The sequence below is a fragment of the Oxyura jamaicensis genome, chromosome Z (assembly GCF_011077185.1).
Source record: "Oxyura jamaicensis isolate SHBP4307 breed ruddy duck chromosome Z, BPBGC_Ojam_1.0, whole genome shotgun sequence".
Classification (NCBI taxonomy): domain Eukaryota; kingdom Metazoa; phylum Chordata; class Aves; order Anseriformes; family Anatidae; genus Oxyura; species Oxyura jamaicensis.
In genome coordinates, this window is record NC_048926.1 from 12,374,406 (window position 1) to 12,445,985 (window position 71,580).

At 42.0% G+C, this 71,580-nt stretch overlaps 3 protein-coding genes across 5 annotated transcripts in view; 1 reads left to right on the forward strand and 2 right to left on the reverse strand.

Moving 5' to 3' along the window:
- Positions 1-12,254: 12,254 nt before the first annotated feature.
- Positions 12,255-26,126, forward strand: IL7R (interleukin 7 receptor). Its single transcript, XM_035310565.1, has 8 exons — positions 12,255-12,595; positions 18,131-18,269; positions 19,678-19,832; positions 21,426-21,580; positions 21,928-22,102; positions 22,556-22,646; positions 24,528-24,603; positions 25,597-26,126. Exons 1-8 carry the CDS (start codon positions 12,505-12,507, stop codon positions 26,098-26,100), a joined length of 1,386 nt encoding a protein of 461 aa, XP_035166456.1. The 5' UTR covers positions 12,255-12,504; the 3' UTR covers positions 26,101-26,126.
- A 4,543-nt stretch (positions 26,127-30,669) lies between these two features.
- On the reverse strand, positions 30,670-44,573 carry CAPSL (calcyphosine like). 2 transcript variants are annotated; one of them, XM_035310566.1, is made up of 5 exons: positions 40,224-40,360; positions 38,532-38,709; positions 37,504-37,713; positions 35,121-35,224; positions 30,670-30,832 (listed from the first exon to the last, which is right to left on the reverse strand). In XM_035310566.1, exons 1-4 carry the CDS (start codon positions 40,358-40,360, stop codon positions 35,123-35,125), a joined length of 627 nt encoding a protein of 208 aa, XP_035166457.1. In that variant the 3' UTR covers positions 30,670-30,832; positions 35,121-35,122. The 2 variants fall into 2 exon arrangements, with proteins under 2 accessions (XP_035166457.1, XP_035166458.1); XM_035310567.1 differs by lacking the exon at positions 30,670-30,832 and adding an exon at positions 44,277-44,573 and having other exon boundaries at positions 35,123-35,224.
- A 16,343-nt stretch (positions 44,574-60,916) lies between these two features.
- LMBRD2 (LMBR1 domain containing 2) overlaps positions 60,917-71,580 on the reverse strand; it is a 37,692-nt gene continuing 27,028 nt past the window's right edge. Inside the window, exons 17-20 of one of the 2 annotated variants that reach the window (XR_004746090.1) lie at positions 70,580-70,709; positions 68,618-68,682; positions 64,831-65,904; positions 62,015-62,025 (exon numbers count right to left, since the gene is read on the reverse strand). Coding sequence is in view for 1 of the 2 variants with exons in the window: in XM_035309675.1 (XP_035165566.1) it covers positions 68,622-68,682; positions 70,580-70,709 (191 nt within the window). In the remaining variant the exon portion in view is untranslated. Of the gene's footprint in view, positions 65,905-68,617; positions 68,683-70,579; positions 70,710-71,580 lie in introns of both variants that reach the window. The other variant, XM_035309675.1, reaches the window with a different exon arrangement.

The following is a 71,580-nucleotide window of genomic DNA, read 5'->3' on the forward strand; positions in this document are numbered from 1 at the left end:
GTCAGTGTCCAATTCCTTTCCTGAGCTGTTTCAGTGATTTGAATCTGGCAGAGAAGCAAACAGAACAAGTGGCTAAGGATCAACATGCTCTGTGTTCCTGGCAGGACTCATAGTTCACATTGCTAAGTGAGTTTCCTCTGTGAAATGAAGCTAATATTTACTTATCTCAAAAAGTTAAGGTTTGTAGGTTTTGTTATCAATAGTCTCAAATCAGTGTGTTGTAGATAGCACGATTCCATCTACTTTGCTTTTACAAAGAATGTCTGTGACGGCTTCTACATCCTCATTTCTGCAGGGCTGAAGGTAACTGCAACAGACAAAGGGAAACTCTGCAGCCAGCCGGTGCTGGGAAGGGGAATGTAGATGTGGGATGACTGCAACCCCTCCTGTATCCTGCATGCCCTTAAACCTGTACTCATAGATGTTCACACTTAAATGAAAAAAAAAAAAACAGAAATAGTGTATTGCCTATCCCTCTTTGACTACTTTGTTGAAGAAAATCAGCACTTCTCCTACATAGTATAAATGCTGAAGGAGTCAACGTAAAATCACTTCCAATTCTGGGCATTTCTCCAAAATGTTATACATCCAGCTTCCCATAATTGCTGAATGGCAATCCAGAGTGATCAATAAAACTGCCACATGTAACCCAGTAGTTAGGCGAGGGGGCTATAAAATGGAAGGAATGTTATTTGGAACAGCAACAGCCTTGTTTGTACTATTCTATGGAAGAAACCCTGTACAGTCTTTTCTAAAATAGCTATTTGAAGTCACAAATCCATTTTTAGGTACCCAAATATATAGTTAAATAATTAGAGGCAATGACCAACTTCTAACAGATCAGTGTAGGATGTTGAACAGCTATGAAAATTAAGCCAAATATTATGTAACAAAAGGGTTATAGTGGGTTTTCCAAAGCCCTTGGCCCCCCCCCCCCCCCTTTTTTTTGGGGGGGGTGGGGGTGTGTGTGTGTGTGTGTGTGTGTGTCTGTGAGGAGCCCAAATCCTTGAAACGAGATTTTTTCCTCTCCTCATTCACTTCTATACTTTGAAAATCTTTTCCTTGAGTGTGAGCTAAACTGGAAGGTTCCATTTCGGAAAACATTGAAATACAGTAATCTGAAAGCTGAGAAAGTTAAATGTAACAGCTGAGGAAGGGCTAAGTTATGATTCCAGTAGCATTTATAATGCAACTCCCTTCTCCTTGCAAGGCTTTCTTCACTCCAGATATAAACAGATGCTGAATGCTTTAGCCTGCAAAATCCTGATCCATTAAGGGAGATAGCTGTGATTGTGGAGGATCTCATGATGCATTCTTACTTTTCAGGGGTTATAACAGCAAACGGTTACAATTTCTCCTGATTTTTCTTTTTCTGATTTTTCTGATTTTTCTGATTGAAGTGTGGCTGTGTCTTTGAGGGACAGTTTGGCAAATTCTGCTGGGTGTGAGACTCAAAGGGAAATTAAACATTCAAGGAATGGGAACATCCAGCCGAGGAACTGTAAATGCTTAAGATAGCCTTGGATTGCCCACGCGATGGTCAGACCATACAGCACAGTTCTGGGGAATGAGGGATGGCACTATGTCATCACAGGAGGAGTATTTGAAAGATGCAGAATCCAAGATACAGGCAGCTCCCCCGTCTGTGTGAGTTCACTTCATCTTGCCAGTCATGTCTGGGAAGTGCAGAGCAGAGGTCCCAAACCATCAGTCTCACCTGGTTTTCACTGCTGTCTTCTTGACAGAAGTAGGAGCTTCATGGTTTCTCCTTTCTGCTTGACTCCGGAGGAAAAACAGTGGGTATCGCCTAACAGTACCACCACCCCAGCAGATGTCCATGGTGAGAGACATCCTTCTGTTTTGTGCACTTAGTTTCATACTGAATATTTTTCTCCCTGAATCTTGGATTGCAACAAATGCACATTTCAGCAGCTGGTGTCTATCGTGGTTTGTTTTTTAATTTTAGTCGGCCTGATATTCAAGATTTTGTTTCCCTCCCTGTTTTTTGTTGTTGTTGTTGTTGTTGTTTAGTTTAGTTTAGTTTAGTTTTGTTTTGTTTTAATTTTTATTTTTTGTTTGTTTGTTTGTTTTGCTTTGTTTTTTGCCCAGGTCGAGGTGATTCAGGTTTGCAGCGTGTTCTGGCTGTGAACACAAACACTTTGAAGCTGATGGCTCCAGTTGCAGTTGTATCTCAGTTGTGCTGAGGCTCAGCTCACAGTGTTTGCCTTGAAAAGTGAAACCAGGGAGGTATTCCTGTTTTCATGTTTTGCTACAAACTCCACCTCAGGCCAAGGTCACTGAAAGGTTGGGCAACCTCCATAGCCTGTAAGCAATCCCATGTTTATTGCTTTGCAGCAGCGTTTCAATACTTTCATATGATGCCTTGGCACAGGTTCATTAAACTGTAATAAATTTATGACTTGGCTTCAACCTTTTCCTTCCATTTGGACTTTAAAAAGCGATATACATTGCTCATTGTATTTAAACCAACATGGAGTGAAGCCTGTGGTAAAAACTGTGCTTTACATAGAAAACCCTGGGCCACACCCTTACCTCCAGACTGCAGTATGTAATGTTAATCTGCACACACGGTAGGCAGCAAAGGCCAGCACATACCCAACTTTCCTGCAGGTATTTTAGTGGAGAAAAACCAGCTTTGTGGACCAGCAGAAAACCCTGGCCAGGCTGCAGGGCAGCAGGTTTCCAGCTGGCAGCCATACTGCTCACTTAACAGCAAACCACATGCTGCTTCTTGGTCTGTGATGCACCAAGGAAAATCCCTTGCAATACTGCAGCTGTACTCATCCCCAAAATTACAAGAAGGTGTAAATTCAGAGCATCATGTTCTGTACCATGCTTGGTAGCAGGACCCCATGAAGTGGGTGAGCCCTCCCACTGTAGGTCACCTTACCCTGCTTGTGCTGCCCTGCAGGTGCTGAGAGCTCCTCTCCATTGTCCACATGCACTATCTTATCTGGCCCTCCTTTTGCTTTTGCTTCCCTACTTCCAAATAGGCAACATCTCTAACCATAGTGCTGAAATCAGAAACACTTCAGCTGAAATCTTGGAGTTACGGCAGAATAATGACCCTTGCTTTGCTCATTAGAACCACTTTAGCTAATGCATAATGAAAACTGCTTCTTCTTAACTATGATGACATCTGTTGTTTCTACCCAGGTAGAAAGACCAAGCACCTGGGCTATTAACGATACCATGGACACAAGCCAAGGTATGTAACAGTCCCATCAGATTAAGCAGTTAGAGTCCCAATCTAGACCATGTTTGCACTCTCTCATCCCTTTTATTAGATAGAGGCCTGAGCCCAGTGAACTAATGACTCCAGAACAGTCAGGTAAGACTCCGGCCATGTAATTCAGAAGGTGACAGCAGGAGATGCAGCAGGTAAAATGGCTGTTGTGATTCAGGAAGTTTAAGCTGTAGAACATGGATAACATCAGTGATGATGATGACCCTGCATATAGAGATAAGTGAGACTCATGTGAGAGTATTGTGAACAGTTTTGAACACTGATAAAAAGCAGAAGGAAAATTTGGTGTCATGAAGACCTACCTTACTGAGCAAGAAGTTTAAAACCCTAGATTTATTTTACTTGTTCAAAACCATGATAAAATGATAATTTCTTGGTTGACTACAGTTATCTGCATGGAAAAGAATTTCTGATAATATTTAGATCTTAATTTTTGTAAACAAAAGATTCACTCACTACAGGTTGGGTGTAGACAAATTTACACGTACATCTTGAGCAGTCAGGACAGCTGACAGGTGTGCAGTATCTTCTTCAGCCGGTTCAAGTCTTTAGAAAACCAAATGTAACAGGTCAGAAATAAACCTGACAGATGAGAGAGTGACATTCTTTAGACTGCAGGGCAGACCACGTCATCGTAACAGCCCGTTCTGCCCTGAAAGATCTTAGGTTATGTTTACGGTACACAGTGAAGCACAGGATAGAGACACCTTAGCTTGATCAAAGAGTGAACCACACTGATGATAGAATTCTGTTGACACAGAGTCCATCTAAGCTCACCCCTCAATACAGTAAACTACATGGATCAGAACTGTATGCTAATAATGCTACATAGCTTCCTGCTTTCCTAGCTACAGCTTTACAGTATTTGAGATGGCGCCCGTACCTGTAATCTTTGTTGGACTGTGCACTGAGAATATTGCTGTGCCTGAGAAATCAGCTTTCTAATTACATTGAAAGCTCAGCATATTTGAGAGCAATTTTTTTTTAGCTGTAACCTTCACTCATTTCTTCACTTTAGCTAGGATGAAATATCCACTGAATTAGAATATCTTTTGTCTTATATTTTCTAAGTATTGGTATGATGCAACTCCCTTTGTTTTTTTGGGTCCTTCAACTGATTTGCCCCAGTGTATACCAGAGGAGAACTGGACAGGTTTTAGTTCCTTGCTGCTACTCATTAGAAACTACATTGCTACAGCAATTCTTCAAAAAGAATTGCCATGGGAAGAACCAGTAGGATGTCAAACAGTGATCTGCTGTGGCCTGTAGTGCTGCCCAACCCTACCGTCATGCAGACAACACATTCTAAGTTTCAGTACTATGTCACCTTTTTTTTTTTTTTTTTTTTTTCATTTTGACACAGACAAATTTAGTCCTCCAGAGGGGAAAAAAAGACTAATCATATTCGGTTTGGGGTTTTAGCCTGCTTTGATCTGCATGGATGACAAGAAATTTAAGAATGAAACAAAAAATATGAAACAGATAAGAACCTTTCCCTTGGGGTGAACTAGGTAGACAGCAGATCTGCATTAGCTTGGCAGCTCATCTGTTTTATTTAGTTGGTTGAGGAGTGTTCTTTGTGTTTTCTCCCAGGAAAAAAACACTGCATATTTGCCTTGTGGTACTGGTTGTTGCACCCAGCTTTTGGGGCAACCAGGAGGAAAAAGTGTGATTATCATTTGTCTTTCAATATAGTATGGGGGATAATCTTTCAGCTTAATCACATATTTTCCTGTGGTTTTCTGGCATGAAGTGTCTCAATGTAATGATACTTTAAAAATTACTCATAGTTAAATTGTTGAGATGACAGCTATAATTCATTTTGAATAGATAAACACCTCAGTGCACAGAATTCATGCCAAGCCAAATCACATCTTGGTTACCTAAATTATATATATTTTTTGTTACCTTTGATTGTGTATGTTTGCAGTATGGTTCTTTAGATTGCAGTTTCAGTATGTGTGTTTTTATTTTTTTATTTTTTTTTCCAGTTACTCTATGTTGGTTTCATGCCAGGAAAGAGATTTTAAAATATATTTAAATTTAAATATATTTAAATGATTTCTCTACTTTGACCTTTTGTTATCTAATGCCTATCTGCTTACACATTTTAAATGTTATGTGTTTGTTTTTTTTTAAAATACTCTTTAAAAATATGTTGATGAGTTCATCTTTATGAATTAAGCTGCATTTGACAGCAGGTCATTTTAAACGATACATTCTGTTATCCCTGTGGCTAATGGTCATTATGACTATGGCTAACTTTTCAATGCCGCTCAATAATGCACTGCAAGATTGATGTGTACTGAAATTTGCAACCAGCAAAAGGAAACTATGCTAATATTTAATGTTGCCTTCAGCAGTGTGATCCACCCGAGTTGCCACCCAAGTCCACATCTGTCTAAGCAGCACAAACCTTGGTTTAGAAACACATTGTCCTCCTAAAAATTAATCTCTGGAATTTTTGCCTCTCCCTGATGGCTCGTCCACTTACCAGGTGTACGAGGTGAGCAGCAGGGCACTGTGGGGCCAGTGTTTGAGGGCTGCAGCACTTTCACCCAGTGAAAAATGTGTGAGGGCAAACATCAATGGGGCAGTCCCACAGCAGGGTGCTTGGCATGGTGATACAGTCCCTACTAAACAGAAATTATGGGTGAAAACAGTGTTTGTGTATGAATATGTGACTACCTTAAGGACCTGCCTCCTGACTGGCAGATAAAGTCCATGGAACTCCTTCTGTGAAGGAAGCACAGAGATGTATGTATGGGCTGGGCAGTGGGCATCAGCTGATGTAGAAGGATGGTAAGAATAATAGAATAATTAAGGTTAGAAAAGACCTCCAAGATCATCTGGTCCAACCCCATACCACCAATGTCACCCACTAAACCATGTCCCTAAGCACCACGTCCAACCTTTCCTTGAACACCCCCAGGGACAGTGACACCACCATCTCCCTGGACAACCCATTCCAATGCCTGACTGCTCTTTCTAAGAAGAAATGTCTCCTCATTTCCAACCTGAACCTCCCCTGGTACAACTTGAGACCGTTCCCTCTTCCCCTATCGCTGGTTATCTGTGAGAAGAGGCCCAATTCCCTAACACCCATCCTGACCCTCCCCTGTCCGAGCTCCATGCCATCCCCTAGTGTCCTGTTGCTGTCCCCAGAGAGCAGAGCTCAGTGCCTGCCCCTCCGCTCTCCTCGTGAGGGAGCTGCAGGCCTCCACGAGGCCTCCCCAGCACAGAGCAGAGCAGGACAATCCCTTCCCCTCACTGACTAGCAGTGCCATTCCTGATGCACCCCAGGGTACAGTTGGCCCTCCTGGCTGCCAGGACACGCTGCTGGCTCATGTTCAACTTGCTGTTGACAAGAACCCCCAGATCCCTTTCTGCGGAGCTGCTCTCTGGCCTCTTGCCCGCCAGCCTGTACGTATAGCCAGGGTTGTCCTGTCCTAGGTCCAGAATCCAGTACTTGCTCCTTTTCAACTTCATATTGTTGGTGATTGTCCAGCTCTCTCATTCGTCAAGATCTCTCAGCAAGACCTCTCTAACCTTGAGGGAGTCAACCATTCCTTCCAATGTAGTGTTGTCTGCAGACTTACCTCCTATGCATTCAAGTCCTGCATCCAGGTCATTTATGAAAGCATTAAAGAGAACTGGCCCTAAAATGAAGCCCTGCGGAACCCCACTGGTGACTGGCTGCCAGCCCCATTTAACCCCATTTATTAGAACCCTGTGAGTCTGACTTGCCAGCCAATTGTTCACCCATTGTATTATGAAGTTGTCTATTTGCATGCTGGACATTTTGTTCAGAAGGATAATGTGAGAAACATTATCAAAAGCGTTGCTGAAATCCAGAAAGACTACATCACCTGGCTTCCCTTGGTCAACCAGGTGGGTGACCTTGTCATCAAAAGAAATAAAGCTCACAGGAGCAGTGGGCATATTCCTAAGAGTGTATACAGCCAAAAGCAAGTAATTTTTTAGTAGTTCAGATTATTAAAAGAAAAAATAAAGGAATTTTTAAAACCAAGTTCAGTAAAAAGAAAACATAATTATTTTAAATGTTGCAGGGACCAAATTGATGTAATTTGCAGAAATAAAATGCATTGACAGAATGTTTCATTTCCACTGAAATGACAGGTTTGTGTCCCAACATTGTGTTAACAACATTTTTTTCTTGCTCTCAGCAATAAATGTTTTTGACAAGCACAGTGGTCTTCTGTTTACCTTACCGTCTTGTGCTGCTCTGTCAATTCTCATGACTGAACAATATTTCCGGCAGTAATGCATATGTTTCTTTAAGGCATAGAGAAATAATGTAAAGACAGTTTAAGTTTTCATTTCTTTAATTATGCTTTATTGCAGGTTGTTGTGGAGAACAGATGAAAATTTGATTCTGAGTGCTCCCTAAAGACTCAGAAACTTGAAGGCAAGCCAAAGAAGCCCAAAAGTATTCATCCAAAAGTATTCATATGACTGTTCTTGTTACTGCTGATACTATTGTTGTATTTGCAACATAAGAAAAAAAAAATCTTATAGCTAGTCTTGTAGTTTAGGGGGCTGAACTCATATTATATGAACGTCTGAAGCACCCAATCCCATTTTAGCCTTCACACAGCAATATTTTTCTAACTTTTCCTTATTCTTCTCTCATTGTAACAGGATTCCTTGTTAATGTGGCACCAATTTATAAGTTACTCCTCAAGTAGGAAATGTAAAGCAGTAATTCCAAGTATCAAAATCTCAAAGACAAAGGAAGTTCAAAGAAGGGGTGAACATATTCTGTTCTCTGTTACACATGGATCCTTTCTTTGGGACAATGCATCAATGAACTATATACCTTCCACCCTGCATTGTTCATTGTATTCTTCAGCCCAAAGTAATTTTGTGAGAGGGGAAGCAAAATATTCTCCAAACTACATTTGATTTCAGTATTTTATTCTTTTTCAGTTTTACCAGAGATGGTTTCTTACACACACACATATGCACATACACAATTTCTCTCTTTGACTCTTCAAGTTATGTTTGTCCATGGTGATACTGCCTTAAGCAATACCAACTCCTACATGCTCCTGCTCCTGGGCTAGCAAAATAGCTCACAGCTGAAGCTAGCTGGAAGAATTCTGCTTCTCAGCATATCTGGGTTAAAAAAAAAATAAAATAAAATAAAAATAAAAATCTAAGTATAAATTATGCTTGAGTGTATATATATGTTCTAACAACATTCTGCTTTCTTATTTGTTTCAGCTTTACCAAACTCTTTCCTAACAGCAACAACAAAATAATAATAACCGTATGTTTTAGACTTAGGCACCGGTCTGTATCTGTAACTTACAAATATGGTTATTAACATCTCAAATTCCCGTGTATTGAATTTTATAAATTTTGTGTCAGAGCTGAATGAATTCACCAATTTTATTTTGTCAATAATCTAAAGAAACATCCTACAGCAGATTTTTAAAGGGTGTTGAAGCTTTAATTAAGGCAGTTTGGGAGCATGCTAAAATTATGCACAGATGTAAATATTGTATTGAAAGAGGGTGGACCTAAACAGTGTTAAGAATCTGTCTGACTAAGCACTTGTGGCCCATAGAAGGGAAAGGAAATTGTACCGTCCTTTCCTCCAGCCTCTCACCTCCCTGAGGAGCAGGGCAGAGCAGGTCATGTCAGGCAGAAGGACCAGCACACTTGTTCTGTAATATATAGAACCCTCACCCCCTGCCACACCATGGAGAGAGCCAAGAAGCCCAACAGTTTCTGACAAATCTAATCAACATGAGAAATATTCCCTCCCAGTCCCAAGCTGGTTCATAGATTTACCTATAGATAGATGACCAGGAAACACCAACGGAGTTCCTCAAACACAAGGATGCCTGTATCTTCCAACTGTCACTGTCAACGTGAACTGTCTACACACTGGGATGTCTGAGAATGGGCTTTACTGGGCTCCCACAAGTGCCACAATCTCCCTGAACTGGCTTGTTTGAAGAGGATAGATGGTAGAATGATATCTATCATCTTCATCTTACTAAACAGGTAGTGGTGGCAGACTTAATTCTAGAGTATGTACAGAGGCCTTTTCCATTTATTTATTTTTTTTTGGAGACAAAACAGAATTGAAACAGACATTTGTGTCCAAAGGGTAATCAAAAAACAAGTGAACAAACTGTGTAAGAAGTGAACAAAGTGTTAATATGTAAATTACTTTCTTGATCAGTCATAATCAACAGATGAAATGTAAACAATAACCCAAGAGGGTACCAGGTCATGTGGAGCAGTCAGTGGGAAGTGCTGAGGAGCTGAACACCACATGGACAGCATGCAGTTATGAACCATAGTGCACTGAAAAACTTGCTTTCCCCAACTGGTGGGTTGTAACCTGGATTTTGGTCATGGCTAAAAATGTCAGAAGGCTCAGAGTAACTCAGAAGCTCCAAGCAAAGTGCTGGGACCAACAAAGGTTGGCACGCCATTGACGGACTGGTATGTTTTTTGCTATACCATCAGAAATCTTACCTGTTTAAACTGTCATTGTTGAATCATCGTCTTCAACCGTGCTTTTGATAGACATGTGTATTAACCTGATCTATCAGCTTTCCAGAGGTCCTAAGACTTAATAAATAAATAAATAAATAAAATGGACAAATGTCTCCCTTTGGTCAAATTTGAAGCTTAGATTCAGAAAAATGTATTTTTCTTTTTTATGGAACCCTGAATAAGGAGGCAGATACAGAGTAAATTTATAGCAAGATTAATCCAGTCTCCTTTCAGCCTCACCCGAGTACTAACACTTCAGCTACCATAAAATCTGGACTCACACAAATCTCATTTCCTATCTCCAGCGTATTAGAGAAAGACAACAAAGTGAGACTGATGGACTCAAGTACCTTTTAAAAATCAAATAACTTTTGAAGCAGAGACCCAGAAGTAAAACAAGATGTACTTTTGTTTCTGGGTTTTTCTTTATACTATTTTTTTTCTTTTCATTGTGGTCCCTCATTTCCCCACCTAGAAAAAATGCAGCTATGACAACATGGAAATCCCCTGAGCAGTGCAGCTCTGATAGTAAGATTGTTCAAGGCTCAGCCAAAATATTATTTCTGAAGAGTCTTTTTCTTTTATTTTGCTTCAGCTGAAACAGGAAAAAAAAAAAAAAAAAAAAAATTCAGATCAAAGTGATAGCCCACTCAATTATAAACAAGAAAAATTTAAAGTGAGAAGGTGTAATTTCAGGATAACAATCAGTTTGCATGGGAGAGCCCTCCTTTATTGATGTTTCTGGCTGAAAATGCAGTAGAAATTACTTTGAGGGTTTCTAGAGTAATATGATATTGAATATTACTAAGCCAGGTGATGAAATCCTGAAATAAACTTTTCTAATAAGATAGGGTAGGTAGGTCACAGGGACATCAAGTTACCGAGACCCAATCTCTTTGATTCACGTTTGTGGTCCATGAACTTGGAGTCAAGTATAGGAAACTCAGCAGGGAGAGACAAGAGGCTAATTACTCCTAAAGTCCTGCCAGCTGATGAAGTCCTTTGAAAGAGGGTATTTCTTGAAAGGGATATTTTATGAATGGGGAAGTGCCCCAGATAATTTTTTAAGGTCATCCTGACCAGGGTCTGGTCAGGCCAAGGTGCTGCCATCTCTGCTGCATCCCAGTAGATCCCTCCCATGTCTGTGAGTGGGATGTATAACAGAGGTTTACCAAGCAGATGTCTACCCCCATGGCAGCTTGGGCTCTTTTTGCGCCATGGAGGTAAGCAAATATATTTATTTATTTATTATTATTTATTATTATTTATTATTATTATTTATTATTATTTATTATTATTATTTATTATTTATTATTATTTATTTATTATATTTATTTAAGCAAATATATTTAAGATTTTGTCTTTTGAATGTCTGTGTTGGGATGAGATGAATCATGTTGTCTACTAAGTATACAGGAGGAAAGTCTGAGAAGCTCTAGCATAGAATAGACACTGCAGATAACTACATTTTGTCAGATAAGGGTCCCATCCCAGGAAGGGACCTGATACACAAGTAAGAGACTTCCAGCTTCCAGGCAGCCCCGCTAAGCTCTCATGAAAAGGGGGCTAATTCCTCCCATCAAAACAGTGAGGGGGAGCCCAGAACCACCCCCTTGGGTATACACTGCCCCTGGTCAGGGCAGGGAGTGCCACTGGCGAAGAGCTGCCAGCAGGCTGCCAAGAAGGACACTGTTCTAGACAGGAGGGCTGAGCTTTCATAGTTCTGTTGAGTGGTTTCTTTCCTTGCAAACCAAAAAGTCACTGTGGCTTGCATGTTGTGTCTTTTTATAGTCTCACCACTTTTCTGCTTGCTTGGGCATTGTTACCAACTTTGCCCTCAGTTTCCTTTACGCCTGCAACTGCAGCTTTCTTGGTGCAGCCAGTGCTATGCGGGACCTTGCTCTCCTCTCTCAGGTCTTCTGCTCACTTGTAGTTACCCACATCAGTCAGCTGTGTGCATGGCCCTGCATTACGCTCTGGTGTGCGTTGGTGTATACAGCCACAGAAAGTGTGCATAGGAAATATTTAACACCTCTTTATCATCCTTTTTCTGCCTCTGCTTTGTCCACAGACTGAAAAAAAAAAAAAAAAAAAAAAAAAAAAAAAAAAGAAAAGAAAGCGAGACGTACCACTTTGTTCTCAGGAGCTGGGTTTTGCAGGATTAGTCCTGTAAATCACAATTTTTCTAGGTCGGCATTGTCTTATTTGGGACTTGTGTGATACCAACACTTGAAGAATAAAAAACAGCAATTGCACTTAACATTTCATAGCTGGAAGGTTTTTTTCTCTGTTGGAACTGTGTACCTCAATTTTGAGGAAAGTGGATGTGAGGACTGAACCATTTCCTCAGGAAAATCAGCGGTAAAGATCCCACTAGTCCAGACAGGAGCATGGTCCAAGAAACATCTGCATCCAACCCACTGGACTTCACCAGATTCAGCCCAATGAGTTCAATGGGCCTGATCCAGAAGGTCCTTAGTTTTGAAGTGGGAAGCATGTTTCAAAGTAAAAGCTCTGCAAAATATCTTCTCTCTGGCTTCCTGCTCTCTGCCACTAGTCATCCTTGCCAGTATGTTTACACTTCCCCTCGCCTGCGGTCGTTTTATCAGGCAATGTGTTTGTTCTGTGTCTAGTATAAAGTAAGCGAGTAAGCGAGGTTTTCACACACACAGGTCCTGCACACATGCAGCGTGCTCAGGATGACACGGACAAGTACAGTATTGAGCATTTTCGTCTTGTTTCTTCGTACCACTTTTGGGGAAAGTGGTTGCACTTCAGCAGATGGTGATGGTGAGTCATTTCATGTTCATCTTTCCACTTATGTATGATCTTGAAAGCCTGAGCTAAGAGCTCCAAAATGCAACTGCTGGGTTAAATATGTTAAAGTTTTAGCTTCCAGTCTCTTTCTTTCAGTGCCAGTACCTGAAGTGTATGTGGAGCTGGCTTATCTATTTAATTCCCAAGTCTGCTGACCTTATAATGTCCAAAATTGTCTGAAATGAGGAGGTGATTCCTGTATGCAGAGGGCATGCAAGATCAGACCTGTTAATCCTTTCTTTTTGATGTAGTGTTTGTGTGAGGAGTTATGCCTGTTTCACTCTCCTGCAGTCCAGGATCACTCTGACCTGCCATCAAAGGATGCCGAGGTTCTGACTTCTCTTGTTCTTGGCAGTTTCCTCCGAAGAAAATGTCTTAATATACGTCAAGTGGGGCCCAACTTGTTCCACTTCAAAAACAAAACTTTCTTTTCCTTTAAACAGTTGTGAAAGTTGTATCTGGGGATAGTCCCAGTGTCTTTCATAGCATGGCTGAGGCAGCAACTCAACCATGGGCTTCTCATAGCCCATCACTAAGAGCATTCATCACTTACATGCAAAAAAATGATAAATTAATTCAACAGCTTAAATTCAGGCTTATTGCAGATTTCATTATCTCATTTGGACAAGTGAAAATTATTTAGTCTCATCAAGACCAATAAAGTTGCAATCTATTTAGTCACAATCAAAATCATAAAGAGGAATGATAAAAACCACCGTCTTTCAATCTGCTATCCCTTTTCTCAAAAGGGAGCTGAAAAACTTCATTTACAGATTCAGTCTCAGGTTTGTTTAACTCTTACTTGTCTAATATTAAGGAAACAGCTGTGACAGAGCTTGTTGCACAGTGTCTGAAGGACATGGACAGTCATTCAGTTACTGGTAGCTTTAGGGCACCAAAATGTCATCACTGAGGAGCAAAAGAGTTTTCAGGTTTGTAGGAAGATGGTGTCTGTACCTATGCTGTCTCACAGATTTAATGGCTATAAATCTCTTTTTCATGTAGTTGTCATTTATTGTATAACATATATGTATACACACATACGTAGCTAGGTAATACAAGATAAATTTTTGAGTTATAGAAAACAGAAAAGCTCAGAACTGCATCCATCAAACTTGGTTGTGTTTGTGTTTTTTTTTTTCCTTTTTTTTTTTTTTTTTCTGTTTACCTTTTGTTTGTACAATTTGCAGCTGTTAAGAGCCAGATTTTGCAAGCAGCTACAGTTGTAAGTGGTCAATGCCAGTGCTTTATAGCAGATGTCACTGAAATGCTCAGGGCTTTCAAACAGCAGATGAGAGAAGACCTTTCCTTTGTTTCATCACTAGCTTCCAGTAAACCATAACTAATCCTTTGCTTAGAATTAAAGAAAAACAGATTCAGAAAATCCCCACTGAGCAATTACCAGCTTTTACGATTTCCTTGTGAGTCATAAGGCTTTGACCAGCAAATTGAAGAGCATGATAGATATTTGGATTTCTCTCTGCCTCTCAGAGTCACCCTGCTGCCTGACAAAGTGCCACCATCCAATGCAGGCATGATATCATCCATGCTTAGGTGCAGAGGAGAGGAGAAGCTCAGTGCAGCACTTGCCTTCATCTCCTCCTCTTTGATGAGCAGCAGGCTGCCTCCTCAGCAGTGCCTCCCCAGCTCTGTCCCTGGCCTGACAGAGCAGTGGTGACCCCAAAAGTCCCAAGAGAGCTACAGGCAAAATGATGCCAGGGTAGCCATGGATGTGCAGGCAGGCACGGGTAAGAGCAGCAGGCAGCAGCATGCTGCAGGGTGTGATGGGCACGATGGCCAACATCAGTGGCCCTCTTTCCCAGACTTGTTCAGTCTGTCCAACACACATCAAATCTGTTGTGATGAAAACAACTCCTTCCTGAGCCAAACAGATCCTAAACCAAGATGATAAGCTGTCTGCTGCCATCATCACTAGAGATTTTGCAGGGCTCCGGTGACAGAGCTGGTCACTTCATCAACTTTGCAAATTCTGACAGTGATTGTGCAGACACTTACTAGTGCCTTCAGTTTCACACATTGTGGTTAGTCCTGGTGGCTTCAAAGCATAGCCTCTGCTAACACTCTTCTCTTGGTAAAGGCTCGTGAGACTCTTGCTGTGATTTGAACTGTTCTGCTGGGTGTTGGCCAAACCCAAGGGGTGACCATTTCTGTGAAAGACCTGCCAGGGCTGTTGCTCTGAGAGCACTTTTTCTCCCTCTGGAATCACTCCATCTCAAGCCATGCCTTGATTTCAGCAGAGGCAGGCTCAGAGGTCTGTCTGGTCTGGGTTTCTCGAGGAAAAATATTATAATCTTGTAAACTACTAATTGCGCATACAGCCCTTAGCTATGGGAGCCATGCTGGAGTCACCACAACCATTTATGCAGCAGATACATTCATATGTGGTGTTTCTGAAGTTTAGGGAAGAAGCGTGACTGGGGCCACACACATATGTACAGCAGATAAAAAAAAAGAATTTCTCAGTCCATGGAAGAACTGTACCAGGAAAAGCATTTCAAATTTGCATACTTAAGGCCATTCATGATGCTTAATTATCATATACTCTATAGTTAGGGTGTTATTTCCGTGAATAAGGAGCCATATTATCAACAATGTGAAAGTTCAAAGAGGTAAAGTCAGCTTTCCTTCTACCCAGGCACCAAAGGTGAACTATGCTGGATAATCATTAAATGTCTAAACTGCAAGACAAGGCATTTTTCTTTCTTTTGATTTTGCAGTCAACCTGACAGGGATTGACTTAAAATTTCTGTTGCTTTTCAGCAAAGCAGTAGCAGACAGCTGAGAAATTCTTTCTGATAGGCTATTTGTTAATATGATGTTTACCAATTTCCTGTGTTTATATAAGATATTGTATATGTAAATTTTATACACAGAAGACACCAAGCAGTCTCTCTCTATTATATAAAGAAAGATTGGCCATCGTAGTTCACAAGTTTTAATGCTGCCTTGAGGTAACTATGCGTATAAATAAACCAATCCCCTGGATCATTGTAGCTGAAGTCTTAGGGATGTGTAAAATGTGATATATATGTGCATGTGACCTTTGGGTGTATCTAACTGTCTACAATATGGTAGGTTGGTGTGTTTTTCTTCATTTTATACAGATTTATTTCAGCTTACTTGTTATCCCCTGAATTTTGAATGTATGTGTATATATACACATACACACATACTTACCCTCAAATAATTATATGTAATATACATTTGTGTAGATACGTCTCTGCCCCAGTGGCTTAGGTCTGTGTTGGTCAAGACTTTTGCCTCTGTGAAACTGCTGCAGGGCTTAGTTCAGGAGTTGCGCTCACCTCGGTGTCTCTCTCTAAAATGTGGTAGTCAGCCAGCACAGTGCACTACCTGTGCTGCACAGGTTGTCTCCTCAAACTGGCTGCCTTGGTGGAAGATGCCCTATCTCTTCTTCCTTCAGGGAGAGTTGAGTTCCCCTTGGGACAGGTGACACCAGACCTGCAGTGAGAAGGGAAGACCTTAAAAATGCTTCTTAGCACTGGGTGCTCACAGTGGAAATGGGCACTAAATCTTAGCTCAGGGGATAGATCTGATGTCTGGAGCAGTGCAGCGTCAGATGCTCCTGTGTGAGGGACCCTGGGGGGTGACACTCTTTTCTTACACATTCATGCAATCACAAAACTCTCCCCTGCTTTCTCCATTGTGTTAAACCATGACTGTTTTGGATCTCCAGGTGTGCTCCCACTGCAGACAAGGTCTGAATCTCCCAGTACGCTGGAAGAGTTGGCTGGGGGTCATGGGGCATCACCAGCAGGACTGTGAATCGCAGTGTCCAAGTGGCCGATCACCCCTCTGTGATCTGAGCAACCTGGACAACAGCAGAGATGACCATCATTTTCTCTGGGAGGGACTTTCCATTGGGAATTTCTCTATGGGCATTTCCCCACACTGTTTATGCAAGTACTTGAGTAGTTGAGTCACTGATATCCCCAGCACAGCCCAGGACTTGTTCTTGCTGCAGCAGGTGCACAGCATGGGAAGAGCACATGGAGGACTGGGTAGGAGACAATCCAGTGGAGGATCAGGAATAGTCCCTGGACATAGGTGAGAGAGTTACACATCATAACAGCTACCCTTAACCACTGCTATTAGGGGACAGAGGCGTTCCTGCCCTGAGAATCCACTCAAGGGCTCGCAATATCCCTTTCACTGTGCCCTTGGCTACTGTGGGTGAAATTTCATGAAATTGGGCTGAATTAGCATTTTCTGCCAGAGAGGAGTCCTCTCAGAAGCATCAGTTTTTGTTTCACTGACCTCATACATGCCAAGTGTAGGACATGAGACATACGTTCTTAGTCAAATCATGATTGTTTTATGAGTCATTGAAGCACATTTGCAGGAAGCTGTGTGTTCTGGCAGAATGTCTGAGCTTTCCCTCCTCAACCCAAATTTGTGACATTTCAGAAAACGCTGCAATTCAGTCAAAATGTGCTGCGGGGCTTAATTGCCTCATGACACCAAAATACTCTGGTTTTCCTAAAACCACCCATATCATTTTTCAGCCTTCCCAGGAACGTGGGGACAGGCCAGACCTGCCCAGCATGGGCAGGGGCAGAGCAGGGGCAAGACAGCTGGTCCTGGTGCAGGAGCAGCAATAGCAATGGTGTGCAACCTTGGCTGTGGGTCTGCTGCTTCAGACTCAAAGGAATTTGATGTCCTTTCAGGCTGTTCTGAGCTGAAATGCACACACAAATAAGTCCTGTTGTTACTAGCCTTTGCTCTTGATGAGACGTTAGCCCTGAGCATCAGCCCCAGACACCTCTGGCAGTAACTGTGCAGAGTATATTCCCCAATGCATGTTTCTGTGCTGTTTGTTTTCGGGAGTGTTTTGGTCCTTGACGTAACCATTCTACTTTACAACAGGCATCATGGATACATACTGCTCCCATTTTTCCATTTTGCATGTTGAAAGATAGCAGCATTTTGTGGTTCCTAATAGGAAAACCTGTTTGAGAAAGTTCCAGCTGTGGCAGGTCCTGCTTTTTTCGTGGTATAAGGACAATCTGTAACTTTTAAAGTGAGAATTCCCCTGTCCCGGGCTCAAACACAGGAGGAATTAGAATTGGACTGCAGAGTGGACAATATATTTTATATATTTATACCTCACAGAGGCTGAAAGGACAACATCAGCACACTTCATTGGCCATGATTAACAGAATAGTATAGACATGGGGTGTCACATCTGGATGAACCATCTGTGATGCAAAATCATTTTATAGTTCACAGGCTGGTGTGCATGTTAAGTAGGTGGACTTCATTGGCATGCATGGAGAGCAACCTTGAAAGGTGCAAGTGGCTTTTAATTTCATTTTGAACAATCTTGCTTTGCTTCTTACAAAACAGGCAGGCTAATCCTCTTCCTTTTAGGCAACCACACAAAGAAACACCCTCCTTTACAATGGAGCTGCAAACTGAATACGCACACTGGTTTGCTTCAGTACCATTGTGTGAATCTCTCCCTAGGGACCTTTGAAGATGACGAACCAGGCAACTTTGACGTTGACTGCTTCAGCCAGCTGGAATTTAAGGATTCCTACAGCAGCCTGACCTGCAATTTTACAGAGATGCCTCCTCACAACACTAACTATACCCTGGCTGTGTGGTAAGTGCTGTCAGTCATTGGTAAACTTCTGGGAAGATAAATGCTAAAGAATGGTTAGTCACACTGCCAAATGCTGGGGAACAGGAGCAGAAAAGTGAGACTAAATTCCATTTCAGAGCATTTTGCCAGGTTTGAGTAGTATATTTAGCAAAGAAGAAGAGCTTACTGAAGCAAAATCTAACCCACAACAAGAAAAAAAAAAATCAGATGGAAGGATCTGTGAAAGGTATTACAATGTCTCCAATAGTCCTCATCTTGTTCCTGTTGCTCTGGAGCCTCTATTGTTTCTGGTGAAGCTCAGCATAAGACAAAAACATTTTTCCTTTAAATTAAATGATATTTAAAAAAAAAAAAACAGCAACAACAACAACAACAACAGAACAAAACAAAACAAAAAAAGGAAGAAAAAAAAAGAAAGAAAGAAAAAACAAACCCAGACTTATCAAGTAAATAGTAGGAATGATTTTGAAGAGGTGGATCCTTTCCACTGTAAATTATTTCATGAGAAGTCTTATTTTCCACTGAAAAAATCTTTATCTAGGTCAAGACAGAAGTTAAACAACTGTCTTTGCACACACAGACATGCAAAACACACGCTAGAATGAGTATACAAAACTCAAAAACTTACCAAACTTATCAGTCATCTCCACTTCTAGTCAAGGCCATGAAACACTTCCACCTTTTTTTAAATACACCTAGATGAAGAAGCTCAGATTTTGTTTCTTTAGCATACTTCTGCTTTTTTCCTTTGCATGTTTTGCCTGAAACTGAAAGTACAGTGACAACCACCAGAAGTGGATTTTTTTCTTTTTCGCATCTTTTTTCATCTTACTATTCTAATCACTAGTTTTTTTTCCACTTAGTTCATTAAAGTTTTTCTGTTTTCATGGGGTTTATTTTGGATTTTGGCTGAAATTTTACAACAGTCCTCAAACATAAGAGTCAGGCAGATAGAAGAACACAAATATACTTTTCCACCTCTGAAAAGGTATCATATGTCTCCCTCATGGCCTGGCTGGCCGTTGACCCTGTATTTGCTGCCACTTCAGTCAGTAAAAAATTCCTCATTACCCTATTTTGCGCTACATTTAAAAATGGCAGCAGTAAGCTCAATTTTAAAGATACAAAGGTTTTCTTAACATATGCATCTCAAATATAATGTTGCTTTTTTTTTCTTTTTTTCTTGGAGTGCTCCAGGACCTCTACCATGACTCACATCACTTGATTATTGTGCTCAAAACCATGAGGAAAAACAATAAAAGTCTTTTAATCTCTTTATTCGCAAGTTATTTTATCTTATTTTGTATGGAGTCTTACTTCAGTTAATGTGAAATGAGCAACCAGGATTTGCCCCTTATAGTTTTATAGTAATACTGAGAAGAAACTAATGTGTCACTTTGCTCAACAGTACCAAAGAAGACAGCAATTATGTGTGTTTCAATATGGAGAAACGGGACGACGTGTATTTCTTACAATTCACCGATATACTCTCAAATAAAGATATTTGCATAGAATATGAGATAAAGAGAAGAGTCTGCAGGAGTCTGTTTGTCACTGACATTGGTAAGACATTGAACATTTTGTTGATTATAAAGGTATAGACATTAGCAGGTGTGTGTGTGTGAATTGTCCAGGGCAATACCTAAAGGTCAATCTGGATGACATAGAGGAGATATAAAATAGTGTCCTAGGAAGGGATGAAGCCTGGATTTGGGTGTTGGTAGAGTGTGATGCTTCAAAGGTAAAGATGACTAACTACCATTAAAAATGTGCAGCTTAATTCTGGCTTTTATAATACTGTTTGCCCAGACCTGGACCTAGAATGAATCACACAGGTGGTAAAAGCAGCTGTTCCTGGACTTGGATGAACTGTCAAGCAGGGACATTTTGTCCATTTCTTACTAGGGTTTGCTCAGTTTCAGGGCTGACCAGCTGAACTCTAGCTGAACCTGGTAGCACACCAGAATCCCACACAGGGACTGTGGGGTTGAAAGATCTCGCTTTTTCACATCTTGCTTCTTGGTGGAGCCCATAGTCTGAACAAAGTGTTCAGTCATCCTGTGGTGCAGAAGGGACACTAAGAGCCCATCAAGGAGCTCATCAAAGCTATGCTAGGGACCTACCTAAGTTAAGAAATAGGGAGCTCCAGGAAATATGGGCTCCCTAGGACTTCTCTTGTTCTCATTCCAGGGCTGCAGAGAAGCCTTTGTAGGGCAGCCCTAGTTTCTGCTCTGGTGCTGGATTGCTTTGCCTTCCTTTTGCAATAGTTACAGCAATATCCTTCTCTTATACAGCACTTCTGCCTCAGTCCAATAATTTTGTAAAAATCTTACACCACCTCTGTCAGTGAGACAGCATGGTCCACTCTGGTAGTGTCTCCTTCAAAACTGTTGGTGCCGCATGGAAGAATCAGGTATTAGGGGGATAGAAAAGCAATGGGCATAATATCTGAATATACACATTTTTGTGAGAAAAAAAGACACAGGCTCTCTGTTCTTTTAAGAGCTGATGACAATGCAGGAAGCTTCAGGGATACAGAACAGGTCCCTGCAGTCCTCAGGCATGTCCAGCCTCAGGTAGGGCTCAGGGGGCTACATTTTGGACTTGTACATGCTAGGGTGGTCATTTGGCCCTGTCTCCTGCAAACCAAGTCAGGTGGGGGTTCATGGCAAGGGCCTGGACCTGCAGCCCTCTCTGCTACAGCTAACACTGTCATGCTTCATCCCTTCCTCTGTCCTACCGCTCAGTTGGCCACCGGCTTGCTGCCAGTACCTTTAACCCCAAACAGTGATCACTTTTGGCATGGGGTCACTAGCTCAGAGTACTGGGGACTGAATTTCAGGTCTTCACACATCACTAGGGAAGGGTTGGGCATGCTCAGGAACTGCTTTTCAAGACTAAATGTCACAGCCTGAGGAAATGCTGGCCACAGCTCTGCTTCAGCTGGTCAACACCAAGCCCCTCTTGGGACCAAGGTATAATGACGAGCTAGCCTCAGCGTAAAACTCACCCAGCTCAGGCCAGCCCCCACTCAAGATAGGTCACCCTGCAGGGAGTTTAACTTGAAATGGACTCTACTTTTATTTTTCAAGACCATTTTATTTTGTAGTAACATTGTTCTGCATCTGTTGTATCCTGGTTTGTTACCATTTGCAGTTAAACCTGAGGTACCATTCAATATCAACATCACATATCAAAAGGAGGCAAATGAGTATCTTATTCACTATAGTACACCGCATTCATGGAAGAAATACTTAAAGGACAAATTAATACACCAAATAGCCTATCGGCAGGGAGAAGGTCCTTGGAAGGTAAGTATGTTTTGGTGAGCTTAATTTCTGAAATTAAATGCTATCAGAAATACCAGTGTCATGCTAAAACCCTGAGGTCTGCATTTCTGCTGTTTTCCAGCAGTTGGAAAGGAGCAATATTTGTCCCCTGGAAATTCCTGACCAACAGCACCCTTTACTGTTAGGTGCTTCTCTGGGCTGTCAAAGTTTCGTTCATTTGTGCTTAGGCTTTGCCATGAAAACACAAGACATAACACCATAAAGAAACAGAGACATCTTCAGTGTAATAGTAACAGTGTTTGCTGTGGTGATTTTGCTCTTATTTTCTATGCCTATTAGTCAGTAATTGCATCTTTTTGCATGTCTAGACAATAGAATCGCCATACCTTCAGGTAAAGTTACTGGGGAAATACCTCGAAACAGATGCCTCTTACGAGGTGAAAGTTCGCTCGCAGCCCAACGGGGATTATTTTAAGGGCACGTGGAGTGAATGGAGCATCTCCAAGACCTTCAGGACTGCAGGAGAGCACTCCGCAGAGAGATGTAAGGGCAAAAATCACTTTGGTTCAAGGGGCCCTAAGGGGCCCTTGGGCTGGTGACATCCCTGCTGCCTTGTTTGACCTGGTGGCAGCAGCAATGAGAGCACAGGGAGGGAAGAGCCAGCAGCCACAGCAGGGTCAGCCCTGCTGGGCACCTGGTCATACGATGAATGTTACCTCGGTGCTGCTGCAAGGATGTGGTGAGCAGCAGCTGCCCAGGGCTGGGGGTGACGGCAAACCTCTGGGAACCAGCCTGGAGCTCAGCCAAGGGCTGGAGCCCTGACCACCCAATCTCTCCCCACTGTCAGGGAGGTGGGAGAAACCCACCGCTGCACCAGGCCAGTGGTAGGAAGGTGCAGTGCTGGGCTCTCATCTCTAACTTATGGTCTGAGGTGGTTATTGTGGCTAGCAGTGGGGCATTTATGGGTACTGACAGATGTCCTGTGTTTGCCTTTAGATAACAGCATGTTCGTGATTATGCTCTGCATCCCTGGTATCATTCTGTCAGTTGTCGTGATTGTCCTGATCCTGAGTTTTTGGGAAAGCAGGTAACCTAGGTCTCTTCATATGAGAGATTGTTGCAGTCCTCTTCTGACAGCCTTCCTTGTTGTACCTGTGATCTATTCTCTTTCTATCTCTGGGCTTCTGTATCAAGTCAAAGGCAGACATAGACATGTTCTGCAACTTAGGCAGAACATACCTCTGCTGCTTCAATCAGACTTTAGTCTTGGGCTCAAAATGCTGAGACCCTTGGGGATCTGAAGCCTCCACGGAACACTTACATAGTGTCTCACTGGAGGCACGTTTGACTCAAGAGCTTCATGCAAGACTCAGAAAAGAAAGCATGCTGTGGGTTTTAGTAAAGTCCCAAGAGGTTTGGAAACTGTATAGAGAGGAGATTGCCTCTTTTCTTTTCACAGTCTGAGTCAGCAGGGTGCTGCTTTCAAAAGCGACAGGGCAGTGCTCTCTGCATAAAGAGCTTGATGACATCAGCCACAAGCCCAGCTGGGTCCACATCCAGCTGTGTGGCAAAAACAAGCTCCATGGACCCCTCCAAAGCAATAAAGGCAGAGGTGTGATCTACATTACCTATACAGGCAGTCCTTAGTCTCTGTGGGTTTTTTTCATATATCGGCTACAATCAGTAGATATGTACGTGTACATTTTTTTTCAGTAGGTATTAATATACACCTAAGGGAAATAGCTAGTAGACAAGCTTAAGAAAATAAACAAATACATAAATAATCTGGTGAGATCAGAATCTGAAATGAAGAATTCCCAAGTTCAGCCATAGGAGATGAGGCAGGATGCCCAGGGCTGGTTGGTGGCATCCAGGACAGCCCCTGCCCAAGGCATCCAGTTTCACTGACACCCAGAGGGATGCCTGAATGCCAGCAACTCTTGGGGACTATACTTGGTGGGATGTGCTAACTCCTGACTTACACGTGGGGATTGCCTGGGAATGTGCTTAGGTGGCCGCAGTGAAACTGTGTCAGGAACATTTTTAGTAATTAAACATTTTAGCCACATGAACTGTCTACCAGGTCCCGGTGCTGTTTAATTTGCAAGTATAGCTGTATCTTGAGATTTCTAGCTCTTGCTTTTTAGTACTGTTGAGCACCTGCACTTCTCTCTCTAACTTTTCTAGAAGTTAAAACTGATGAAAAAGCAGTTTTTTATGTGGTGAGACCTTTTGAATCCAGAGGCTTCCCTTGTAAAAAGAGGGGTTTTATGCTTATATATATATATATATACACACACATAAACAGAAATATATATTCATATATATACTATCATATTGCTGATAATTCTATAATATCAGCTATACTTATATCACTGCAAAGTTGAATGTCAGTCAGGCTGTATTCTCTAGATGCATCATGGCTGAAGGTTTTCACAGCAGCACAGCATGAGAACTTTGCTAATTCAGGCAGCAAAAGGAAACCTGTAGTCAAGGTTATAATACATATACTTGAAGCAAAGAAAGACAGCCAAGGAGTAGGAAAAGATACATTTCTTTGCCTAATATAAACATGCAGAGGCCAATATCTGCAAATTTGCACTTCAACCACAGTCTCTTTTTTCACTTGCAGAAGATGGTTACACCATGCAAAACACAGTTAACACAGCTAGATGCAAATGAGATCTTTGCGAGCACAATTTGCTGCTTTCCCAGTACTTGGTGAAGTGTCTTACTTTAACTGCGACAATTTGTACACTCAGAAGAACAATGACTATCGGGTGACCTTTATACCTCCTCTTCTTCTCCTTTGTTTTATTCTGGAACTTCTCTGTCATTATTCTGGGTAATGCAAGTCACACCTAAGGCTGGGTGAGAACTAGTACAAATGATGCAACATGAACTCTGTTATCTCAGCATGTCTCATTTTTGCTGCTGTTGAACTCCTTGTCTACTGTTTCTGTTTCAGGATCAAGCCAGCTATGTGGCCAAACCTTCCTGATCATAAAAAAACTCTGGAGCAACTGTGCAAGAAACCAAAAAATGTATGTATTTCCACTGCCCTTTTCACGTGAGTATAGACTATTGGGAACAAAACTAACACTCATTACAGAAGGTACATGCATTTGCTACATGAACTGGTCCATCTTTCAGAAATTGCTTCTACATTCTGCTCAAGAGAGCTAATATTTGCACAGGCAAAGTGTTCAAGTCTTGGCTACACCGGGCCCTGGATAACCCAGTTTAAGGTCCTGCTTCTGGCAAATGGTTGGACCAGGTGTACTCCAGAAGTCCTCTCCAAGTGGGACATTTCAGTGCTTCTATGAAACTGTGATCACAGAGCTGGATGGGAACCCTTTGCAAACATCCCTGGTGATACCCATGTCCCCTTACATGGCCAACAGAATTGCTCGTAGGCCATACAGCACGTGAAGCACTCTTTGCCAGATAAAAGTCTGATGGGCAGATGCCACAAATTTTGAGGTTTAGGATTAACCAGTTTCCTTAAAACTACATCTACAATATTTTTTCACTAAGGAAACTCAATAGAGTTGTCCTGCCAACAAGCCATCTGGTGGATTATTAGCAAGTTCTTAATTTTCAGAGGTCAAAGACATCTCTGCTATCCTCTGTGTTCCGTGGTGCAGGCATTGCTAATGTGTTTCAAGAAGTCAAGATAAAATTTTATTTCTCTCACTGCTAAATTAGGAACATAGCACTGAAAGGAACTGCCTGTGCCAGCACACTTGTTCCTATTATATGGCAGGTGTGCAGTAGATATGTGGCTCCAAAAGTCTCTGAAACACTATTCAGTGATGCTGCCTGCAGGAGAACACAGAAGAGATTCAGATTAATATGCAAAAATATTTTGAGCTTTGTGATAGTTAATTCTCTGCTAGCCTATTTTTCAGCCTGTTTTACTTTCAGAGTTAAAGGTATAATAAATACCGTTCTAAAATCAGATGAACTATCAAAGCATCTTTTCTGTCAAGCTGATGCCACTGTTAACTGACTGTGCTGTTCCCTTTGCCATGCAGAATTTTGATATAAGCTTTAACCCAGAGAGTTTCGGTTACGTTTTTATCCATAAAGTGGACGGCATTCGAGCAAAAGCTGAACAGGAAAGTTTTCTGCAGCCACCAACTGCTCCAGAGACAAATGTTCCAGCAAAGGTTCGGAGTGCATCAGACCTGAAGAGGAGCCCTGCAAGGACAGACAAAAGCAACCTAAACCTGTCCATAAGTTACGGAGGAGTCTGGTCCTCAGAAGCCCTGCATGGACTCCTGGGAAGCAACCAGTCTGCTGACACTGAAGGCGTCTGTGGATCCAGCATGTATGAGGTGTGCCACAGCAGCGGGGTGCCCCTGTGTGACCAGGGTACTGACTTTCCCTCTGCTCCTCCCCTGGATCCCTCAGACCAACCTGGACCAGAGCCCCTGGAAGGTGACATGGTATCCCAGATGCCACCTAGCAGTGAACTGAGGTCACCAAACAATGAAGAAGCCTATGTCACCATGTCTAGCTTTTACAAAAATCAGTAGATCTTACAGACATGACAGAATGCTGTTTTTTTTTTTTGTTTGTTTGTTTGTTTGTTTTTCACAAACACAAGCAGGATAACGAAGCTGTCTATTTTATTTTCCTGTGTCCTGCAGCAATGAGCTCCCACCTCCGCCATGCATCCTGATCACAGTGCAACACTGTACCTATGAGGAAGGGGGTTCTTCAGCCTTTTAGTGTTGAGTGTCCTAACCTCCACGCTCAGCCTGCTGGCAGCAATCTCCACTGCAGCAGAAATGAAATTTAATTTAACCTGACTTTAGTCTTCAGATCTGATTAATCCAGAGCAATGATGCTGCACTCCTAGCTGAGGATGACAGCATCTCTCATAAAAGTGAACGTTTCTGATAATCTCTTATTAATGCCTAAGGAACAAATATGGTAACAAATTCAAGTTAAATAGCATCTGATATCTTTCACACCAGCACAGATCAAGAATAACTCCTCTGCAGTCAGTGGAAGTCCACAAGTTTGCAAAATGCCAGTAAATGAGAATTGCGCCTAAGCATTAATCACCTGGGAATTCAGGAGCTTTACCACTGCAAAGGAAGTTCACAGACCCCCCAGGAAAAAAAGGCACATGCAATCACTTTAAGAAGATGTTTTCTCAGACTGATTTTTTTCAGATAGATGAAAACAACACAAAACCCAGCATGCCGCTCATTTGACTACCCTGGAGTCAAATTCAGGGTCCATAGGACCTTCTGCTAGTAGTTTATATCAAATAATTTTAGTTATTTCATGTATTAGCATTTTTTTTTAGACAAGAACACAAAACAAATCAATAAAAAGTGAAGTCCTAGCTCTTCCTATAACCGGATCAGGGCTGTAAAACACATGTTGCTGTCTTTTTCTGTACAGCTCTTGTGTAAGCATTAGTACAGCATGCAAGTACTTTCTAGGACAGAAGGACTGATCGGGTAATGTTTGCTTACTAGTATTATCCCCAGTGACTGTGGCTGCATGAGAATGCTTTGAGTTTGGCCAGGTACTTTTCTCATGCGGCTTCTGGCCTAGGAATATGGATGGAGGATCATGGATCTTGCCGCTCATCTCAAGATCTGTATTTTAAAAGTAGTAGCTTGTAACTTGCCTGGAGGTAATGTAGAAAAAGCCTTTAACATTATGACTAAGGAAGGCATTCTGTCCCTTCCCATTCTCCCTTCTCTGGACTCTGTGCCCATTTCTAAGGGGCTCCCCACAGGCTGCCACTCCAGGAGGGCTGACCTACTTCACTGTCCCTGTGGGACGCTGCACGCTGCAGAGCACACGCTTGGAGACAAAGCTGCTACAGCCACACTGTTGCATGACAGCCAAGCAGTGTGGCCATGGGAAATCCAAGCTGCTTTGCTGTGCTCTGGGGTTGGGGTTCACCATACTGTGAAGTATCAGTTCCTCTAGCTGCTTGAAGTCCTCCTTGTTCACGTTCATGTTCCCAGAGTCCAAGGGTAAAAAGAGCCCTCCCTCATCCTCAGAGCTGCTTAAACATTTTCTGACTGCTAATAACCACAGAGAAGTTATTTGGCGTAGTCTGCTGGAGAAAAACAGTGCTCCCAAGACAGCTCTCTACCAGCCCCAGCTCCACCTGACATCTGGGGACCCTTCAGACAGGGATAACTTTATGGTCTCTGCATGCAAAGTGGCAGAGAGTTTGGCTCATGATACTTCAGTGACATTTTACAGAATTGTTTTTATTTCTGTTTCTCACCAAACAACAGGCTGATTAATGCAGTAGAAAAAGATGAAAGCCCTGGACATTCATTTCCTTTATGATATTTGTATTTCATTTTTTAAAAAATAGCTGCTGGTAATGCTCATGCTGTGCAGACATGCACAGTGCGACTGTAGATGTGAAGAGATTGCACTGGGAAGATAGCCTCTTCCAGTAACACAGTGACAAAGAGGGGATAGAGGAAGAAGCAAAAGCGCATCAGAAGAATCCTGTACAGTATGTGCTATGCTTGTTCTGAGCTCATACATACATTTTTAATGAATACAAGTGCCATCACCAATGTCTATTTGCACTATTTAAAGCGTAAGGTACCAACATCAAATAGTCTTTCTGCTTGTCCAGAAGAGTATGCAGAATACATACAGAATACAAAATATAAACAATTCTTCTGTATTTCTTTAATACAGGAAAAGAACCAGCAATCTCATGTTTATTTACTGTAACCACTCCGAGATAGTTATATTTTTCCTATGTAGTCCTCATATTTTTGTGTAGCTGCTATGTTTAAACAATCTTATTCTCTGTGCCTAATGATTTTATTTAATTAGATAACTTGTAACCTCAGTTTTAAAATGTATTTACTGTATTAAAAGGACATGGCTGTTTGCATGACCTATTTGTGCTGATCTTCCGTCTTCTTATGCACATCTATCAGGAGAGGGCTTACTCTGCCATCATTGAAATTAGGCCAGGTCCATGGGCTCTGCCCATCTTCAGGAAGGATAAAACTCGAATAACTACAGACAGCTCAGAGGTGTGAATGCATGGAAGGGGTGTTTTATGGCTGCTGCCCACCTCCTGCCAATGGCTTGCAGATACTCAGGGGGGGCAGAAGTGTTGACCAAAATCTTTTGTGTGGCTGTGAGGTCCACACCAACAGCACCAGCAAAGGCAAAAAGCCCTCAGGTTTGTGATAGCATGGGTATGCAAACATTAAGGCAAATTCTCATGCAGGTCATTTCCTCAGAGACGGTCCTTTGGTAACACACTAGTGAATGCTGACAAATATGCAGCCTTTGGTTCAATACATTCATTCCACTGTAGTTTTTCTTCATGAAGGCTTTAAGCTAACTCATGCCAAATACAGGGTTTACTTTCTTCCAGGCATGCACTTGGACACATGATGAAGTCTATCCAGAAAGGTGTGTTTTCAGGAGAGCAGTAACGAGCACAGCTAACTTGAGGAGGCTTGAAGGTCAGCAGTAAGACTTGGACAGGACCCTGGCTCTCAGATACAGCTGTGAAACCCGTTCATTGAGCTACATCCAACTGCTACCAAGTCAGTGCCAGCAACCTGGTCAGTGCAGTGGTGTTTGGGCAAGTCCCATCGGGCTGAGCTTTTGCAAGCACTGAGCTCCTGCGAGACAATGCTGCTCAGGGATTAGCTCTCTCTGAAGCATGTGCTAGCAGTGCTCCTTCAGCTTTGACAGTCTGGCGTAAACTGTGGAAGATAAATCTCTCAGAAAAATCAGTCTCTGACTATTTCATAGGTGCTGGAAAATGATATTTCAGCAGCCCAGCTGCCCTGCTCTGAGTGCAGCTGCCTCATGTCAGGGTGCTGGGCACTGTCAGGTTCCCACTGCCTTCCCTTCCCTCATCTCTCCACAGTCTCTTTGCATAATGCAAACATCTCCTAATGCCACTCATATTATCACCCCTGAAATAAAATAAGTCTTTTGTCAGGTCTAATACAGTCATAGACTAATTTTAATGATGCCGAAAAATGTTAATTATCTCTCAGGACGGTAATTGTCCCCTGCTGGGTTTATTAGTTTGTTTACCAGATCTCCTTCTCTTGTGCATCTTCATTGAAAATGGCAATAAAGCACATAAAAATGCTGCTTGTAAGGTGCTAAGCATGGGGACCATTTCTGTCAGGGTGAAGGAGAGATTAAATGCAAGTGATGTGCCATAAAGTCCGGGCCATGAGATAAACAGTGAGGCAAAGACGCCTTTGCCTCGCAGCAGGAAAGGACAAATCTCCTCCAGGTGGGCCCTGATGTTCTCAGAGGGCTCCCTGCCCACGTCAGGCTGGGGACCAGGACCTCCTGACCTGTGTGGCAATCCCACGCCCTCTCCCACTGTGATACTTGGGTTTGGGATCTGCTCTGTACCTCTGAGACAATGCCGCATGCCACAGGGTGGCCAGCCACCCATGCAGGGTCATCTGGCTTAACACGGGGCAAAAGGAAGCAGCAGAAGCCAAGTGTGAAGCTACCCCCGGTAGGAAGGGGCATGAGGATGCTGGGGGTATGTCTGCAAGGCAGGGGCTCGGCTCCTTCTGGGCTTCCCAGCAGAAGCGTTTCTTGCCTGCGTTTGTACAGTGAGGCTGCATTGCGGCAGTGAATAGCAGTGGTGTTGTGCTCACTGTGCTCTGGGCTTGAGCGAGTTCTCACTTTGGTTGCGGGTTCCTGAAGCTATCTTTTCTAACCAGCTGAAATGAAACATAAAGGAGACTTCTTCCATGAAGCATTATTTTGGGGTCAAAGGGTTCCTTAGTAATGTGATCATGAAGAGTCCCAAATCAGCACTGCTGTGTGTAACAGGACATTGGCAAAACAAATCTAATACACCAACACAGAAGAAAACAAGTGACGATGCTCCTTTTTAGAGAGGCTCCATCCCTTGTCTCACCCAGCCAACTCCAGATTTCACCAAGGCTTGGCTGTTCCTTGGCTTTTAGGCGCCACCTGTTGAAACGTGAAGCCACGTGGAAGTGTCCAGCGCTGGGACACCACTGATGCCGCCCCACCACGCAGCTCAGAAAGTGCTTCTGCAGGGAGGAACGGGGGAAAAAACAAACCCGCAACAAACTAAACAGCGTTTCACATCTTTATAGCCTCTGCTTCCAAACAAGTTGGGGCAAACAAAAGCAAAACTCAGAGTTTCCAGGATTTCTGCATCATTAAAACGAAGTAGGCATCGCTGTCCACTGAGGCACTAACTCCAGAGTAGTAGTTCAAAAATTCATCTTTAGTAACCTAGGAATGAGAAAAACAGAGTTAAAAAAGTGTGATGGCTGCAGACTGTAGCCCAGAGCAAGGTGTTTATGTAACACGTTCCCATGTTTTGCAGAAAAATCTTTAGCCTCTTTCAGAGAAGTCTGACTTTTTCATCAGGTTGTCCTGATCTGACATCAGGATGTGCTGCCCCAGCAAGCTCTGACACTTTGTTTATTCCAATAACTCTGAGGTCAGTGTATTGAGCTTGGTGTGTTTGGAGACAGAGATGTTATGTGCTGGCAAACTGAACGTAAGACAAGTTATTCTGGTTATTGCTAAACATTGACTGCGTGACTTAGATGCCACAATGAAATTAGAGTATTCCAATACTACAACCACCACGAGATCAATGTAAAAAGCTCCATATGTTAGTAAAGATATATATATGTGTGTGTATATATATATATATTAATTAAAAATGAGAAACAAAGCAGAAATCCATTGGCGGGACTGTCTCAACTAGTAAGTCTATGCCATAAGGTCAGTTCCTCTGGAGGAGCTGCAATCATAGCAAAAGTCACAGAAAGTGGCCAGTTGGTCACGGCATCGGGCTGCTCTCAGCATTTTGTGGTTTGCCATGGAAAGCTGAGCATGCTGCTGCTCCCAGCACGGAGGTCAGTATTAAAACCAGCCCAAACCCAGCGGGCTGGCCCCTTCCGTCAGCTGGTGCCGGCGGAGGCGCAAGCCCAGCTGTGGGGTGGCACAGCTCCGCTCTGCCCACGCAGCAGCGAGGCTTTGGGGCAGGGCTGTGCAGCCACTGCCTCGCTGGCTTTCATTTAGCAATGTGCACAGCTGGTTTCATCTGCAAAAACCTCAGCCGCTTCCATCTGCCCCTGCCACCACAGCTTTCTGCCAGGGGACCAGCTAAGCGAACTGGCTCAGTGAGCGCACCCCGTGGCCCGATTACAAGAGTGAGAGAGGCTTGCATCAAAACTTGGTTGCTTGAACCAAAAATTCTTGCTGCAGGAGAGAAACATGAACCAAACAACTCTGGACCAGATCAAGTCAAAAAGTTCCGCTCCAGGAACAAAAATACAAACCCACAAAACCACACTAGAGGCAAAATCAACATGAAGTACTGGCTGTTGCAGGAGCAGCCTTTCCTTTCCTGGGACCATGCTGAAGGGAGAGGCTGTGCCCTGCCTCTCCCCCCACCTTGTGCCAGTTTGGGGCAGTCACAGAGATACTCTGATGGCCCAGGTAGAGGTAGGGGGGAGTCCTTTCCCTCTCTGAAGGACCAGATGGGTCAGACAGCATTTTTGCATCAAGGCTGGAGCCAAAACCTTCACCGCTGGTGTTGCCCCACAGCCCTGCAGACTCAGATGTTCCTATGGTTTATGCCATCCTGTTTAGCATCTGTTGCACAATCAGAAAGAAGAAATAAAATGTTTGAGCGTGAAGTACCAACCAAGATCTGACAATCTTGATGGCAGCACCAGATACGGTCACGTGCACTGCCACCTATCTCCCAGCATCTGCCGTGTGCGCTCTGCAACCACGGGCTGGCAGGACAGCCTGCACTGAGGTCTATCTCCAGCATCTGCCAGCTCTGTACCCAGCACACAGCAGCCTGAGGCTGAGCACGGGCACTCAAGCTTCGTTTGTGGCTCTCCTGGCTGGCAGTGTAGCAGCCCTAGCAGAGAGGGATAGTGAGGGCTTGAAGGACGGCTCAGAGTTTTGAAGCAATGTAATCATGAAAAACGTCCTCCTGGAGATGCTGAGGAGTGTGCTCCATGGGTGACATGGCAGCAGCTGGGCAGAGTGAGGAGCCCATGGGATGGTCACTGAGCCCTGCCACCAGCATGAGGGCCTTGAGCTCCCCTGGCTCCCACCCTCAGGCCAACATCAGAGGCTAAACCAAAGGCTGCCTGAGGCTGGTAGTGAAGCTTCTGCTGGCTTTAAAAATGCTTTGTCATTTCCAGTTCTGCTGTTTGACTCCGTTGTTCGTCCTCCCAGTTAATCCTCCCCTCTAGAAATGTTTATTGCTTTGGAGATTAAGTAAAATTGGAAAGGGTTGGTACCGAGAAGACAAACTGGTTAGGAGTTGCAGCTATGTAGATTTAAATTTCCACTGCCCTTGATTAAACATCAGCACAACAGATTACTTGTGGCGTCTGAAACCATGAACTAGCATGTCAGAAGGAAATCACTTCATTTTGTGATGCCTGCCATCCATTACCATTGCTTTCTTTTTAGATGAAACTTAGAAGATAGCTAACATGATACCCTGTTCTGGAGCCAATTAGTAAATGAAAAAGAAATGGATTGCACACAAGCTGCCAGGATATGCAAAGCCTCTATTTGCAGCAAGTTTGTTTTTCGTATAAGCTATGGTTGGCACCTCAGTAGCATCTCAGTAAGACTCCTCTTACAATCAATGGTAATCACAAAAAAACTCCTTCCACCAGTTTACACTGTTAGCCAGTATGCAAATTTCTAGAGGCTCACAGATCAAAGACAATAATTGAGCTTGCACAGCATTTACTAAGGAATTTCAAACAGCTATTGCTTGCACTGAGGTCATGGCTGGAAAAAACAAAAGCAGAGTTTGCACAGGACTGGAGCTACAAGCACTCGGGACTGCAGTGCTCAAACTAACAGCAGTCAGGCCTTGGAACGGGTTGCCAAGGGAGGTGCTGGAGTCACCATCCTGGGGGTGTTTTAGGAAAGGCTGGATGTGGTGTTCAGGGACATGGCTTAGTGGGTGACAGTGGTAGTAGGGGGATGGTTGGACCAGATGATCTTGGAGGTCTTCTCCAACCTTAATGATTTCTATGATTCGTTGTGTTTGATTAGTGTAATACATCCTTGCACACACAAACAGTCCATATTAAGCACAGGCAGAGACTTCATCAGTCAAATTCATCTGAAAGTACAGTCTGCGAGTCTACACTGCTTTTAGCTGGCTGCTAGTTTGAAATGGAGCAAACACTGCCATGCACAAGCCATTTACTCTTTGCTACAGCAACTCTCTCTCAGGGAAAATCAGGACATTGTGAAAGAAATGGAAAGAAGACAAAAGAAAAAGGAATCAAGAGAGGAATAACTAGATATTTTGCCCTCCCCTCCCCCTCCTTATTAGTATTTTTTTAAGTTTCCTTGTTGTGCCATTTCCCCACTCTCTGCATGGGTAGAAGACAGCACATCTCAGAACTGACAGTCTCATTGGTGTGGCCAGGAGCAGCAAGGAGAAGGATGTGTTCCCACCCTTTCTTCAGCACCAGAAACAGAAGATGACCAGACAAGAAAATTACAAGTTCCTGAGTTCCCAGAAAGTTCCCTGAAGACATAGCTCAGTCATAAACCAATACAAATACGAAAAGCAGAAAAAGCAGCAAGCAACTTTCGGTGTCAGTGTATACAGACAACAGCTACCCTACTGGTAAATGTTCCAGGAACAGAGAGAAGAAAATACTGTAACACACGTATGCCATTTAAAGAAAACCATTAGTGAGATGGTTTCAGAGTACAAAAAGAAAGAAACCAAAGTGGGGAGAAAAGCAATAAGCAGGCCCACAGAGGTTTGAAGCAAGGCATGCGCAAAAAAAGATGCCTGCATGCTGACAAACCTTGAGTTGTAAGCTGTGGAAAAAACAGGGCTCTAAAGAGTCTTTGGCTTTTATATTGATCCATCCTCCCCTGCTTGGTTTGTTTCTCTCTCCAGCCTCCCAGCACTGGGAACTCACGTGTTCCCAGCACCAAGCTGAGCACTTGGGCAGTGGCTCTGTCCCGTGGGTGAGACACAAGAAGCCAGGAGATGCTGCAGTGCTGCAGGCGAGAGGGGTACATGACCCTTTAGCCCACCCCTGTTACCCCCTGGGGCACTCTCTCTTGTTCCTAGCAGCCTGCCCCAGACCATCACCCTTCCTGAACATTTATTTTCCTCCTCTTGTGTCTTCTGTCCCACGGAGCTGTATCTAGTGCTGGAGGGGGATACGTTTAAGAGTCACGGTGACCTGCTGTGGATGTCTGAGAAGAGAAGAACAGCTTGTCTCAGAGAAGAAAAGACATGTCAGGGATGCAGGGAGAAAAGGGTTAGATCTGCTGAGTGGCTGGATGCCAGATCTGCTCTCCGGTTATGCTACCAATCCCCTGAGGCTGAGACTGCCAAAGCATCTGGGAATTATTTCTGTAGATTGACTGTAAGACTGTAATTGGCACAGTTACTGGAAGCTGCTATTATGGAAAATTAGAGTGTTGTTGTGCATACACTTAATCATGGGAACCTACAAAAGGTGAAAGTGAAGTCTTGTTCCTTTAATCATACAATCAGAGTTTCCAAGCGTTCTTCATCATGACGATAAAATAGACATCAGTGTCTATTGAGGCGCTGACTCCTGCATAGTAGTTCATGAATTCTTCTGTTGTGACCTGAGACAGAAGGATTTAAAATAGCAAAATGAACCATTATTTTTTTTTTCATGTTATAGTAAGCCAAAACCACACATTGAGAAAAACTCTAAATGAAACTTAACACCTGCTATTTCGCATTGTTGTAAGTGAAAAGGAACCCAACAGGAAGAACAAAGACAGTGAAAATGCACAGAGTTCACTTTACCAGAAATAAGAGCTCTTGTCCTCCAAGAAGACTTGGATGGAAATTAAACCTGCAGAGTTAAACTAATCTTATCCTGATCTGAACTTAAAGTCAATGCTGTCCAGGAAGGCAAATATTTTTATTTTTATTTTTTTTCAGGAGTGCTATCCTCTGTCTATTTGCAATATCATTAATACCAGTGGATGGGGTTCCTGGTGCAACCCAGAGACAGATATGAGCTTTATACCTCTTTACCAGAGAGAAAATATCAGTGCCCTAACAGGTCTCACTTAAAGAAGCAAAAATTCTTTCAAATACCAAAGAGTTTCTGAGTATCTTTAATAGGTATTTGATGATGAAAATAGTACATGTCTCTTGTGATACCTTAGCTCTTGAACCATATATGTTATTCTTCAAATAAAACATCACACAGGAAAATATTTGCTCCTATAATATTGTGCATTTGCAAGCTAAGCAAATGAAAAATGGGAGAAGGGAACTCTACAGCCTGTCCTACCATTACGACCTGATTACAAGCTTCACTGACCCTGCCTATTTCAGAGGCACCCAGCAAGATCATGATGAAGAGTACCTGTCTAGCAGATACTTAGCTATGAGGCATTTTATCTAAAAGCATTTTAGGCGTCTTCTGTTCATAGCATGGCCATTAGTGACCCCTGATTCCAGCATAGGAAAAGTCAGAGGCAGTTCTCAGAAGAAACCACAGTCTGGTGAGCTAGTGTCAGGATTGCTGAACAAGAGGTGAGTGGTAACTTTTCTGTAAATTCAAACACTGTAGCATTTATTAGGAGCAAGGCATTGATGAGGCCAATCAGAGGCATTCAGCTTGTCACGAATCATTCTGGGGGCTCATCTTTTTTAACGCATTCATTTATGACCTTGGCAAAAAAATGAAAAATTTTGCTGAGGTTTGCTAGACATCATCACTGCTGCAGAAAAGGGACAACTCACACAACCAGTACTTCTCAGGATGACACAGCAGAGAAAGGGATGAAACTCAGCTCTACTAAGTGCAAAGTCATGCCCTAGAGAAATAAAAACAATTACTTCTCTACCAAACTGAGAACATGCCTGTTGGAAACAAAACAAGTGGAGACTTCGGGTGTTTTAGCCAGTCATTAGACAGGCAGGTGTCACCAGTGCAGTGCAGTTGCCCAGGTGCAGCCTAAGACTATTTGTGAAGAGACAGTGAAATGTTACAGACATTGCATAAAGAGTTGATGAAACCTTATCTAGTTTGTTATTTTGCAAAGCTTGGACCAAGAATATTGACACATGAACAGCAAAGGTCACTTAGTGTTGGTCAGATACGTGGAAGATCAGACCAAAGAACTCTGCAGACACATAATGAGGGGAAAAGAAGCATGCTTGGCTCAGAGATAGTTATGAACTGAATGCATGAGAAGTCCAACACAGAGGGTGCTCAGGCTTTGTACCTGCACTGCAGAGTGAAGGAAGGCCTCCTAGTCCTGCCCCAGCTGGTAGCTCCAGGGGGACACATCTGGTGGCAGCCCTGGGTCCCTCTGGCTGCCCCCTCACAGCCCTCCAGCCACAGCTCTTGGCTTTCCCTCTGCTCTGCTCAAACATCACTGTCCCTCTAACATCCTGTGGATAAGTCCATCTCTATTACAGATTGACTTCCAAGTAAAGCATCTCAGAGATTATGACCACTAGAGAAACGCTAACTGAAAGTATTTCACATATTAGGGAACCTGCTTTTGAGCTGGATCCTGTTTTTTATTCTCCTAAGAAGTAAAAAAATTCTCCAATTTACACAGATTTTGAAAATTAGCAATTGAGTGGGCTAGGTTAAAGACAGAGTTTGAGTAACATGTAAAAGAAGATCCATATAGGCTACAAGCCCATAAATGCAGTCTCATGATTACCTTTGCACCTCCTGCTCTTTGCCTGTCAATGCCTAAGCAAACTGCACTAGCAGTCTTACACAGAGGTTATGCATATGTTTTACTGTACCCCATATATATGATGCAATTGCAGGATAGGTACTAGAATCATCTTCTCATTTAATAAATTAATTTAAATTGTGAGTCATCTGGTGGCTTCATGGCCTGACATCAGATGTTTCACTTACCTTCCCATCTTTGTCATAGGGTGAATCAAAATTATCCAGAAAGGCCCTAAAAACCTGATCTTCTGTCCAGTCTCCGTTTTGGTACTTGGGATGGTGTTTTGCATTATACACTCCCCGTAAGTCTTCTATCGTGATGACACCGTCTCCAGTTTTATCTAACTTCCTAAATGCCTGCATGATGATCTCTTTTCTGGCATTTGACATGGGAGGCTGTAAAGAAATATCAGCAGATTCAATTCATTTCCATAAATGCCCAGTTCAAAATTCATGTAACTGCTCTTGTTAATAGTAAAGTGAGTTTAAGGCACATAGGACAACAAAGTGCTGATAGTCTACACTGTCTGTGACATAGGAAGGACATTATATCACCAAAAAGTGGTGTGGTAGAGTCTCATTAGTGTCTATTGATAGGATTGTAAATGGACAAAAAGAGAAAAAAGACTTCTCAAACACTTCTATTCTACCAATTTAAAATATTTCTGTCATCAGCAAGCACTAATTATTTTCTTTCTCAGTTGCTGTGACTCGAGCAGAGCAGAGGCTCCAACCAGGATCTGTCATGCTGTGGTCTATTAGAGAAAGCCCCCAGTGGACTAGCTCACGCTATGAGGAAATATAAGATGAAGGACAGAGAAGTGACATTAATGGGCTAAACTACATAGGTACCTGAACTGTTACATAGGAACTGAGGTACCTAAATCAAGATAGCAATTCATAAAAATCCATCACAACCATATCTTTACTAGGACTATTAAATTTTGCCAATCAATTGCAAGGACATGTAAGGTTCTGAGCTTTCTCATCCACAGAGGAGTTATTTGGGGTGATTTTTTTCCCTTTAGCATATTAAGATGGAAATGGAATATTTTAACTTCTCAAGAGTTACAGACATTGTAAGTACAGCTATAGATTTTGCTAGTTTCTTAGGTGCAAAACAATATTGTTTCACTAGTACTGAAGTTTAGCTAATGGCAAATTAGGGCTCTTTCTCCATTTAATGCAGTAATAACATAAATTCCCAGACTTACTCTCAGTGTAACAAGAAATTCATCAAAATCAATTGTTCCACTGCCATCTTTATCAAATATCCGGAAAATCTCTTGTGCTTCTTCCTTGTCTATCATCATAGCATAATCATTTAATCCTTTCACAAATTCTTTGAAATCAAGGGTCCTGCTGTTGTCATCATCCATAATCCGAAATACTCTGTGGAAAATGTGCAATTTGAGGAGAATAGAAAGGAGAATTTAAAGGATGCTGCAGAGGTTTAGCAAGGTGCTTGAGAACAGGGCCACCTTACTGAGATAACGTTTCCCCCTTGCACAGTCTTCTGAGAAAAAAAAAAAAAAAAAAAAAAAAAACTGTCAACAGCAGAGATGACCTGCTTAGATTGTGTGCCTGAAGCTGAAGTTAAATGACGTGAAGGCTACCTTAACTGAAGGAGTCTTGCTATTCATTACCTATTGAGCTGTCTAAGAGTTGTGCAGACCGATGAAGTTGCAGCCAGTCATCTGGGATCCCTCTATGGCTAAGGAAGACAGGGAGGGTTTCCAGGGCATGGCCCGGATCCCCCTTCCTGGGGTGGGGTGCCCCACACTCTGAGTGTGATTTCAGAAGAAGCTTGTGTGCTCCCCATGTACTGGGCAGCTGACAGACCATCACACAAGGGGAGTCACACCCCAAAGAACAACAAAATCCCTAGTATCAAGGCACTTAAGTTAATTGCAGAAAATACCAAGGGGAGAGAGATGTTTTACATTCTTCATTTCTCCCTGGCAGGAGTTCTTGTTTCAGGTCTTGGGGAAGAACCTTCCTCTGAGGGACTCATGGTCCTTAGTCCTTCACCAGATGAGCAGGTGAGTCCTGTCTCCCCAAACAGGCTCTGTGGGTTGTGGCATTTGCATCAGATGTGGGAAACACAGGTTCTACTCCCTGCTCAGACTGCTGCTGACTGAAATGCCATGTTTTTCTCCAGGCATGGGTAAATAAATGGTTAAGGAGTACCTGTGGCAAAAATGAAAAATTAAATTCAAACCTTTCCTGGCACAGTTGGCAGTTGGGTGGAAAGTTTGAAGGACCAAAACTTTGAGCACAGGCAGCTAAAGAGTGAGTTGAATGAACATGAATTCCTTCCCTGGATCTAGTTCAAAGATTCTTGAGGACTTGCTTTGCCACTTGTAAACAAGATATCAGGGAGGGGTACTGTGCTTTTCAGGTCTAGACAACAGCACAAGGAGTGCAAAGCACAGCCATGATCGATAAGAGTAGTGGGGATTCCTACTGCACAACTCAGTGGGGCCAGAATTTCAACCAAAAGCTGGTTTTGGATCTTTACATTAAGAAATACAGAATAATTTAGGTTAAACATGAACTCTGGATGTGTTTAATGCAACTTTTCCCTCAAAGCAGTGTTAAATTCAAAGCTAAGCCAGGTTGCTCAGTGATTCGGCCAGCTGGTATATGAAAACCTCCAAAGATAGAGGTTCTGCAATATCTTCCAATGTTTAGTCATGCTCAGGGTGAAACAGATTTTCCACATACTCAGCTGGAATTTCTTTCACATCAGCTTACGGACACTGACTCTCACCTCATCATCACTGGACACCCTAGAAAGAGCCTCCATCTCTTTTCCCCATAACCACCCTTTCGCTACTTATGGTTGGAGCCTCCTGCAACTAAAACTGTTAGGTCGAACACTGGATTTGACTTCTTGGACTCACCTGCCAAGTCCTTTGATGCCTGCAGATCCCCTTGCTAAGCACTTCAGTCGAAGTCTTTCTACAGGGTCAGTGGTTTTAGACAGGTTTCTTTTGGCCTGGATTGCCATCTCTCGATCATGCCTTGCTGTGCCTGGCATCTGAAAGACCAAAACTCTCAGACAATGTGGATTCATACACAAAACACAGTGTACTGAAGCCTGCTTTAGTAAATACAGCATCCTAAATCCCTCACTTGTGAGGTGTTTGCAATTCTTTCAGGAGGACTCCTTTTCACCCTGTATTTCCTTTTCATTATATCTTTTTCTCAGAAGAGGAAATTGACAGAGGAACTGAACGTTTTCTTTTCTTAGAGTGAAAATAATTGCTTTGACCTGCGCTTCATGGGCCACCATACCTGAAAAGAGAGCTCAGACAACCACATTGCTGCCTTAACGCAGATGAAATTTGGAAATGTGGGTATGATTTTGCTTGCCTACCTTGTACAAACACACTGAAAGCTGTTGGACACAGCTGGGAGAGCACTGCTGCTGCTGTACCTCCAGCAGCCCCACTGAGCCTCCTCAGCCTTGCCAGCTTAGTGTTCCCAAACAGGAAAAGTGGTGACAGCAAAAATTGTCCTGGTTGAGGGCTTACTTCTTGTCTGTTTATTGTTTCCCATGCTGATGCTGGGGAAAGGATGTGTGGGCAATGAAGACACTTGTAAGCTTAGGTCCCCATCCTCATGTCTGAGCAGGGAAGCAGCTCAAGACCAGGACTGCTATGCATAGCCTGGCTGCTGGGCCTGCAGATCATGAAGACGGTTCCCAAAATGTCTTCCAGCCTTTAAAGCATCACAGGAGGAGGCCATGGTGTGGGAGAGCTGTGGAAGGGCCTGGATGAGTCATGGCAGAGGCCTGCCTGGGCCCAGTGCTCTCTGCTGAGGATGCCCAGGGGAGGGGAGATGTGGAAGGTGGGCAGCTCTGTGAGGCATCATGGGTGCCCACCACACTTCAAATCTTGGTGTCATTGAACTGAAGCAGTTAGAAAATTTCTGAGAAACTGGGGATTAAACTTTTTCACCTTAACTACTCCACTCCTGTCTACAGGGCATTGGCTATGGCTGCTTGTTGTTTTTATGTGTGCTGGCTTTTGCAAACACTTCAGACCACACCAGCTGAGCTTGGGAGAAATGTGAAGACAGAATGTCTTTGTCCCCCAAAATTGTTTTCAGTGCTAGCGTAATGTAGAAATCAGTGTGGGAGAAAAGAGATCATTGTCAGCTTTTGCTTCAGCCAGGATGGGCAAAGTTATCCCAGGAGCTCATAAATGAGTGACCAAGAAGCCTTCCAGCTATGTGAGGTCAGCAGTCAAAAATGTTTTCTGCAGACAATGACCTGTCCTTAAGGGGAATTTTTTAGCTGCCAAGAATATAAAATACAGTGAGATTATATAAGTACTGTGCAATTTGTATCTTCATTCTGTATTTATATACTATAGCTTGTATATATTATGTATATATATCTATATACAGTGTGCATAAACATTCATGCATTCATCAGCAGTGTGTAGTATGCCTTTGTATTATATTATATTTAGATACATAAATACTATGCAAACATAATCTGAGACAAATGATGAGATAATTCATTTCCATTGCACACTGAAAAAATCTACACAAAAACACCATATAAAGACTTTAGTAGCCCTCTGCCTCAGGCTCAGTGCAGGCATTTCCCGTATACTGCAATGCACATCAAATAATCATTGCAGTAAGACTGATGAATTGAGGCTAGAGAGGGACCATCTAATATGATATCTATTATAATCTCCTATAGCTCCATAAAAGCCACTGAAACTGGCCAATTGTCAATTATCTCTGCAGCAAGTACATAATTTGCTTCTGCACGTAAAAGCATTTCTAGGCAAGAACGTGCCACCTCTAGACTAAATTGTACCAGTATTGAATCATTTAAAAATATCTCCTTTGCTTCCAGTCTGAAATTTCCCCATCACTAGATGATGTTATATTTTCTTTTACTAGATTAAAGGGCTACACCTGTTAAAAATTTGTCCAGATGCAAACATTTGAAGGCTCCTTAAAGCACTCTTTGGCTAAGCAATTAGACAGAGCTTAGAACTCTTGCTACAAAATCAATTTCCAGATGTTAAATAATTCTGCTGTTGTTCCTGACTTTTTCCAATATTTTGTCAATATTCTTTCTGAGGTGGAACAAAGCATTCTTATAATCTTACTAATGCCATAGGCAGCAATAATTCCATTTTTTATCTCTACGCATAATGGTTAAAAACACTAACAGTCAATAACTCTGCTGGTCTTTGAGAATCTACATTCTCTAAAATGTTCAATAATAAAATCAACCAACACCATGCTGTGATATCAAACTCAGCAATTATAGTTCATAAAGACATTACCCTTAAGTGACACATTACATTAAAGCCTCTTAAACATGACCTGGCTCCGTATGTCACACAACAGAGTATATTTGAAAATCCTTGCTATACGTGCAGTAAATAAAGAAAAGCATTAAAATATAAACCCCAGAACATATGAGCCTGGTCCACACTAGTATGTCTATCACTTCCCTATTTCTGTTGACAACTGCTGTAAGCTAAAGATAAACACTTCCAAGGCTGATAAAAGATTATTTTAAGAAATGTTTTAAGAAAACAAATTCTGCATCATAGCGAAGATGGAGAATTCACAGTGATTCACAAGCTCTCTCTTTTCTTTCATTTTACTTTCCATATATGCTGCTTTTTCCAAGCAACTCTCTTTCTGCAGACTGTCCTATGAAATACTGAGAAAGTGCAATACCTGATTATGTCTCTACTAGAAATGAGTGGCAAAATCCTTTCGTTATTTGTTAGCAGCAGGATCTGATCTCCGTCTTTGAAAGGACAGGAGTTACAGAGCCCACAAACAATGAAGCAAGATGTGATCTTGGAAAAATGGTAAAAATCAGCTATCAGTGCAGGAAGTCCCACTAGCTGTTTAAACAACATTCTTGCTAGGACAAATCCCAGTTAAAATAAATTTAAAAAAAAATAAAATCCTTCAGATTACATAACAGCAGTACAATTTAGGGTGATGGACACCTAGACCAACAGGTCTGTAATTTTACATGTTTATAATTCTTATACCTCTTCCAAGATCATCAGATGTCTCCTGCTGTGAAATGAAAAAGGGGCTGGTTAATTTAATTGAACACGGGAGAGCCTTGCTCTGCCTTGCAGGCTGGACTACAAGCAATTACAGCACCCTGAGTTCCAGCATTGTTTGTTTCCATGGGCGATGCTGTGTTGTGTGAGCTGAACAGCAATGATTACATTTCTTACCAGAAATTAAACCTGAATTTTTTTATTTTTATTTTTTTTCAGAAAAATATCAAACTGTTCATCACCCAAATCTCCTTGCATCCCTTTAAGCCTGAGGCTTAAACCTAGAAAGAGGCAGATTTAACCTAAACTGTGCTCTGATTCAGTATTGTTTGTTTATACATTATCCTTCAGCTGAGCCCAAGAGCCTCCTTGGAAGATCCAGGCCTGATTTTCCTGAGAAACACCCAGGTGTGGCAGACATAAGACCACATCAATCTGTGGATTATTCTCAGCTCTGAAAGTGCCTATCCTGGCCAAACTTCTAAGTCACACACCACACCTGAGCAAAAGATCTCAGAGTCTGTCGATCTATTTAAGTGGCCTAAACCAATTGCATGTATTTGGTTTTTATTCCTAACAATTTCATTAAATTATTACAAGCATGAAAATTGGATGGGTGTTTAGCGACCACCTTAACATCTCACAAAAAATTGGGCTTCCCAGTCCCACCAACCCTTCTGTGTCCTGCAGCCTCCCCTTTGCCTCTCCCCCATCCCCAGCAGCACTTGGCTCCGTTCTGGCAGGGGGGGGGCATTGCTATTCATCACATTTATATATATATGTGTGATGATACATATATATGTATATAAAACAAACTGCTCATGGCCAAGCCCCAAGCTCAACTGGTGAGAGAAGCTCATTGTGAGCCAGCAAATGGAAGAGAAAATCCTTTACCTGCAATGCTATCCTGCACCTGGGGTTTCCACCTGGGAGCAGGGAGGTTTCGGGGGCCAGTACGGCTTGGTGCCACGGCTGCTCTCAGGCTGCTGCCCAGACCCAGACGGGTGGCAAGGAGAGGCGATGCAGGGCCGTGGGCAGTGCCGGGCTCACTGCAGAGCTTCCTCATCCACCTCGTTTTACTTGTTTACTTTCCCGGCCGCCTTGCCTCCCCCTTTTTGGGAGGCCTGGCGTTTACCAGCTGGTCTCCAGGGTGACACTGGTGGCTGCGGCTGGCCCAACCTGCAATTACGCTGCTTCCCCGGGTGACTGCCGCTGGGTTGCAAGCGTCCTATTATTTAACGTGATTTTAAACAGTAGCCTTCTTTCTCCTCTCTGCCTAGGCAGGCTGTAGAGGGGACATCTTGCACCTGTGGGTGTGATGTAGGAATGGGGGACCCCTTGTGCTGCCTCTCACCCAGACGCCTGGCAATGCCCACAGGAGGGTGCTGCAGCGGCACCGCGGGTGGCGAATTTTGATGACATGTTTCTCTGCTCCGTAGTTGATAGGGCTGAAAAGACTTGTTGGTTTAGTCCTTTACTTGAAGCACAATAGGAAAAAGTAATTAATAGCCTGACAGTTATGTTTCACAATAAACAAGTCGCTGGCATTTTTTTTATATATATATTTTTTTTCGTGCTGATTAATTATCGTTTGGGAGACTGGCCTGCAGCAAGAGCCTCTGGGGAGATGCTGAGATGACGCTCATTTGCAGAAAACTGAAAAAGGTTAAACACCCATCTGATGAAGGAAAATTTCTCTCTGTCTAGACACAGCTATTAACGACTCTGCCTGCAAAAGGTCACAAGCATTATAAGCGACATAGTGTAGCACTTGGGTAAGAAATTGGGGTATATAAGACTTCTTAGGGGTGACAGATAGCCTGTGTTTTGCTTCTTGGCCCTCTCCTTCAGCAGCACATTGAGCATACATGGTCAGGGCTGAGGGCAAGGGCAGCTAGCTCAAGCTGAGAAATGGGGAAAGGGCCCAGTCCTGCCCACGGATAAAACACCGAGTCAGAATGAGTATGTGCATCGTTTCCTGACAAGAGCAGGAAATTATTTTAGGCAATTAGTAGAGTAATAACATTTGCATCCTGGCAGGCTGCTTATCTTTCATCGACAGGTACTTCCTGGTACTAAACTGCAGCTTGTGCAAGACTTCATATACACTTATATCTCCCATCTGGCAACTGGTTGTACATTAATGCACAGCCTGGAAACAATATATGTTTAATTAGTCAGTGATTCAAAAATCCTTGCCTCTGTGACAGTGCGACTTGCCCGCCTGCCGGCTTTGCTCAGTGCATCGACCCCCGGGGGCTCTGGCAGTGCGGAGCAGAGGGGCTGGCAGCGCAGGAGCAGCAGCCCCTGCTGTCCGCCGGCACTCACTGCAAGGGCAGAACAGGTGCTGGGGCAGGGGAAATCGTCTTCACAGAGCAACAACTCCGGCCTCGAAATGCAGCATCCCCCCCCCTGCGAGAAGCCACTCTTCGCATGCAGAATTTGCAGCTTTCAGAAGGGTGCCTGTAGGTTGGCACAGCACGGAAGGCTCTTGCTGGCAGAAGAGCAGGTTAATTAAACACTTGGATACTTGGTTGCTTTCTGCTGAAAGCAATTCGTACGTCTGAGCCCAGGCACACATATACACATACACATACACATACTCATACACAAACACGTTCCATTTACCTTCAGCACACTCCTCTGAAAAATGGGCTATGCTAGTAAATGAATTACAAATCTGAATAATCATTAATGTGCTTTCAGGTGTCTCAGATTGCATCAGGCTAGAACTAAGTTTATCTGGTGGTACCTGCTCCGTTACTGTGCACGAAGCTGTACGCAGAGCTCAGGGGATTCAGAGTTTATCAGACAGGAGACAGAGGTTTCACCAAAACTCTGGAATTATTCCTCCTCATCTTCTAACTACCTTTGAGAACATAACTGTTTGATTTTGGGTTTTGTTCAGTCTGAACAGTCTGTTCAGTTTGTGGCTCAGCACCTGATTGAATCTAACAAGAAAAAAAAATCTATGAGATCTACTGTAGTCTATATGCTTATGACAGAGGAGACAGAAATCTTGTTGATGTTCAGTTTCCAAAAAGTCAGATTTCTTGTTGAATTTCAGCAAGAAGGAAGGTGTAAGAAATGTACAGCCTCTCAAAGAAAAGAGAAGCCCCTGGACATTTTGTCACAGTTTGCATGCAGTAGTATTGTTTCTAAATGTGAGTGTACTGTTTTGATGTTTGGATACTGCTGCTGAGAAGTCCTCCAGCAGTTACAGCTGCAGGTATGAGGTATGAAAATGAGTGTCTCCACTCACACGTGGTAGAGGAGTCAGTACAGTGTTTAATTTTCACTACAACAGGTTAAGAAAAATTAAAAAAAAACAAAACAAAACGTGGAGTATCAGAACACTACATCAAAGATGACTAAGTAAGTATACAGAATAATCCTATATTTTTGTTGTTGTTGTTGTTGTTGTTGTTTTTCTTTTTCCTGCCATTAAAACTCAGAAAGTTTCACACACACAAAAAAAGAAACCCTCATGGTAAATAATACTGTCAGGGGAAAAGTATTCCCATTTTAAACCAAACTATAACCTAATTAAACTGAGCTCCCAACCTATAAAATGTTTTTACATCCAAAAATGCTGTCTCCCTGTGCAGCTGGTAGCAAGCCAGCTCCAATAAATGGTGCTCATGATTGCTCTTCAGAGCTGAGACCCCATGGACAATGACCCCAAAGAGGACACTGGTGGGCCTGGACCAGGCTGTACTAGGCCACACAGGCCTCATGTTCCAGTCCGGTGCCCAGGGTTGCTCCCTGATGATATTTAATCATCTGATGCAGACATCTCCCAACCTCTCCACATGGGGACATGGAGCTGTGGCCCAGCCTTTCCACGTGGGGACATCCCTATGGCACTTGGAACTCAGCTTCCAGCATGGGGTCATGCCTGGCAGAGCCGTCATCTACCTTCATGCTCTTCCCAGCAGAGCGTCCTCAGCATTTCTTACCTTCACCACATCTTACCTTGCCCTGACACCTCACTCTGGAGAAGCACAGATAGATTTATCTTTTAGCAGTATGTCTTCTGGTAAAGGCATGTGTTACTTGATATTTTTTTAAGGTCATTTGAGATCAGGAGCATTCCAGAAAAGGGGACAGTTTTTTGGAAATCTTTCTTCTTGTAAATTTACCACAAACCTGTTCTCAGCTAGAGAATGAAAAATGCAAACATTAGTTGTAATCATAGTTATGATCTTTATGAAGTTCAGCAAAAGATGTTTACCAAAAATCAGTTATTTTTAGCACCACATACACTATAAAATAGGGGAAATTTAAGTTTTAAAGTTTTTATTCAAAGTGAATGTCATAATTTTTCTCTTGTTCTCTTACATTTTTCAAAAATACTGACAAACATGTCACACATAGTCAGACAATGTAATGAATGTCTTACATACATAGAAAACTTCTGTGCTCAACCCCCCCTCTTTCTCTCCTCTGGAAAAGAAAACAGTTAAGTGGACCCAGCACTTAGTAGGATCAAATGTCTTTTGATGCTGAAAAGCTCTGTTTGGTCTTTGCAGAGAGAAGGAGGTAAGGAGGAACTGGAAAGCAGTCTGAAGCTTGATGCAAAGAAAAACAGAATAATCTGTTCTGTGATAATGACAAAGAAACAGGAGCCAAAACCAGAGGAGAAGATTTCAGTGAAGCTGCTGCTCAGAGAGGCCTCCCAAGAACCCATAATAACAAAGTGCTGTTAATAGAGCTGGGGGCTGGCTGGGAGAAACACAGGCGCATGCTGAAAAGTGGAAGTCTTGATAACTTGTTGATGTCCCTCACAGTCCTCTGAAATGAGCATTTTTACAGGTATATGGGATTGTGCAGGCACAGCTTGGCAGGAGGGGAAAAGGTGCTAAGGAAGCAATTTCAGTAGTTGCACAGGAGAGGGCAGAGGCTCTTTCTTTAAGACCCAGGCAAAACATAATCTGGAGTAGATGGAGGCTGAAGTGAGAAGAAGCTGCTTTAGTTAACAGTGAAGGAAATGTTTCACTTGTCAGTCTGTGGAGCATGTCTGACATCACCTATTACTTCAGTCTGTGATACAACTTCTAAAATAACCACAAATAAGATGTATTCTTTCATTGTTCTCTGGAGCTTCCTCTCCAAACTACCAGAGAGGGTTTTTTGGGCCCAGTCTCCAGAAGCTTGTTGGTGTCACGTGAATCAAATGTTTTTCCCTAACAGAAAGGCTTAACATGTGTCCTTGTTTCAGCCAGTGTAGAGTTGATTTTCTTCCTAGTCACTGGCATTGTGCTGTGTTTTGAATTTAGGATGGGAATAATGCTGATAACACACCGACATTTTGGCTGTTGCAGAGCAGTGCTTACATTAAGACAAGGATGTTTCAGCTTCTGGTGCTGCCTGCCCATGAGAAGGCTGTGGATGCATTAAGAGCTGGAAGGGGACAGGGCAAGGACAGCTGGCCCAGGCTGGACAAAAGGATGTCCCACACCTCAGGGTGTTGTGCTGAACAATAAAACAGGGGTCCTGGTGTAGGCTAGCCAAGGGGGGCAGCAGTTGCTCAGGGTCTGGCTGGGCATCAGTCAATGGCTGGCAAGCAATTGCATTGTGCATCACTTGCTTGTGTAATTATTATTATTATTATTATTTCTTATTATTAAACTGTCCTTATCTCAGTCCACAAGTTCTTGCAGTTTTCATTTTTTTTCTGCCATCCTACTCTGGAGGGGGAATGAGCAAATAGCTGTGCAGTGTTAAGCTGCCAGCTGGGTTAAATCAAAACAATGTGGCAGAAAGATTAATTAAGCAGATGCCTACCTATCACTGTTGGTGATACAACATTGTTCTACAGAGCCTTCTCTGTGTAGCTTTCTTCTTCCAGAAGTGACGTTTTTACCCAGAATGATTAGGTATTTTCAGGCTCCTCAGCACTTGTGGAGCCCCAAGATGGTAACACTTTCAAATATAAGCTGTTGTTGCTTCAACAAAGATTTAATTTCTCTGGCTGCAAAAAGCAGATTCTTTAAAAGATGAGACAGCACACAGAGCTAAAGACCCAGTGCCAGATCTCAGAACAGATTATAGCAAAATACTGGCATTTAACCTCCTCAAACTCTGCAGTGTCCAAAACTTTGTGGCTTGTGACCACCAGAACCTAAACATTCAAATCTTTCAAAACTACCACTGTTGAAAGAGGGTTTCAACACTACCAAGTCTGACCTGGTCCCAGAAACAGTGAGAGACCAAACACATGCACTTAGGGCCATTTTAGCCACCAAGGACACCCCAGACATCCGCACAAAGCTACTCAGGACCTACCTGAGCTCTCCTGGGAGTGTAGCTGGAAAGATAGCAGGACACTTAATGGTGCCAGAGGCTGGCATTTAGACAATTGAATCACCCTCAACCTGTCTCTCCCAGAGATCTATAGCAACATAAAATCATTTACATTTAAAAAATAGCTAGTTTGGGTAAGCCTGTAGGTCTTCTGGCCCAATCTCTTAATCCCCACAGTGGCCAATACGCATGGTTGGGGTATAAGCATTGGGCATGCCTGTGTAGTTCTCCCTCTGCTCCAGCAACCAGCCATTTCCCAGCATCCTGAGCTGAAATTGCTCCTATATTCTCCACAGTTTTCTCTAGTCCATCTTCAAAACAATTAACAAAATTAGCCTTCATGGGAACCTCACAGCAACAAATACCACAGGTGCTGAGTTGCCACCTCTTGCATGTCACATCTGGTGTTGAAAGCAACTGCTTGGATTTTATGGCATCCTCACTGAGGAATGAGGACTGGAAGGTGAGAGGGGACACTGTTGGCAAAGTCCAGCAAGAGTGTCTTTGTCAATAGGCTTGCCAACCTTGCCACGATGACTTTAAGCCAGGTTTTTTGGGATGGGTGGCCAAGGCCTGTGCAGAAAGAGAGGCATGAGGCAGCCCTCTCACTTCCCAGCTGAAAGCAGCACTGCTGGGAGCCACGTCAAATGCCTGCATAGCACAGAGGCACACAGACAAGAGCAGAAGGAATTAAAAGTCTAAGTACACTCCTCCTTTACTAGTTTCTTCCTGTTTGCCTAGTGTAGGAATCAGATTTATGGGTTTGTAATTCCAGTCTAGGTCATCAGACATGATTTTCCAAGGATGCTATTTTTTTAGGTTTGGTGGAATCAAATCTGCTTAACATTAGCACCTTCGTATGCCTCTAATTTTTAGGTTCCCAGGAGAGTGACTCTCAAAATAGGTGCCTGCGTTCCTTGCCTAACCAACTGATTCAACAGGTGCCTTTGATACCCCCCAGGCAAACGCAGAGTCCAGTTTCCCCGAAGCTCCCGAGGGAGCAAGCAAGGCTCTCACAGGCATTCACGTCACTCAGCAGAGACATGTAGGGTCTGCCACCACACCCCAGAATACTGATCTGAGCTCTCACAGGGCATGAATTTGGGATGATGATGGAGACAAATTCTTTTTCCACTGTCTCCTGGCTCCCTACAGTTTGGCTTGTGGATTGCTTTTTCCAGCATTGTCCTCCAGCATGCAGTCTGGGCATGCTCTGCATGGGAGGAGGCAGGGCAGGGAGACAGGATACTTCTGCTGCAGCTTGTAAGCTTCTGCAGCTTTGTAAATGCCAACAAGAAGAAACTGTCAGCTCCACTTTCTCTAGGGCTTGGCAGAAAAAATGGCACTTTTGGAAAACAGCAAGACCTCAGTATCAGGTTTGGATGATACAGCCCTTGCAGCTCTCAGCCCATTTCCATTTTAGAAAAATCACAACCTTATGTCTCTTTCACTTTGTAGTGACCAAGGAGCAAACCCTTTGTCAGCTGGGAAGGAGAAATGTGTCATGGACTCTCCCTTTTTGGTGTTTGATTTTCATTTTAAATTAAGAAAAAAGCACAAGTCCAGGTAAATTGCAATGTTTAGTTCATGATGAAACAAGATGATTCTTTTTCCCCTCTAGCTTTTGATAAGAAAATTAAACAACACACCTACCCTAGCTTTAAAATTCTGATTTTTTTGTTTTTCTCGGTCCTTAACATAGACTGAAATATGCAGAACTAATTTCAGTAGCTACAAACAATCACAATCCTAAAGGCTTCTTTTCTCCCACACAGTAGTTTCAGAAATCAAATTAGAGCTGTTTTCCTGTACTGCTCTGTCTCTTTCTGTGATGATGGCATTAAATACTTTAGCAAAACTGATCTTTAGAAGTTCATTTTTCAAATGAATTCATAGGAAGGAGTGCATGTAAAACTAGCTCCATCTGATTACTACCCCCTGTGTTTTACAAATCACTGAAATGCAGAAATCACCATGCTGAGGGTATTACGTTGCAAGCAGTATGTTCTCATGCCTTTGACACAGACACAATGCAAGGCTTCAGTCACTTCTTTGACTCCAGTCTGACAGCACAGTATTAGTGGTAGGAAAGGTCCTGGAGTATGTGTTTGTGTACCAAAATATTAATTGGGCACAGAATTATGTGGGAGGGGAAAAAAAGAGCCATTACTTGCTTTGCTGTTCCACTCATAAGTACTGATCTCAAATGCTTCCATAATCTGGATCCTCTCTTTCCTTGGCAAACTCTCAGCTAAACAGGCATGATTGCACAGAACATGGCACATCATAAAAACATTAAGGAGCACTCAGCGCCATGGGATGCCTCATTCCCTGAGAGGCAGGCAAGAAATGCCAGGATGTGCAGCTGTGTAGCCCTGCAGCCTGGTATTGCAGCTGCTAGCAGCAGACCATCAGCTTTGTGCTGAGCTTGCAAAGCTTCAGGATGAAGCTGCCAATCTTGCATTGTCTGAACAGTTCTTCATCTGCCTGTAGCTTTGTTTGACTGTTTCCTGTGACAGCAGCTTCTCTAACTGACCAGATGCCTACGTCTAAGTTGTTTTTAAGAATGTTTATCTTTGTATGGCACAAACACAGTTTTCTATAGATAACGATAACAAGTAGTAATTCTATGTATAAAGAGATATTTATGATTAGCAGGGTCCAGGCAGGGAAGAGAAATACCAGCCCGATACAATTGCAGAGGGCCTGAGAAGTGTGCTGCAGCCTGTGATGCAGGCTGCAGCACAGAGCAGTACAGGCATGGAGTTATAAAAGCTGGGGCACAGCTTGGCACTGGAGACCCCACAGCTCTCATGTGTCCAGAGAAATGCAGACCTTGAGCTCGACAAGACTGGGTTTAGGGGTAACAAAGAACAATGAAATAATAGCCTTCAACATATGCAAAATACACCACACACAATAAATGCAGCTCTAATGTAAACCAATGAAACATGAGAAAAGTGTAAATGCACATTACATACAAATGACCATGCGCATACAAATGACCTCGAGTGATGAAGAAACCAGCAACATCAACACCAATCTTCCCATTAAGGGACGCCAGAAGCTATCATGTTACTTACATACAGTGTTACATCACTGTAGGCCAAAGATACTGACTTTATGGCCCAGAGGAACAATGGAAGGGTGAGTATAATCCCAGGTAAATGGATAAAATCTAAGAAGTGTATTACAACTTTATTATTATTATTATTGACACTTTCCCTATATTGAAGTATTTTAACTGCATTATTATTCTTCCTTTTTCTATAGCAATTAGATCTGTACTAACAATAAGACTCAAATAAACTACCAACAGATTCTTGGCTTTATTTATATGTAAGGTGTTTTTTCCTCTTTTTCCATAAATGAGATTTGGAGTACAACAGAAAGATGTGCATGGAGGCTTCCTCAAACCCAGCTCCCAGCATGGGACCAAAAGGCACCCTGTAACATCACTCGGACTCATTCCAAGAGTGTTATGTGTGCTGCTGACTGCAAGTTGCAGTAACAGGAAGTCTCATTGTTAGGTTTATGTCATTATTTTCACATACCTGTGATGGCACAGAGCTGAGATCTGTTCCAGCAGTGAGGCTGCTTTGCTGCTTTACTTTTTTGTGTATTTCCCTTGGGATGGTAGAGGGTGGTTCTTAGCTGGGAAGCTAGGCAAATTATCTCTCTCCATATTCCTCCTTTCTTTACCAGACTGGCTGCAGGGTTGTCGTCTTTGTGTATGTCATTCTTTTCACGGTTGATCCATGTTTACCATGTAACAAAGCATAGTTTTAAATAGAGGCAAGGGCATGTACTGGTTATGCTCAGCAGATTCATCACTGGTTATCCAGATCTTCCTGAAAAGACCCCCCTATTCAGCTGACATGGAAGTATTCCCCAGCTGTGATGTGCTCTCTCCTTCGTACCAGCAAGCCTTGTTCTCCCTCTGTCTGCACTCTAAAAAAAATTCTTTATTAACCTCATCTTCATGCACACAAGCTTTTCTTCTGTAACCCAGGTGCAGGTTAGGTGGGAGCATCACTATAGCAGGCGACCACCACTCCCAGGAGGCCATTCATGACCCTATCTTGCACAGTGCAGTAGATACTTACATGTCTTGTGTGGGAAGAAACCGAGGGGCATTGAATGGTGGCACAGTTCTGACAGCACATGCTGGAGCACACACCTGACAGGGGAATGCAGAGGTATGCACACCCAATACTGCAGAAATGGTAGCAGGATCCCCAATATTTTTCTAGCTCCACAGGCCAAGTAATAATGTGTTACAGACCCTCTTTTGTCTCAAGACCTTCTCCACTAGTCAAGTCTCAGTTTCACTCCCCAGCAAAGCTCCATCCGATTACAGAAATGTGGCATCTGACAGGTGCAGTCAGGACTGAGGAAATAGGGCTGAAGTGCCCAGTTACCCTCCTTCTTAAATTTACTCACCTGGGCTCCAGTCATTTTGACTAGCTGACGACCTCACTCCTTGTTTCTCTGTGCATCTCTGTTAGGGGCACTGATGTTGATCCAGACCCTGTTCCTATACAAACCACCAGCAGGAACCAGAAAGCAGTCCTTTACATAACATTAAGTCTAGGATACTGGCATGTGCCAGCATTTAAGTATCTTTAAAACAGATTTTCTACCTGAAGATGTTCTTTATAAAAAAAGGCAACCAAATTGTCTCAAAGGGATTTACGTTGGTGAAAAATGTGTTTTGGCCACATGGACAAGCAACCAGACTACAAACACTGCTGTGTTTCTGATATACTGTTCCTGAATTTCAGGCCAGATAATGCTAACAAGACTTTTTTAACATTATCTACCCAGAAATTGCATAATCTGGCATGTTCATTATCTACAGGAAGAAGTCACTATCTTCTGATGGACAAAACCTCACAAGTTTTAGTACAGTCATATGATCCGGATCTTACCCAAGATGGCTTTTTTGATGATGCCAACCAAAAAAAATAAAATAAATTTTTTAAAAATCCACCAATAAACACAACCCTCACAGTTACAACAAGAATTGAATGCTTCTCAGAATCAGAATACTACAGAAATAATGCAAATCCTACACAAATTAGCATGCTACTGCAAATATTGTGTACACTCAAAAGTGCATTAGGTTCACCACTGTCTGCCTCTGCCAAGAACAGGGGATGCAGTGCTACGCTGCAGTCCGTGCTGCGTTACTCCCTGCAGCTTCCTTGAGCTCATAAGGCTCTGCTCAGCAGGATCATCAGTGTGGGGTCCAGCTATCCCAGTGCCACTCCCCTCCTGATCTGACAAAGGTAGGAGCAGAGTCCCAAGGCTACTTCTGTTGCTTTCAGCAATGTTTTAACATGAACGTCAAGTAAACATCTGCACTATCACCTCAGTGCTTGGCTGCCTATAAAGAACCAAACAGATAAAAGAAAAAGATGGGGTCCTGGACCCTTGGAAAATGTGGAACTCCCAGCTTTTGTTGGAGGATTTGTGATTACACGACACTAATCAATATCTGTTTCTTAGTTAGGGACAAAAAGGGTAAATTGGACAAGGGCTTACACCTGCCAGAGGATTTTTCTGAGAAGTTTGGTTCCTGACATCCAGCTGTTCTGTCATTGTCAGAGCTTAGATCCAGATCAGAATAAACAGTGAACTCTTTGCCTCAGTGCTGTGCAAAACCAAGTGTTACTCATTCCTCAGTCAGACTCATTTTTGAAGAAAAGGTTAATTTTAGGCTCGGAAGAGACTAACAGAAAAAGAAATGAGGACGAGTTATAAGCAGTATGTTGAAACTTAGTAAAAAATTGTAAATATCATGTGGATGAAAATAGAGTAGACATTCCATACCAAGGTAAAAAGTACTCTGGTTGCCAGGACTACACTAATGAGTATTAAAAAAAATGATTTGCCAGCCAGTTTGCAGAGGACAGCTACACATTCCCAGTGATTTCTGTGTCCAGATCGTTAAGCAGCTTGAATCATTTGCAAAGCCCATCAGCTTTTCTCATGGTCCCAAATAGTGTCTTCTTCAGTAACTACTGCTTTAAATAACACAGTAAAGCTGCAAAAGCTGGTCAGTGGAAGTTCTCTCTCTCTTCACCATGCACATAATATTTTTTACCACATTATTCCTAGGCAAAATTAATGCTGCAAGATAAAAGAGGATTTAGATAAACAGTTGCTTAGAATTAAGTCCTGCAGTCCCTTGTTTCATGCCTAGGGATTTCCCCAGTGGACCTTGTTCTTGGAATAAGACAAAACATTTCCAGGCATGACACTGAGGAGAGCCAATGTAGTTCTCAATTCATGACCAATGCTTCACCGTAGAACTAAGACCCAAAATCAATAACGTGGAAACAAAAGGAAGCAAAAAATGCAATTCATCTCTTATTTGGATGGCATAACACTTTCTCTCCTCGAGGTTTTGGCTTTTTGGTTGGAAGATCCCTGGTCATCAGTGTCAGAAATCTTCTGTGGCTGGTGTCAGTAAGGCATCAGTCGCCCACCTTAATGATCAACTGAGAAGTCAGTGCATCGGGGAAACTCAGGATATGAGGTTTCTTTTGCAAAGTTTACAACACTTAAATTCATCAATTTTCAAGCCCTTGCCCAGAAACTTTCCCAGTATGGAAATTTTCTGGAAAGAGACACTGTGTTGAGCCTGAGGTTCCTGACATCTGGCTGTTCTCCAGCTCTTGAAAGTTGGATCCAAAGCAGAACAAACACAAAACCCCTTCTGCTCAGTGCTAAGAGCTCAATCCAGTCCCTCATTATTGCGAGGTAAAGGAGAGGAGAAATCCTCCTGATGAATTCTTGATGAATTCTGCTCCATCATCACCAAAGCTTGAGTCAGCCTAAGACCTGAGAGACTGCTCTGGGGACTTTTAGAACTTTTAGAGACTGCCAATGATTTCATGGGGGGCAGGACTTTGCCTTACTTGAATGATTAGGCTATTTCAGGCATTGCGATGCTTATCTTATCTCTGGTCTCTTAAAAAGCAACACATGATTTCCTGTCAACATTGAGCAAAGCTGTAAGCAGTCCAGAAGCGTTTGCTGTGGTGCAGGTTGAAGTATCAGCTTTTAAGTGGCCCATTTAACTGACAAGGAGGCTACCAAAACGTGGTACATTTTCCTTCTACTTATGCATACACTGAAAGTAAGCCAATCTTACAAGTATGAATTTCAGTGATAATAAGCATCAATTATTCTTTAATCCAGAAGAATTAGTGATTTTTTAAAATGTTTGGATAGTTTATGGTATTCTTTCCATAGCATTCATTAAGAAGTTATCCATATTTGTTAACCTCCAAAACATTAACATTTATAGAATTCATAACTGATATATTTCATAAAGAAGTAGCAATTAAAATGCTTAAGAACAGCACCCAGCTAAACAGTCTTGCTTTTCCTCCCACTCAAACAGATGTTCGTCCTTTCCCAGTTTTATGGATTGACTGGCACACCAACATCAGACTCAAAGATCTCAACTTCTTGAAAGAGAAGTTTGGCATTACACAGCTCACGCTTTTAATCCTTCCTGCCCTTCTATAGAAAAATGAAACCATGGCTCCATAGCAGAGTTCCCTATTGCTAGCAGGTCACAAGCTGCAATGTCCTATGTCTCAGTATTTCACTGTCACTTAGCAGTGGGCTTCTGGAGCCATGTAAAGTTTTGATGCCTTTCTGATCACTAGCAGCAGAAACCAAATCTGAAAAGATAACAAAGATGGAAGAGTCAAATCCAATGAAAATCTGACTTTCTACACAGACATCTCTAAAAAGACTTTAACTATTCTCTAGGTCCAACTAGGGTGACTGTCCTTCATAATAGTGTGGCAAAAGTGGCAGCTACTAGAGATTTGGGACATTCTCAATTTCAGAGTAATAGAGATATGAAGAAATATCGCAAGAGTGTAAGCATCCAAGGATGTAACATCCTTGAATACATTGGTAGTTTTAGAACCTAAGAATCATTTCACTGACTGCCACAGCTGATCATTCTCTAAAAGTGCTGAAAGACTTTGCAGCAAAAATGAAGAGCCTTTTGTTGTTGTTGTTAACTCTAACATCGGGCCACGTACAGCCTTGTTGCTGAACATACTATTCTGGATGCATACTGTTTTTGCATATCTACCCCAAAGTATCTGGAAGTATCACTTGTGCTTACAGCTGATGAGTTCAAATAGCCACATGTTGAAATTTACAGCTTGCATCCCTCAGTATGATCACAGGATCACAGAATGGTTGAGCTTGGAAGGGACCTCTGGAGGACACCTAGTTCAATGCTCTTGCTCAAGTACAGACAGCTAGTCAATCCTGCACAACCTGCTCCAGCTAAGGAACACATCTAGACTATACAGCTAATCTAAAGATTGGAACCCCTTTGTTCAAATATGTTAATGCCTTCAGACAATCTCCGTAACAGTTCCCAAAGAAATACCCATGTCAGACATGGGCTGATACTACTAGTGATGAAGGTCCTGTTCATTTTGATGAGAGCTGAATCAAGCTCATCGGGATCAGCAGTAAATGTTGTTCCTGAGAAACTGCAGGGGTAAACTCTTAACATCAGACCACAAGCTATGCTTAGGGTAGATGCCTGAGGTAAGAGAATCAAAATCTGCAGTGCATTTGCATGGTACTGAGCCCATTATGGGCCTTCACAACTCCTCTGCAGTCACAGAACTAAGTATCCTAAAACCTCTACGGCCAGCTGTCAGCATGTTGCTATCAGACATCATACTGACCATTTTAGGTGAGGCTGTGAGCAGCAAAACGTGTAAGCTTAGTCCAGGGCTAGGCAGAGCTCACACCTTCCTCTGCCATCCTTTGACTCTCCCACGCCTCGCTGTGCCTCTCAACCTGCTTACTCTGTCCCCTCGCCTCGTTCCTTTCCATGTGCTGTGTGATACATGCGAGCTGCTCAACATAGGGGGGTCATGCTGTGGCACGCTGGCTGTCTCATCTGCTAGCCTCCTGCAATAGACTTACTAGTTATCAGTGACACCTGGGCTTGAAAGCTGTTGCTTGCTGAAACTTGGAGGAGCAATACTCTGCTTTTCTATCTCCTTGATTCCTAAAGATTTAAAAAACAACACAATCCTCCAAATTAAAAAACTTAATGTTTTTACAGGAGTATCAGTGATTATGGAAGGAATGTCTCTGAGTGACAAGAGAAAGAATGAGGTATCCAAAGATGATGTCTAGGCATTACCTCAGTTTGGCTTTAATGTAGTCTGACTGAGCTACTTAAACACACACCTTTCACCAGGATAGCTGTTTCTGTGGAAGGAACCCAGGAACTTTTCTTACTGTTTGTGCATAACCTACATTCATACATCTGCTCCAGTATCTGACCTCTGGGTTTGAGGTGAATTTTTCTCTGCAGGTCAGGTCATGTTCTCTGAGAAGGGAAGAAAAATCGTGTCTTATGTCTGAGTCTGGCCCTGACCAAGTCAATAAAGCTCTCTCTCTCAGAAACAAACAAACAAACAAAAAAAAACCTGATGGCAACAGTGTCTATTGAACCAAAGCACAAGAAGATGATACAAAAGATAAGATGTTTATGAAGAGGAAGGGATAAGATCTTGATCACAGTATGTGGAGCAGACTGGGACAAGCAAGTACCAGGCTGCGGTAGGCACACCACGGCACTGTGCAGACAGGGGAAGTGAGAAGGGCAGAGTGAGGTTAATTCACAACCTAGACAACTCACAGCCAAACGCTGTATCAAAAGACTTAACATTTTGCTAACAACGTGAGATAGTGGCATTAGCAACCATTGAGAACTGAAAGCCAGAATCAATATAGCTCTCTAAGCAAGTAAAAATCTGTCAACGAATAACAGAAAGTTAATATTCCATGCAGAGTGAAATCCACCCTCTGAACTATAGGGTTAAGCCTACAATAGCTACCTCATCACAACAAGTTTGTAGGAAGCGAGGAAGCGTGTAGCTGATGAACTATGCTGAGAGTAACTCAATTCAACATCCAAATTGTCTGTGGAAAAAAGAAAAAAGGCATACACAGAACATCATTCTGCCACTCTTGTCTTGTCTCCTGTCAATAGAGGAATGACATCCCCTGGAATGTGAGAAATGAGATTGCTCTGTTTGGTCCACTGAGCTTTGTTACTAACCTTTCATAACATCTACATGTCATTCATTTACAACATCATCCTGAGCCCACAGATATGTAAAACGCTAAACAAAAAGATCTAGAAAAGATGTTTGGTAGCACAGTAACAAGGAGGGAGAATGGGTGACATTCTAGAAGCGGTGTGACAGGAGGAGTCCCTCCAAACAGTTCTGAGTCATTCCCACTGCAGCACTGCTCTTGAGAGGACAAAATGTTTCCTACTACTTACAGTTCCAGATCAAATATGAGATGAATCAAACATAGCAGTCACACCAATCTCAGTTGTTGCCAAATATTCTTATGTGCTAATACAATGAATTATTACTTGCTCCAGGGTATGACTCTTCAATTCACTACATCCAGAAGATAATCCTGTGCCTCTCAAGGGAAATAATGCTTCAGCAGAATGAAAAAGGAAGCCTAAAAACATGTACTGCCACTGCATCTGTACAGAGACAATGAAATACATACATTATTAAATAAAACCTCTCCCCTCCTTTGTCCCTTTTTTCGTTTTTCTCCCCCCCTCCCTCCCCCTTTTTTTTTGCCAAGACAAAGCCAATAAATACACAAGCAGTAAAAGAAAAGAGTTAACTCTTTCTTCACATTCACTTTCTTCTCATTATCAGCTGGGTACCTCTAGGAGGAATTCTGTTCCAGCCTGACAATGGAACATGAAGGAAGGATGTAGGAGCCGTACTCTCTGCCCCACCTGTTGCCCCCCAGAAGTACCAGTCAGTCCCAGAAACATACAGGGTCCCTTCAGGCACTGTGGGAAGCTTACAGCCTCCCCATGTTCACAGAAGCTTGGGCAAGCTGTCAGAAATGGGACTGGACCCAAAGTGCTGTGTCTTAGCCCTGGGCTCTGACAGTGGTATGTCCAGCTATGCAGGCTTCTTTCCTTTTAAATCTTCCCTTCTTTTCCCTTTTAAATCCGCTTTAAAGAAGATACAAGAATGGTGACAAAAACACGGTTGGATTGTTTTCAAAAGTGAACTTAATTTCTAGCTGGAAGGATGGAATAGGTTGAATTTCTCTGGGAGATCACTTATCAGAAAACATTACAGAGAAGTCTCTATCTAAAATACACCAGGGAAAAATGTATTGCAGAAATGATTTATTTCATCATGCCAACTTAACTCTTTGACATACGATTCAAAAATATATCCAGTACATCAATAATTTAATACACAGAAAAATTCATTACTCAGTGAATTCCAAAACAAGGTTTTATTCACACATACTTGCATCATAAGGCAAAGCTAGTCTATCCATAAGCAGCACTCCTACAGCCTATCCTCAAAATACATTGGAGAATAAATGTCTTCTACTACTATAGCTACACTTAAAAATAATTTCCCTTGTCTTCCAGATACTTCCATAGAAACATATTTCTACAGAAAATAATTTCTACGGTGATAGCTAAGCTATCAAACTATTATAATTCATAGAAATGTCAAATATAACAATATTATCCTGAAGAAATAACTGAATGTGCATGTTATTATTGCCTGCCAATTACAACTAAAACACACACACACAAAATTAAACATGCTGAGGAATACATTCCAGTGCACTTTAATAGAAAAAAAAGAACAAACCTGATGGTGATTACCATATGACTGAAACAGAAGATACCAAATTTAATGCAACAATCAACGACAGCAATCAATATACTAGAAAGGGATCTAGTTCAAGGTGCTATTCTGCTAGGAATGCTGGGTTTCTATTAACATAAGTGGTGTAGGAGTGTCTCAGCTTCAGTCTAGACTACTTAATTAGAGGCACAGATAGTATTAATAGAACTGCCATGAAGCAGCACATATTCCTGCAGAGCTCAGTAGGGAAAAGGAATGTAAAAATTTCAAAAGATTTACAAGATTCACCAATAAGTTGCTTTGTAAAAATCAATCATTTTCTGAATTTTAAACAGAAGTTGAAATCTAGGAGAGAACATATGCAATAAGTAACATTTCTGTTTAAGATTCAAACATTGCTCTGTTATGAATAGGCCAGATTTCCTTAAGCCTCATAAAAAATCTTCCTTCATAAAGTGATCTCTGGTATCATAAATGCCCTTCAGATTGCAAGTAATTAACACCAATAATGAAAACTGCAACAAAATAATGTATTTTTCATATAACACGGTATTCCAAGATAAATTTAATAAAATTATAATTACAGAAAATCAGAGTAACCACTGTTAATACTTCGTATCTAGAACTCATCATGCTTGTGATTTAAAATAGCAAGAATATTGAAAAAGTTAGCAGCTTTCTACTACTCCCATTAATACTGTTAAAGACAATTTATTTTACAGGTGCTTGATTGTAAAACAAAGACATATTAGATGTGATTTTTCCGGTAGTGTAAGTTACAGTAGTATAGTTTGTTACCGTACATAAGTGATAAAATGTAGTCTAGTTTGCTCTATGTCCTTTACATAGTTTGTTAAATGTCTCCTTTATGTTCCCTCATAAAAAGACTTCCTCACTTCACATTGCTAAGAGCTGCACCTTACTTCAACTGCAGAGGACGCACTTCTCACTGTAGTTATCAGGATGTGTATATTTCTAAATGTTTGAGAACAGAAATACAGATCCAGCAGGAACAGGAAGTTTGAACAGAGCTTTTTGCTCTCCATACTTTTAAAGAAATCCAGCACTGACAGAGCGTTAAAGTAGTTACTGTCTTCATTCCCACTTTTGAAAGTTCCTGACAATTTATGTGGATTCGTTTCACTGGTTTACGTATCTGACTTGAAAATATTCAAACGTTTATTATTAGCTTGGGTATTGTTTATTTTTGGTGTGTTTATTGTTTTGTTGTGTTTTTTTTTTTTTGGGTGGTGGTGCTGGTGTCCATGGCTTGAGGAAAGTGTGCTAATGGTGATAAAATCAAAGTATACCCTAGCCGCTCAGTAATTCAAAAAGCAAGACCGTAAAAAAAGATATAATTGAAATAAATATGACTGTATACTGACAAAATCAATAAGCTAACATTCAGTTTCCAAAAAGCACACTTTGCAAGACAGTTTTATTTTAAATCATATAATCCAGAGTATCAAATGTGCTGCAAGAAAACCATCAGCATATTACAATCATTGCTTAAATATACCAAAGTTGATTTTAATTTATTATATATATATATTTTAGGCTACTATTAGGAGTAGAATTAGAGTATCAAAGAACTCGGCAAGCGTTTGGTTGGGGGAGGGTGTGTGTGTTTAAATCCTCAGGCACTTATCTCCCAAGCAAAAGTTTTGCATTGTTTTTATTAGCAGTAACCAAATGAGTCTAAAACTAGCTCAGGTATGCAGCAAGTGTCATGCAGGCATACAACTTATTTCTACAACACTCTTTTATAATTGTACCCTGCATTTTTTGTTGAAAGTTTTCCAGACTTAGTCATCTGCTCTAACAATTACTTTTTGAAACTTTAATCAGCCTACAAATTGCACTTACTTAAAGCAAGCATAACTGTTGGTCAGTAATGAACACATGGATAAAATACTGCTTTCACTTGTCAACTCCTTATGTAAGTTCCCAATATCAAGGGACTATGTGACACTGGGGATCTCCAAGCACAAACCCGGGGAGAACCCTTGAGATATTTTAGAAGCTCTGATTTCTGGGCTTTCAAAAAGCAGCCATCAGTTACTCTTTCATTCCAACATCCGAAGAAAGTCAGTGGATTCCTATCTCAATGAGCTCAGAATTTCTGTATTAGCAACTGAAACCCCACTGCCATTAATTTATAAAGTCAGCTCCTCCAGTCACTATATCCCCATGAAAACTGCTCAGAGGGCTTAAACTAGGGACTAGTTAGCTTTTATATATTAAATCCTGACCATGTTTCAATAGGAAATTCTGCTAGCAACTGTTCCACTGATTTCACAGAGGGGAAAAATCAAGCCCTGAGAAGGCTTAAACCATTGCTCTGAAGTAAACTGCAGCTAGGTAAGAATAATTCACAAGCATTCAGATAAGCAAACATCCCTTCTGTGATTTTTCCACTAGCACTGAATTAGATCCCTTTGTAGTAACATTTCAAGAATTAAATTAAGATCTTGCACCTTTATTTCATTCACAGATTTTCACAAAAACTGTTGGGCAGTTAAATGAAATACAAGTTATAAAAATAGAAATATAAAGTCTTGGAACATTCATATTGATAGATGTCCAAAACATACATCCCCTTTCAGATAAGGCTGGATTCAGGATAGTGTTTCTAAACATAGCTAATATAAATTAAATAGGTACTATTATAAAGTTGCTAAAGAACAGCCTGGATAAAAAAAAGCGTCTCTTTCTCAACTTACAGTTCCTGATACAGCCATAAGATTTTGATCAAACTTTTACAATACACAAAATGCACAAACTAAAAAAGTGCCCTCTTACAGGTAAAGTGGAAATTGCATGAGCTTGGACGCACGCGGGCATAGCTGTCATTCAGTGTATTCACCTAAGAACAAAACTGACATTTTATGCCTGCCCATTTATTTACATAATTATTTCTACACAAGTAGAGTATTTCTCCTCCTTCATAATAACAATACAGTGTTTTCATACAGGCAGATTGATATATTACAAATACCACTACTGTTAGAACATATAATGTACTAAATCACAGGAGGTAGTTAGATTTCCATTAACAGTTACTCCAGAAAACAAAGACTACTTTTAAGAATTGGTAGAACCTCTCATTCATGAAAATTTACTTTTCATAATAACTCAGTCCTAGCTGCTTTAAAGGTTGCCTATCTTTTTAAGCATGGTTAAGAATTTATGACAGAAGCATGTTCTCTTTCAGTATTCAACATCATTTTGCAACACGCACTTAAAACTCCAAGTGGTAAAGATTTAAGACAAATTCCAATAAAACAACAGTTAAGTTAATCAAATTTCACAAGATGTCATGACCATATCTTTAACCTTGTATTTCAAACTTCATTCAACTAACTACGATTCAAAAATATATCTACACCAATGAAATTAATGAGAAGCATTTTTACACTTAGTAATTGGCATTTTTGAATGGCATTTAAATGAGTAAGCATTTATTCTTTTTGCAACAACTTACTGCAAAATACAGGCACCTTAAAAACAGATATGTAATGCAAACAGGGCATTTGGGACATAAGAAGTGTTTACCATTATATAGTCATGCTATGTATTTCCCTTCTTCTAAAGAAATGCTCTAAAATTGTAAATCGTGCCTGAATCATATGCAAATTATAATGTTTCAGAATTTAACTCAGTTTCCCTATTAGATTTCTTTTACACTTAAAAAAACCATCAATATGCCAAGATTTTCAACAGGTAAACTGTAAAAATCTTTCACAGAAATATATTTATGAATGTATTCTTGCTATTGCACATATGTTTATATGATGGTGAAACCCTCATCCAAATTCAAGTATTTACACATACTAAAATCATTCATCATACAGCATTGGAAAAGGAAAAAAACAATTACCTTTCTTGATCAATACACATTGCTCCAAAATTTGTGCCAGCAAGATTTATGAACACAGCCTGCCATTACATTTTCTGCCTAAGCAGGGTCTGATTCAAAGACCACTATAACCAAAAGAAGCCTTAATTTAAATCAGCAGATTTTGGACTAGGCATAAAAGTTCAACTAGGAAAAAAAGTTAGAAAATGTTTATTATAATTACTGATATAACTGCACTTTGGATGCATCGAGATACTCTCACAGCATCTGCTCAAACAAACAAAAAAAAGCCTTCCAAAAATGCTCTTTTTAAAACTTAAATGTTACTGTTCAAGCTGAGCCCTAGACATATTTATGAAGTTTATTCTCTGTTAACTTAATTATTAGTTTTCTCCTTTTGGTAATTACACAAAAGCCCACATGGACATACAATAACATCTACAGTAGAAGAAGCATATTCTTGTCCTAATTGGTAAAGTTCTAATACATGTGCATTTCCAAAATATAGTTGTTCCTTCATTATTATTTTAAAAACAAAATTGGTCTTCTTTATTTCTGTGATATATCATAAATACAGTATTTTCCAAGCAATCATTAGGAAATACATGTCCACTGAATTTTTCTTAGCTTTTCTTAGCAATGACTGGCTATAAACTCTTCAGAAGGGACAGGCAGCACAGAAGGGGTGGTGGAGTGGCTCTCTATATTAGAGAGTGTTTCGATGTTGTAGAACTCGAGGCTGGGCATGACAAAGTCGAGTCCCTTTGGGTTAGGATCGGCGGGGCCAACAAGGCTAGCATCCTGGTCGGGGTCTGTTACAGACCGCCGAACCTGGACGAGGAGACAGATGAGGAGTTCTACAGGCAGCTGGCAGAAGTTGCGAATTCGTCAGCGCTGGTTCTCGTGGGGGACTTCAACTTCCCTGACATATCCTGGAAGCACAACACAGCCCAGAGGAAGCAGTCTAGGAGGTTTCTGGAGAGCGTGGAAGATAGCTTCCTGACACAGCTGGTTAGTAAGCCTACCAGGGGTGGCGCCCCGCTAGACCTTCTCTTCACAAACAGAGAAGGACTGGTGGAGGATGTGATTGTCGGGAGCTGTCTTGGGCAGAGTGACCATGAAATGGTGGAGTTCTCTATTCTTGGCAAGGCCAGGAAGGGGACCAGTAAAACCACTGTACTGGACTTTCGGAGGGCTGACTTTGTGCTGCTGAGGACACTGGTTGGTAGAGTCCCTTGGGAGGCGGTTCTGAAGGGCAGAGGAGTCCAGGAAGGCTGGGCGCTCTTCAAGAGGGAAATCCTAATGGCGCAGGAACGGTCTGTCCCCACGTGCCCAAAGACGAGCTGGCGGGAAAGAAGACCAGCCTGGCTGAACAGAGAATTGTGGCTTGATCTTAGAAGAAAAAAGAGGGTTTATAATCTTTGGAAAAGTGGGCAGGCCACTAGGGAGGACTATAAGGATATCGCGAGGCTGTGCAGGGACAAAATTAGAAAAGCCAAAGCTCATCTGGAGCTCAATCTGGCTACTGCTGTTAAAGATAACAAAAAATGTTTTTATAAATACATCAACACGAAAAGGAGGACTAAGGAGAATCTCCATCCTTTACTGGGTGCGGGGGGAAACTTAGTTACAAGTTATGAGGAAAAGGTGGAGGTGCTTAATGCCTTCTTCACCTCAGTCTTTAATGGCAATACCGACTGTTCTCTGGATACCCAGTACCCTGAACTGGTGGAAGGGGATAGGGAGAGAGATGTGGCCCTCACTATCCATGAAGAAATGGTTGGTGACCTGGTACGGCACTTGGATGTGCACAAGTCGATGGGGCCGGATGGGATCCACCCAAGGGTACTGAGAGAACTGGCAGAGGTGCTGGCCAAGCCGCTTACCATCATTTATCAACAGTCCTGGCTATCGGGGGAGGTCCCAGTTGACTGGCGGCTAGCAAACGTGACGCCCATCTACAAGAAGGGCCGGAGGGCTGACCCGGGGAACTACAGGCCTGTCAGTTTGACCTCAGTGCCAGGGAAGCTCATGGAGCAGATTATCTCGAGAGTCATCACGCAGCACTTGCAGGGCAAGCAGGCAATCAGGCCCAGTCAGCATGGGTTTATGAAGGGCAGGTCCTGCTTGACGAACCTGATCTCCTTCTATGACAAAGTGTCGCGCTGGGTGGATGAGGGAAAGGCTGTGGATGTGGTCTACCTTGACTTCAGCAAGGCTTTTGACACCGTTTCCCACAGCATTCTCCTCAAGAAACTGGCTGCTCTTGGCTTGGACTGGCGCACGCTTCGTTGGGTTAGAAACTGGCTGGATAGCTGGGCCCAAAGAGTCGTGGTAAATAGAGTCAAACCAGTTGGAGGCCGGTCACTAGTGGCATTCCCCAGGGCTCGGTGCTGGGGCCGGTCCTCTTCAATATCTTCATTGATGATCTGGATGAGGGCATTGAGTGCACCCTCAGTAAGTTTGCAGATGACACCAAGTTAGGTACGTGTGTCGATCTGCTCGAGGGTAGGAAGGCTCTGCAGGAGGATCTGGAGAGGCTGGACCGATGGGCCAAGGTCAACTGCATGAAGTTCAACAAGGCCAAGTGCCGGGTCCTGCACCTGGGGCGCAATAACCCCAAGCAGAGCTACAGGCTGGGAGATGAGTGGTTGGAGAGCTGCCAGGCAGAGAAGGACCTGGGAGTGATGGTTGACAGTCGGCTGAATATGAGCCAGCAGTGTGCTCAGGTGGCCAAGAAGCCAACAGCATCCTGGCCTGTATAAGAAACAGTGTGGCCAGCAGGGCCAGGGAGGTGATCGTCCCCCTGTACTCGGCTCTGGTGAGGCCGCCCCTCGAGTACTGTGTTCAGTTTTGGGCCCCTCACTACAAGAAGGACATGGAGGTGCTCGAGCGAGTCCAGAGAAGGGCTACGAAGCTGGTGAGGGGCCTGGAGAACAAGTCTTACGAGGAGCGGCTGAGGGAGCTGGGCTTGTTCAGCCTGGAGAAAAGGAGGCTCAGGGGTGACCTTATCGCTCTCTACAGGTACCTCAAGGGAGGCTGTAGCGAGGTGGGGGTTGGTCTGTTCTCCCACGTACCTGGTGACAGGACGAGGGGGAATGGGCTTAAGTTGCGTCAGGGGAGTTTTAGGTTGGATGTTAGGAAGAACTTCTTTACCGAAAGGGTTGTTAGACACTGGAACGGGCTGCCCATGGAAGTGGTGGAGTCACCATCCCTGGAGGTCTTCAAAAGACGTTTAGATGTAGAGCTTAGGGATATGGTTTAGTGGGGACTGTTAGTGTTAGGTCAGAGGTTGGACTTGATGATTTTGAGGTCTCTTCCAACCTAGAAAATTCTGTGATTCTGAGTTTAGACATCATCAAATATTACGCTTCGAGACATTGACAGGTATCTTCCACCAGGCTGGTACCTGCAGAATGAATTTTAAGTATGAAAAAATATCACAGGAAAAAGAAGAATAAAGATCCAAGAATACACACAACCCTCACTGCACACTTTGCTTGTTTAGTCTCAATAATTATTACAAGATCTGAAGTTGTACTGAATTAGTTTTTCCATGAGAATTTTTTATGCAGTCATTAAATTAAATCTCATGTGATCAAAAAAACATGATACATGATATAAATATAGGGAGTCTTAAAGAATTTTGCTTCCTGTTGCAAAGGAAATAAGTTGAATGATTTTGTTAAATAGTACAAATTTTTTAAAAAACAGCATCAAAAGTTTCTTGTTTGGGTGATTAACAGAACGTGCTGTGTTCCTAGGAAGCATATAAAGATTAATTAAAACAAATGGCTGCATACTTACTAGGAAAGAAAAGGGATCTTCACAAATTATTGGTAATATATATTTCAAAAGGATTTAGAAGGCACAAGTAAAATCTGATACAAGCACAACGTACTTCCTGTCTGCAGTACTTAGCAAAACCCAAACAGACACAAAACCAGAACATAGCCTTCCTAGTGCTGTTACAATGTCCTAGAACATCCATAACTATTGCAGGAGCTATCATTAAAAATAAATAAATAAAAATCAGTGTTATACAAACTATCTTTAAGTGAATTGAAATTTTAAATGGAGCTACTCTTGATTGATCAACTCTGTGAAATGAAGGTTATTAGAAGAAGGTTCAATGAAACTCTCTGGCTCCAGGTTTCCTTTTTTAAAGAAAAAGATCAGAATGCTCTGCAAAGTTCACGTAGCTGCCAGAAGACTTAAGATATGTACTTGAAAAGTATTTGCCTCAAGATAATTATAAGACTGCTTACGTACATTTTTGTAGGTTACTGCCCCTTCCACACACTGTTTAGTACATCAACAATGCTTAGAACTGCCAGGCTAGTTCCTCTTTAAACTCTTGTACTTGAACAAAGCAAACAACCCCAGGCAAATGCTGTGACACTAGATTATACAAATTACTTGCTGTTATAATCTAACATTGCTGAATCAATCCACAGAACCCGGTAGGGTAATTTAACAGCATTCTTTACATGCTTTTGAATTGGCATTTAGTTGTTGATGTTACAGATGTAACTCAACAGAAACCACTTCTGAATTTTTATTGAATTTGATATACTAATTTAAACTGAAAAATAGCATGACGTATAACTTCTTATAAGGAAGTTTAAAATCATTTATCATTAAAAGGTTCTAAATCATAATAGCCTAGGTAAAAAAAAGCATCCAGTAAATGTATTACTTCTTTCCTCAATCTAAAGCAGAGCCTAGCAGCTAGTAAGATACCCTGTTTCACAACTAAGAACATTTGGTGTTGCAAACACATCCAGAGAATCACAGGATTCTCTATTATACACAGAGCTACACCACACGGTCCAATAGTTTTTGTTCAATAGGTTCAGATTTTAATTTACTTCACTAGTCTCAAGATCTGATCCCCAGCTGCATTCCCAGCCCTGTAATACTCTGTTTCATTTCCTTCTGTTCTTTATGATGTTTTTATACAGGGAAATCAAGTAAGCTTTCTGAAGTACTGTAAGACTGAGGTCCTGTAAGAAAACCTTATATTGAACATATGTAGGTCTTTCTTCCAGTCTTTCACTTCCATATTTATAAGCAATATTTTTCACATTACATCAACTACAAATTTATGTTCAACTCAAATATTTCTAAAAAAAATTTAAAAGCCTTCATCTTTTGACTAGTTTTAAAACATTTTTCGTATCTTCGTGGAGAAGGAAGAAAAAGTAAAGAGCTAGTGAGAATCAAATATTATTACAAAATAATAGGTCAGGAGGCAGGAGCTAATATCTTTTAATTTTTAATTGTAATTAAAACAGATTCCTCACCTTCCGGAGTCTGATTCAAGAGGGTCATCATTAATTGAGTCTGCATTAAAATCCAAAGGTTCTGCATCCTGGAGAAGTTCTATTCTATCTCTCTCAGTCCTACCGTTTGATCGGGTGTACTTTGACAGTGCTGAACAGGTGAAAGAAAGGAAAGACAATTGTTTGCTCTATGTACACTTTAGAGTGTGTGGAAAAATCAAACAAAAAACACAACAAAAACCAGTAATAATTTGCTAGTATCTCAGATAAAGTGTAAGAGTGATTACCTAGAGTAAATTCAATATTAAACCAAATCTGGCTACATGCTCAAATTGGTAGGTGTTTTGGATTTTATTTCTAATTTCCAGAGCTATGTGATTACAACTTTTCATTTTCCCCTCAACTAGGATGAGATCTAGTTTGCAAAGAATGAAAAGAAAATGAAAATAGTTATAAACAAATATTACTTAGAAGTAAATAAATAAAGCATCCATTCTTCTTCCTACTTTCCACTTTTAACTGAACTAGCTGAGAAAGGAGGTAGGTATAAAATTTACCAGGAGTTTTTTCTGTTCTTTTTCTGTGGATTTATCCATTTCAAAACAAACAAATTAGTGAAATAACTAGTTGTTTTGCAATTAACTGCCACCTTCACTGGGCCAGTGCCTACAGCTTGTTTTGGTATTAGAATGCTGCACTATCACATGGTTAATATTAAAATATAATTTGAAATAATTTCAGTTTGTCTACCACTGAAAACATGGGTTTCCAACTGTTGTAGTGTGTGTGGGGAAAAATCTACCAGCTGTCTCTAAAGTATGTTCAAAGCTTCCCCACCTTCCACTTTTTCTTACTTTTTTTTTTTTAAACAAAAACAGAATGTTTGAAATCTCTTCCCTTGAATATTTTCCCTTTTACTTAGTAAGCTTTTATCAGCTTTGCTTAATTCAACCTGTCATACTTAGTTGTTCAGTTACATTTCTCACCTGTTGTTAGCTTACAACAGCACATAAAATATATTT

Coding starts and splice junctions, on each gene's coding strand:
- IL7R (XM_035310565.1), top strand. CDS start 12,505: ATGACACGGACAAGTACAGTATTGAGCATTTTCGTCTTGTTTCTTCGT. Junction 12,596..18,130: donor CACTTCAGCAGATGGTGATG/GTGAGTCATTTC, acceptor ATCTCTCCCTAG/GGACCTTTGAAGATGACGAA. Junction 24,604..25,596: donor TGTGCAAGAAACCAAAAAAT/GTATGTATTTCC, acceptor TTTGCCATGCAG/AATTTTGATATAAGCTTTAA.
- CAPSL (XM_035310566.1), bottom strand. CDS start 40,360: ATGCCAGGCACAGCAAGGCATGATCGAGAGATGGCAATCCAGGCCAAA. Junction 37,714..38,531: donor AATTTCTTGTTACACTGAGA/GTAAGTCTGGGA, acceptor ATTTCTTTACAG/CCTCCCATGTCAAATGCCAG. Junction 35,225..37,503: donor CCTATGACAAAGATGGGAAG/GTAAGTGAAACA, acceptor CTTCTGTCTCAG/GTCACAACAGAAGAATTCAT.